Source organism: Natator depressus, chromosome 14, assembly GCF_965152275.1.
Source record: "Natator depressus isolate rNatDep1 chromosome 14, rNatDep2.hap1, whole genome shotgun sequence".
Taxonomy (NCBI): domain Eukaryota; kingdom Metazoa; phylum Chordata; order Testudines; family Cheloniidae; genus Natator; species Natator depressus.
This window is the reverse complement of record NC_134247.1, coordinates 45,596,032-45,664,002: the sequence shown is the minus strand read 5'-3', so window position 1 is coordinate 45,664,002 and position 67,971 is coordinate 45,596,032. Positions and strand designations below refer to the sequence as shown.

General features: G+C 59.1%; 3 protein-coding genes and 1 long non-coding RNA gene across 9 annotated transcripts in view; 3 read left to right on the top strand and 1 right to left on the bottom strand.

Moving 5' to 3' along the window:
• The window catches only part of LOC141997953 (uncharacterized), a 4,242-nt gene extending 1,489 nt beyond the window's left edge, over positions 1-2,753 (bottom strand). The window contains exons 1-3 of one of the 2 annotated variants that reach the window (XR_012641790.1): positions 2,633-2,753; positions 1,214-1,340; positions 290-595 (exon numbers count right to left, since the gene is read on the bottom strand). This is a non-coding gene — a long non-coding RNA (uncharacterized LOC141997953). Of the gene's footprint in view, positions 1-289; positions 596-1,213; positions 1,341-2,336; positions 2,610-2,632 lie in introns of those variants that run through there. The other variant, XR_012641791.1, reaches the window with a different exon arrangement.
• A 17,511-nt stretch (positions 2,754-20,264) lies between these two features.
• On the top strand, positions 20,265-49,234 carry DDR1 (discoidin domain receptor tyrosine kinase 1). Of its 5 annotated transcripts, none has more exons than XM_074972223.1 (19): positions 20,265-20,628; positions 28,584-28,744; positions 33,327-33,462; positions 35,190-35,292; positions 36,087-36,315; positions 37,067-37,214; positions 37,327-37,429; positions 38,473-38,659; positions 39,077-39,323; positions 40,008-40,166; positions 40,282-40,445; positions 40,787-40,985; positions 42,342-42,452; positions 43,111-43,349; positions 44,097-44,224; positions 44,864-45,064; positions 45,315-45,549; positions 46,323-46,472; positions 47,452-49,234. In XM_074972223.1, the coding sequence occupies exons 3-19, from the start codon at positions 33,387-33,389 to the stop codon at positions 47,590-47,592; spliced, it is 2,820 nt and encodes a 939-aa protein (XP_074828324.1). In that variant the 5' UTR covers positions 20,265-20,628; positions 28,584-28,744; positions 33,327-33,386; the 3' UTR covers positions 47,593-49,234. The 5 variants fall into 5 exon arrangements, with proteins under 5 accessions (XP_074828324.1, XP_074828323.1, XP_074828327.1 ...); XM_074972224.1 differs by lacking the exon at positions 20,265-20,628 and adding an exon at positions 21,389-21,784; XM_074972222.1 differs by lacking the exon at positions 28,584-28,744.
• A 2,986-nt stretch (positions 49,235-52,220) lies between these two features.
• LOC141998179 (nuclear factor 7, brain-like) lies at positions 52,221-58,397 on the top strand. Its single transcript, XM_074970838.1, has 6 exons — positions 52,221-52,672; positions 53,740-53,835; positions 55,299-55,532; positions 55,992-56,014; positions 56,274-56,551; positions 58,063-58,397. Exons 1-6 carry the CDS (start codon positions 52,244-52,246, stop codon positions 58,095-58,097), a joined length of 1,095 nt encoding a protein of 364 aa, XP_074826939.1. The 5' UTR covers positions 52,221-52,243; the 3' UTR covers positions 58,098-58,397.
• Positions 58,398-59,742: 1,345 nt separating this feature from the next.
• LOC141998074 (zinc-binding protein A33-like) lies at positions 59,743-65,210 on the top strand. The gene is made up of 6 exons (XM_074970710.1): positions 59,743-60,168; positions 61,415-61,510; positions 62,701-62,934; positions 63,300-63,322; positions 63,869-64,173; positions 64,687-65,210. The coding sequence occupies exons 1-6, from the start codon at positions 59,743-59,745 to the stop codon at positions 65,208-65,210; spliced, it is 1,608 nt and encodes a 535-aa protein (XP_074826811.1).
• Positions 65,211-67,971: the final 2,761 nt, after the last annotated feature.

Sequence of the window (67,971 nt, the reverse complement as noted above, 5' to 3'; positions counted from 1 at the left end):
AGTCCTGGATGTGTTGGAATAAAGACACCTGAACCGCTCCGATTGCGGCTACCCCGTCGGTAACTCTTCATTCCGGTTAATCTGCCTCCGGTTCTTACGCACCCGAACACGGGGGGTCCAGGCACGCCTTCATGGGAGGGCACCGTGCGCGAACGCGGCAGCATCCCCTGCCCCACCCCCGTCCTACCCCAGTCCGGAGCAGCCCCACCCCCCATCCTACCCCAGTCCGGAGCAGCATGCATTTCAAGGTCACAAAGTTTTAGCTATTCATTGCCTTGGTTTAACATACCAGACAAAATTGCTCGCCGCTGTGAACCGGCGACCAATGCTGCTCTCGTATTCCTACTGCCCCGTCTGCTTCCTGGGAGTTCAGCACCCATGCAGCAGGGTCTGCGGCAACGTCCTCTCCGCTGCGTTGCACCCCAGAGGTGGCTGCATTTCAGCAGCAGGGTGAGTGACCCCCGCCCCCACACCTTGCCAGGCAGGCTGGCACCATGCAGGTTTGGCGCGAGGAATCGGTTTCCCTGGAACGCAGTGCCCCGTCATTATGGGAACTCCTTGCCGAGGGCACCCTGCAGAGACGTCAGCGAGCCTGCTGCAGAAAAGGGGAGACATGCTGAATAAAAGGGGTACAAACAGGGCGAGGCCCCATGCCCCAATTCCCCGCCCCCTGAGCCAGCCGGTCCTTGCAGGGGAAGTGTAGGAAGCGAAGATACAGGACCAACACAGGAAGCAGCTGTCCCGTCACTCGTTACTTTCAGTGCTTTGCCTCCGGTTCTTACGTGCCCACACGGTGCAGGGTACGGGCACGCCTTTGTGGGAGGCTCCTGCATGGGGTCCTGCCCCACCCCCCCGGGGCATGGAGACCGAGATGGGACCCAGGCGTCCGGGAGGGCAGTGCAGGCCGCTGGCCCCTAGGGGATCAGAGACCAGGATAGGGAAGGGGAACCAGGGAGGACAGGGAAGGGGACCCCAGCGCCGCAGGGGGGTGGGACTGAATGAGAAACCCCTCAGTCTCACTCCCTGAGAACTACAACTCCCAGCATGCCACGGGAAAGCTGGGGATTAACCCTTTGGTCACCCTCACCTCGGTGAGAGACAGGCGGCCCGCAATTCCCAGCCACAGGAAGTCAGAACGTTCAAGGACACTGGGTGAAAACGGAACCCAGGAGTCCTGGCTCCCAACCCCAGCCCCCCTCCCCCCCGTTCTCACCACTAGACCCCACTGCCTTGGGGTATAGACCCGTGTGGAGCCGGCCCCAGGGGATGGCAGGTGTCTCCGGCCGGCCCCTCGGCTGGATGAGCTGGAGATCGCTGGGTCCCGGCTCCGGGGCGGGATCCTGGGGGAAGGGGGGGAACCGGATGGGGTGTGTGTGAGAAAATTGATTAGTTTCTCTATGGTTAATTACAGAGAGGAGCTGCGGGGGGACGGGGGGGGGGGGGGGAGAGAAGCCCAGGGCTGGGCTAGCCGGGGGCTGTGGGTCAGGAGTGAGGGGCACCAGCAGAGCTGGAGGGGCAGGGGGGTAGTGTATACCAGAGGCACCCCCAGCCTGCGGGGACCCCAACCCCTCGGGGACCCCCGTCACTGCCCTTTGGCCCCCACTGAGCACATGGGACAGTGCGGGCGGGTTGAGGTGAGAGGGGCTTATCCCAGAGCACACCCCATGGGGCATCCCTGTCCCGGTGTCTCTCTCTCTCTCTCACACACACACACACACACACACACACAACCAGGAGCACTTACCCAGATGGCCTCACACACACACCCCGGTCTGTAAACATATGCACACAACCCCAGCCCAGAGACAACACCCTGATCCGCGCACACAACCCCACTGCTCACACACATCCCCTCACCCTCCTGCACAACCCCCCACCAACTACAGCCCCAGCGACACACGGGTCCCGACCCACAGCACACGGTCATAGACACAGCGCCCACAAATACAGAGGTGTGTACACAACACCTCACAGCCATAACCTACAGCCGTTCATATATCCCACCAGAGACACGTTCATGTATGGATGTGCAATACACAATCAGACATACCATACATGCGACAGCCACACAACACACGTGCAGATGCACAAACCCACCCCTAAGCCCAGGGACACGCACACTTCTCCGCCCCTGCCAACGCAACCCACGCACCCCTAACCACAGCCCCACGCGGATCTGACAGCCCCACACACAATCCTACGCCTGCGCACCTGTACGCACCACCGCAACCCTGAACCCCCGGCACTGCCGCACAACCCTGGGGAGTCAACACACCCCTTCATCTGAATGGCTGAACCAGGCCCACCCGCAACACACGTCGCCGAGGAGACCTTACCTAGTCTGCCAGCAAAGTGCGACACAGCTGCCTCTGTGTGTGTGTACGTGTGTCTGTGTGTACTTGTGCGTTCACCACCCCCACCCAGCATTGTCTCTGTACGCAGCGCAATCTGACACAAACCTGCACCCTGTTCACACCACACACAGCCAGCCACGTGCGTGCAAGACCTGAGGCTGGGGACAGGGCCTTATCTCCCCGCCCCGCCCCGTGCACAGCACAGCACAACACACACACACAATTATCCGCACGGGGACCCTCTGCCTGGAGCTCTGACTCGGGACGAGAGCGCTCACCTGGAACCGGGACGAGTCCCGACGCCGGCCAGGGCGGGGGTCTCCTCGTTGTGCGCCTGTGCAGCGCCTAGCACAACCGGAATCCAGCTCCCACCCCGCTCCCGCTCAGGGCGACGCGCCCGCGCCCGCGCCCGCCCCCGTCCCCCGGCTCCCCGCTGCCAGGCCCGCCCCCGCCCGAGCCGGAGCCCCCTGCCCGGGGCCAGGATGCCGGCGGATCCTCCCGGCCCCCCGCCGGGCCGCCCCCGAGCCGCCTCCATGGCGGTCCGCGCCGCCCAGCATGCCGGGAGGGCGCGAGCTCCACCAGCAGGCAGGACTTTCTCCTCCCATTGGCTGACTGCCCCGGCCTCCTGATTGGCCGGCAGGAGGGGGTAGGCTGTGATTGGACCTGCGGCTGGAGGGGCTCCGCCCCGGGCTCTGGCAGGGGTGGGCTGGTCGGTGCGTGGGAAGTGGGGAAATGCAATGGGATGTGACACCCCATAGAGAGACCAGCCCGCTGGGGACCAGGGCAGGGGGAGAGGGGCGGACGGATGGATATTAGGCTGGGGGGGGATGGATGGGTGGGAAGGTGGGGATGTGTGGGGCAGGGATTGGTGGGAAGGGGTGTGTGTGGGGGTGGATGGGTGGGAAGGTGGGGGTGATGGGAAGGGGTGTGGGGGGAACAGATGGGTGGGAAGGTGGGGGTGATGGGAAGGTGTGGGGGGAATGGGTGGGGGGGAAGGTGGGGATGTGTGGGGCAGGGATGGGTGGGAAAGGGGGCGATGGGAAGAGGTGTGCGGGGCACGGATGGGTGGGAAGGGGTGTGTGGGGGGAACAGATGGGTGGGAAGGTGGGGGTGATGGGAAGGTGTGGGGGATGGATGGGTGGGAAGGTGGGGATGTGTGGGGCAGGGATGGGTGGGAAAGGGGGCGATGGGAAGAGGTGTGCGGGGGACGGATGGGTGGGAAGGGGTGTGTGTGGGGGGATGGATGGGTGGGAAGGTAGGGGTGATGGGAAGAGGTGTGGGGGGAACAGATGGGTGGGAAGGTGGGGGTGATGGGAAGGTGTGGGGGATGGATGGGTGGGAAGGTGGGGATGTGTGGGGCAGGGATGGATGGGAAGGGGGTGTGTGCGGGCGATGGATGGATGGGAAGGGGGGGCGATGGGAAGGGGTGTGAGGGGGATGGATGGGGGGAACGTGGGGATGTGTGGGGCGGGGATGGATGGGAAGGGGGTGTGTGGGGGCGATGGGAAGGGGTGTGAGGGGGATGGATGGGTGGGAAGGTGGGATGTGTGGGGCGGGGATGGATGGGAAGGGGGTGTGTGGGGGCGATGGGAAGGGGTGTGAGGGGGATGGATGGGTGGGAAGGTGGGATGTGTGGGGCAGGGATGGGTGGGAAGGGGGTGTGTGGGAGCGATGGATGGATGGGAAGGGGGGGCGATGGGAAGGGGTGTGAGGGGGATGGATGGGGGAAGTTGGGGATGTGTGGGGCGGGGATGGATGGGAAGGGGGTGTATGGGGGCAATGGATGGAGGGGAAGGGAGGGCGATGGGAAGGAGTGTGGGAGGAGTGGATGGGAAGGGGGGGCAATATGTGGGGATGGAGAGAGGGATGGAAGATAGCTGGATAGAAAAGGTTTGTTGTATGTATTTTAGATGGAATATAGGGGGCCCAGAAATGCCCCCGTAACTGAACTCCTGCCGATCCGGTGCCGGACAAGCTTCGGCGGTTGGTAGCAGAGACTTTCGCCGTCTCGGCGCGATGGCAAACACCCGGCATTTTTGTTAACTTCTTGTCGACGCTCCAGAGAAGAAGGGAAAACGGTTCAAGCCTTGGCAATGTGCAGCACCAAATGAGGCTGTCCTGTTACCCACTGGGTTTTGTTCCCCGGAACTCGCCGGGGGAGGTTGGAGCAGGAAAGCCCCCCTGTTCTGCAGTGTCGGGGTTGGGGGGAGGGCGTGACTGCCCTTGGGGAACACAGAAGAAGGTGACCAGGGCTGGGGCTGTTCCTGCTGCTGCTGGTAAAGGCCGGTCCCGTTTTCTAGCAGACGAACCAAGCCAGACACACGCACGAGGAGAGAGAGAACAACAGCCCTCCGAAACGCAACTTCTGTCTCTGTCTCGGAATTGGAAAAGGTTCAGAAAAGGGCAACACAACTGATTAGGGGTGTGATTAGGGGCTGCTGTATGAGGAGAGATTAATAGGACTGGGACTTTTCAGCTTGGAAAAGAGACGACTAAGGGGGGATATGAGTGAGGTCTATGAAATCATGACTGGTGTGGAGAAAGTAAATCAGGAAGTGTTATTTACTCCTTCTCATCACACAAGAACTAGGGGTCACCCAATGAAATGAACAGGCAGCAGGTTTAAAACCAACAGAAGGCAGTATTTCTTCATACAACGCACAGTCAACCTGTGGAACTCCTTGCCAGAGGATGTTGTGAAGGCCAAAACTATAACAAGGTTCAAAAAAGAACTAGATGGAGGATACGTTCATCGATGGCTACTAGCCAGGCTGGGCAGGGAGGGTGTCCCTAGCCTCTGCCAGATGCTGGGAATGGGTGACAGGGGGTGGGTCACTTGATGATTCCCTGTTCTGTTCATTCCCTCTGGGGCACCTGGCATTGGCCGCTGTCGGAGACCGGACGCTGGGCTGGAAGGACCTTTGGTCTGACCCAGCATGGCCGTTCTTATGTTCTCTTATGTTTTGACTCTCGCTTGCGACCCAGCGGCTGGAGAAACGCGGGCCTAGCACATGGTCTGAGCAGCCATGCCGAGACCTGGCAAACTCGTCCCATGTTGGGCTGCTTATAGCATTGCTTCCGTTGCTTCTCTGCACGCAGGCTCTCAGCAGGGTGCAGGCGTGGCCGGCTGCGCCAGATGCTCCTTGGACAGGAGGCAAAAGGGGGGAGAGACGAGGGGAAAGTGAAGAGGGGTGGAAAAGGACACGGTGGGGGGAGACGATGCCACCGCTTAGGGGCGTGATCTCAGCATGGCCGTTGGGTGAGAGCCGAGGCCTCAGGCCTCTTCGTTCGGGCTCATTTGGCATTTCCGTTTCCCTTTTGTATTCGTGGTGACAGGTTCCTGGGACCCTTACCCCCCTCTCTACCGCTCAGCTCGCAATTCGGGGACGTGTGTTGGGCCAGTTATTACCCCGGGTGGGGGTGGGGGGAGAATGGATAGAGAGAGGCCGAGGGGGTGGATGGAGAGGGGGTGTAGGGGGCTGGGCAGGGGGGGAGGGATGGGGTGTGTGAGGAGCTGGATAGATGGGTAGAAGGAGGGGTGGGGGGCTGGATGCAGGGAGGGAAGGAGTAGTGGGGGGCTGGCCGACTGGGCAGAAGGAGGGCTGGGGGGCTGGATGCAACGAGGGAAGGAGGGGTGGGGGGGCTGGCTGGCTGGACAGGCAGAGGGAGGGGTGTTGGGGGGCTGGCTGGGCAGAAGGAGGGGTGGGGGGCTGGATGCAGGGAGGAAAGGAGGGGTGGGGGGCTGGCTGGCTGGACAGGCAGAGGGAGGAGTATGGGGGGGCTGGCTGGGCAGAAGGAGGGGTGGGGGGCTGGATGCAGGGAGGGAAGGAGGGGTGGGGGGCTGGCTGACTGGACAGGCAGAGGGAGGAGTGTGGGGGGGGCTGGCTGGGCAGAAGGAGGAGTGTGGGGGGGCTGGCTGGGCAGAAGGAGGAGTGGGGGGCTGGATGCAGGGAGGGAAGGAGGGGTGGGGGGCTGGCTGGCTGGACAGGCAGAGGGAGGAGTGTGGGGGGACTGGCTGGGCAGAAGGAGGGGTGGGGGGCTGGATGCAGGGAGGGAAGGAGGGGTGGGGGGCTGGCTGGGCAGAAGGAGGATTGGGGGGCTGGCTGGACAGGCAGAGGTGGGGATCTAGACTTTGTACTCAGAGCCCCCCCATTTCTGATCCTCTGCTGCCATCTAGTGCCGTTCGCTCTCACCCACCCACCGCCCGGCTCCCCTCGGTCCCTCTCTGAACCCCGGGCGCGCCCTGGAAACTCCTGGGTGCTGCCGTGTCCCTCCACGTAACAGATCCCCGAGGACCCGCTCCCAACCCGGGAGCCCCTTCGTGCTCGTTCCCCCCACCCTCTGCAGACTGGCTTGGGAGTCTGGCGTAGAGCAGCCCCCTTTCCATTTCCCATCAGACCCCCACTCACCCCTGAACCGTGGGGCACGTCGCTAGCAAGCCACAGCGCCTTGCGGTTCCCGGGCACTGTGCTCTTCCATCTCCACATCTCCCGCAACCTGCAGAGACGAGCTCCCCGGTAGCTCCTGAGCACTGGAGGCTGGGGCGTGGACTGGCGGTTCGCTGGGACTTTTTATTCTGTGTTTGTACAGCACCTGACACAGCAGGGGTCCTGCCCTGTGACGGGGGCCTGGGGCTCCAGTGCGTCTCACACACTGTGCTCTCACTCCCCCAGGTGACCTGACTTCAGTTCTTTCTTCCCCTTCCCCCAGGGCACAAGGGGTTGCTTTGGCAAATTTTGGGGGCAGGTGGGGGAGAGATTTTGCAGCCACACAGAGGCCAGGCCGATTGAGATTGGAGAGATTTTTGATAGGAGGCAAAAATAATTAGTGTGAATGTTAATGATTAATCATGATGATTTACTAATTTATTAAGAAAATAATTCACACTTATTACTAAGATGCCCTCTAAATAGAGCACCGTAAACTAGTATCTTTCAACATAAACGCAATAGTATAATAATTCCTAGTTGTCCTATAATGTTTCCCCTCAGAAGCTCTTAATATAATAAAATTAATAACATCAAATGTAGAAAATAGGGTAACGTCATCATGGGAATGCTGTAATACGAATGCATTCCCTACCTCTCGCAGCCTGGTTTCCATCAGTGGGGCTCCATACATGAATGGCCGTACACTAACGAACCCTTGGTAATAAGGCGTACTCTCGAGACGTTAAAAATGGTGAAGTGCAGTGTAAATATCATAATGCCGAGTTCTCGCATCGTACGTCTCAGCTGTGGATTTCGGTTAATCGCACGTCGTCAGTCGATCTCAATAAATGAATTAGTAGTAATTAAATACATGGTAGTAAGAGGTACGGGGAATACCATCTAGCAGTGGTAGCTTACAACATTAGTGTATTGTATCATTCAGCAACACATAACTAATGTAAGTCCACGAAATAAGATCGAGTATATAATAAAATGTCCAATAACACACAGGAGAATAATAAACCACAGCATTTTAATAACCGGTTGATTTCAACTGCATGAGCATGCTAAGCCCTTCCCCTAGCTCCGCCCAATTCAACTTGGGACTGACCAATAAGAAACAGCCCAGGCCTTGCCTGTCATTGTCCTGCCCTCACGGATTGGCCATTGGCACGTAATAACTGGTGTGTGGCCTGTGGAACTCATTGCCGCATGAGGCCGTGGACTCAAAAAAGGAGTGTCAAAAGGAAGGGGGCATATGGCGCGCGCTGGAAGGGTGTGAATGTGCTGGGAAGGGGTGAACGCCACGATACAGAGAGGGCTGGTGGGGGTGGGCAGGGGATAGATGAAGGGGGCAGGTGGGGAAGGATAGATTCCATGATTGCAGAACTGGCCAGCTGCATCAGAGGCGCTCTCCACCTTAGCATAAAACTATCTGTGCTGGCTGCCCTCTGAGGCGGGATACGGGCCGGATGGACCCAGGGGTCTGATCCCAGCAGGTGTGTGTGTGTGTGTGGGGATATACCAGGCCGGATGGACCCAGAGGTCTGATCGCAGCAGGTGGGGAGGGGCAGGGGTACCGGGCCGGATGGACCCAGGGGTCTGATGGCAGCAGGTGTGTGGGGGGGGATACCGGGCCGGATGGACCCAGGGGTCTGATCCCAGCAGGTGGGGGGGGGATACTGAGCTGGATGGACCCAGGGGTCTGATCCCAGCAGGTGGGGGAGAGGGGTCTGGGGGTTTGACCCACACAGTGTAATTGTGCATTGAAAAACTAAGCCAGGGGGAATGTGGCCGCGCTACCTGCTCTGGCCACCAGGGGTCACCCTCGAGCCAGAGCCTTTGGGCTGCTTGGTCAATTCCCTCGTGGGAAGAGGCTGCCAGGTAGCCCCCCCCCTGCATGCCATGCCCGGGGGGGGGCGGGGGGGGGCTGCTGGAGGGAGGGCGGGAAGGTAGATACTCTACTCCTGCAGAACTGGCCAGCTGGAAATGGGCCGGTCCAGCTCAGTCCTCCCCACTCCCTGCCCCGACCTAGATGTGACCCAGGGGCTCCTGGGTACCACCCCCCCCCTCGCCACAGGGCCCATCCAGCAGAGGCCAACTCCGATTTCCCGCCCCGTCTGCTCCCATGACCCCCGCGGAGAAACATCCCTGCCCAGGCCATGAGTCAGCCCCGGCCTGGGCCTGGGATCCCCAGCGCCCAGCTGGCTCTTTGGGCACGGTGGGCACAAATCTTCACTGAGGGGGGACAAGCCACCTGCTCCCCCCTGAGACTCCCCTCCCAGAGCTGGGAGAGAACCCAGGAGTCCTGGCTCCCAGCCCCCCTGCTCTAACCACTAGACCCCACTCCCCTCCCAGAGCTGGCAGAGAACCCAGGAGTCCTGGCTCCCAGCCCCCCCCCCCCGCCCCAACCACCAGACCCCATACCCCTCCCAGAGCTGGCAGAGAACCCAGGAGTCCTGACTCACCCCCTCTCCCCCCCACTCTAACCACTAGACCCCACTCCCTTTCCTATATCCTTGGCTCCATAATCCTGTGGGGGAGCGGGGCCTAGTCATGGGGCAGGAATTCCTCAGAGGCATGAATTATCCTGCCGGCTGAGCGGGCACGGAGCTGGCTCTTAAAGGGTCCCTGCCCTGGCATGCAGGGGGGAGGGGAGCCCAGAGCTTGTCAGCCAATGAGTTCACGGGGCCTGCAAGTGGAAGAGGACCCCCAGAACTGTCCTGTTCCCTGACTCAGCTGGTCCCCCTGGATCCTGGGGTTGGACCAGGACTCCTGGGTTCTCTCCCCAGCTCTGGGAAGGGAGTGGGGTCTAGTGGTTAGAGTGGGGGGGCTGGGAGCCAGGACTCCTGGGTTCTCTCTCCAGCTCTGGGAGGGGAGTGGGGTCCAGTGATTGGAGTGGGGGGCTGGGAGCCAGGACTCCTGGGTTCTCTCCCCGGCTCTGACTCAGGCACCGGCTGTTTCTAAGCAGCCCATTCCCATCTGGGGCCCGAGGGGCCCTGGTAATGGATGACCCGGCAGCTTCAGCCTCAGCTGATCTCCCCACAGGGGGCCGCCTGTGCAGTTCCCCCTCCCCGCCCCCCCGATATTCACGCCTGAGCTGGGAAACAAATGGGGCCCTTAAGAACCCATCAATGTCAGTGCCGAATGGATGGGGGGGGTGGGGGAGGTGGTGCTGACCCCAGGGCGGCGCTAGGGGGCCCGGTGCTGGGCAGAGGCACGGGGATTGGGGGGAGCCAGGACTCCTGGGTTCTTTTCCCACGCGGCGTCTGTGGGCTGGGTTTGGTCAGATCCGAGGAAAGGGCTTTTCCCCCACCCCCACCCCAGCTGTTTCCATCAACCCACAGCTGCTCCCTGCGCCCCCCACCCCTCACCTTGATCCCTCGACAGCTGTCCCTGAGAGACAACAGGGAACAGCTGGAGCAGGAGCTACGCCCCGGAAGGTGGGTGGCGGGGGGTGGGTGGGGGGAGAAGGGGGAGACTGGCTGGCTCAGGGGGGTGGGGAATGGGGTATGGGGCCTGTCCCCTCTAGGGGGCGCCGGCTCCCATCCGGCCCCAGGGCGGGGACTGGCTGGCTCGGGGGGTCTGGGGGATGGGACATGGGGCCTTTCCTCTGGATAAAAATCTCCCTATGGCCTTGGCCATGTGCTGAGTCTCGGTTCCCTTGGCCTCTAGCCGCGGTGACCCTGGCCGGTAGCCACGCCTCAGTTGGCCTGGGGAGGCCTGGCGGTGACCACACGTGGCTCTGGGCCGGTGGATGGGAGCGGCGCATTGTTTGGGGGAAGGATCCCTGTCCCCGGCGGGAGAGACTGGGATGGGGAATGGGACCCAGGTGTCCCGGAGGGCAGCGCAAGGCGCTCGCCCTGGGGGAGATGGAGAACCGGGCGGGACTCAGGCCTCCCTCCAGTTCCGATCCGCGAGGCAATTGATGGCTTCCTCTTTGCAGGGATCGATAGCGGCTGGAAGCAAAGCTGAGTTAGTCCCATTCATTTGTGGAAGGGAGGCGAAAACACGGCTACTCATTTGGAGCCCTGGGCTGGGAGAGCAGGGGGCTGCGCGTCGGGAGTGAGGGGCACCGGGAGAGCAGGGGGGATACCGGGGGCTACAGGTCGGGAGTGAGGGGCACTGGCAGAGCTGGGGGGGATACCGGGGGCTGCGGGTCGGGAGTGAGGGGCACCGGGAGAGCAGGGGGGATACCGGGGGCTACGGGTCGGGAGTGAGGGGCACCGGCAGAGCTGGGGGGTGGCTGCGGGTCGGGAGTGAGGGGCACCGGCAGAGCGGGGGGGACACCGGGGGCTGCGGGTCGGGAGTGAGGGGCACCGGCAGAGATGGGGGGGGCTGCGGGTCGGGAGTGAGGGGCATTCAGAGCTGGGGTGAGTGCATTACATTGCTGCCCCCCCCCCACCGCCAGTATTTTTAGCCGAAGCTCTTGTTTGCATTGGAGGATGCAAAGGTCACCGCTGCAAATGAGCCATTAGGTCACTGCTCATCCATTCCCGGCCCCCCGCTGGTGGCGAGAGTTGGGGGTGGGGGCAAGGCTGGGAGCCAGGACTCCTGGGTTCTGGCTCTGGGAGGGGAGCAGGGGGGTCTAGTGGTTAGAGCAGGGGTGGGGCTGGGAGCCAGGACTCCTGGGTTCTGGCTTTGAGAGGCGAGTGGGGTCTAACTTGCTTCTCCCCCCTCCTGCCTCAAGGGGGCAGGATGGAGCCAGCTGCCCCGCTGGCCTTTAGGGCTGGAGGCTGGGTTAACCCCTTGGCTGCTGCTCTGCCATGAGCTGGAGAGGGGAAGGCGACTCTGTCTCTGCGACCAGGCCAGTGCAGGGGTCTGTGGGGGGGGTGGGGGGATCATCTCTGGCTGGGGCTGTTCTGCGGGAGGCAGGGGGCGGCTTGTCACCTGCTCTGGGGATCTGCTGATGCAGAACCAGGGTTATTGGCAGCTCCATTGATCGATCCCATCCCCGCTCACTTAGATTCCCATTAGGGCTCTTCGGGGGGGGGGAGGGGGCTCCTCTGAATTAACCCTTCCCGGGGCTGCCTGAGGACTAGGGGCAGAGCTGGGAAAAGAACCTAGGAGTCCTTGCTCCCAGCCTCGCCCCCCCGCTCTAACCACTAGACCCCTCTCCCCTCCCAGAGCTGGGGAGAGAACCCAGGAGTCCTGGCTCCCAACACCCCTCCCCTCCCCAAGCTGGGGTACCCAGGGGCAACCGCCTTACATTGATTACCCATCATGCAGTTCAGTGTGTGTGTGTGTGGGGGGGGAGGTCAGAGCCCCCCAGGTGGATCCAGACCCCTTTGCACTGCTGTGCTAAGGAGCCCGTGTAAATATCACAGGGCGTGGGTGAGAAATTTCACACACGGGGAAAAATATTTCCCAGGCATCGATGTAGCCTGGATCTCTGAGCCGCCGCTTTCTGTGGCCAAATTCCACAGCTCAGCAAGGTCCCCCAGGACTCCTGGGTTCCAGTCCCAGTGCGGGGAGTGGGCGATACGGCTTAGTGGAGCCAGGACGCCTGGGTTCTATCCCCAGCTCTGGGAGGGCAGTGGGCTGCGGGGAAGGAAGCCAGGAGACCTGGGTTCTATCCCTGAGGGAAAGTGGGTGCTGTGGTTCTGTGCCTCAGTTTCCCCACTGGAAGGGAATGGCGCGGGGCTGCATCTGTGTCCCAGGCCCCTTCCCCGCCCCAGGCCGGTTCATTGATCGGTGGCAGCTGCCTTCCTGGGGCTTCTGAATAATTCACCAGCTCCCCCACTTCCCGTGGGGGGCTCATTTCACAGCCTGGCTGGTGAATAATGGATGAACGAGTCCTTGCTCATGGTGGCTGCAGACCCCAAGCTGCGGCGGGGCGGGGGGGCTTCTGCCAGGAGAGCGGGAGGTGGGGGAGAGGTGAGACCATTCCAGGGATGGGGGGAATCCGGTGCCAGGGTTTCCTTTAATCCCCCACCTGCCCGACCCTAACAGGTCTCTCTCTCTGAAGCTGGGTAGGAGGGAGAACCTGGACTGGATCACGAAGGAATCCGGAACTGGCCCACCCTGGGTTCTAGAACAGGTTCTAGGTGCCCTGATCTGGAACGCTGCCGGGGAATTTGGTGGCCTTGAATGTGTGTGTTGTGTGGGGGTTGCCTGCCCCAGCTGGAGCTGTGGATCATGGGAGCAAGGTGTGTGTGTGTGTGAGTCCCCCGCCTGCCTCCGTGTTGCAGTGTGTGGTTGTTGCCTTGTGGGTCTGTGTTGCCTTGTGCCTCTGTGCTGCAGGGCACCCGTGTGTCACACTGTGTGTGTTGCATTGCGCATCTTTGTCGCTCTGTGTGTGTGTGTTTCCTGCCGCATCGCTGTGGTCCATGGGGCGTCGCCGTGCGTGTTGGCTTGGGCCCCCCTTTGCGTTCCACGGCGTACGTGTCCGGTGTGTCGTGTGATGTGTTGCGTGTATCTCCTGGTGCATCTTTGGGTGGCGGTGTGAGGGTGCGCGTGTCCTTGTGCGTCTCTGTTGCCGTGTGTGTGTGTGTGAGATGCAACCTGAGCAGAAAAACCGGACAAACCAGAAACTTGGGAATGAAAATCGAGAAGGAGAAAGGGACTGAATTGGGGGTTGGGAAGAAATGATCTCAGCTGTGTCTGTGTGTGTGTGTCTCTGTAGGCCTGTGTGTGTAGTCATCTGTCTGCGTCTCTGTCTATCCCCATATCGCCGCGCCCCCCTCCCCCCAGCCTGTGTCTATATTTAACTATCTCCAGGAGCCAGGAATCTCTGCTGATAAAAACCCACTTGTCCGGCTGGGCCCCCGGCGGCTGCCTCCTCCCCACGCCCTGCTCGGGCTGGGCCCAGCCCAGTGCCCGCTGCTGGCATCGAGGGGCACCAGCAGAGCTGTGAGGGGCCAGGCCAGGGCTGGGGGGCAGGGGGCTCCGGGGCGGGAGCGAGGAGCGCTGATGGAGCTGGGGGGTGCCCGGGTAGCTCATTATCCGCCCCCCGTGGATACATCGCAGGCCGCAGGTGCCCCCCTGGAGATGGGCACAGATGGGGAGCGAGAACTAATGAGCGCAGGACGCGCCTGCTGTCTGGGGACGGTGCGGATCTGTGCGCACGTGAGAGAGAGAAAGAGAAATCAGCGGCAGCAGGGAATCGGGGCGGTGTCTGTCTGCCGCTGTATCTCTCGCTCCTTTTCTGCTTCAAGGTCTCCCCTTCTGGCTGGGAAAAACCAGTTTCGAATCCCTGGGTTGAAAGGTTCTCCCTGCCCCCACCCCGTGCTGGAGGGATGTGGGGTGTGAGCCTCCCTCCCCCAAATCTGGGTCGAAATCTCCCCCTTGCATCTTTTATTTAAAAATTCTTGCAGGGTTTTCGCTCTCTGCCCCCCCCGCCCCGCCATTCATGTAAAGTAAAATGAGTTTCAAAACCCCTTTCTCGCTGGGTTAAATGTCGGTTTCAAATACCCTCCTCCCTCTTCTTGCTCGAGAGAGAAGTGAGTTTCTAGTCCTGCCCTCATGCTAGGATAAAGTGAGTTTCAAATCCAGACCTTCTTCCTGGGTTAAAGGTCAGTTTCAAATACCCCTCCTCTTGGAAACACAAAATGAGTGTTAGAGAGCCCCCCACCTCTCTTCTTGGGGACAAAAGACTGTTTCAAATCCTCCCACAGGGACAATGTGAGTGTTGAATCGCCCCCTTTGTTAGCACACGCTGTATTCTGCCCCTGCCCAAGTCCTCCCCTCCAGTGGGGCAGGGATGTGTGTTAAAATCTCCCCACCAGACTCACTGCTATCACTAGGGGTGGGGAGCCTGGAAACAGACCCAGCTGTCCCCTCGCACCACGCTGCTCCCGGCCCCCCTCCTCCAGCCCGGCAGCCAGGAGATCGCACCTGCTGGGGATGGGCCCCCACCCGCCTGCCACCGAACCCGGCACCTTCCCTGGCTTTGCCGGCAAAGGTGCCCAAGGTGGAGCCGGGACAGGCCCTAAGCAAACAGCTCAGCTCAGGCCCCGATTCCTATCAACCTGCTGGGTGCCAGGACCTTCGCCTCTGGGGGGGCCGGCTCCCATGGCTGGCTCAGGGACCTGTGTGTGTTGGGGGGGCAGGGGGGGCTCTCATCCCTGGCTGGGGGATGATCTTGCTGCCTCCTGCAAACTGGCACCAGCGCTTATCTCCCGTCCGACTCAGCTCGGGGCTGCTGGGGGAGGCAGCCTGGGAGCTGCCTAGAGATAAGGGGGAACGTCGGGGCCTCTGCCGGTGCCCCTCACTCCCGACGTGCAGCCCCCTGCTAGCCCAGCCCTGCCAGTGCCCCTCACTCCCGACCCGCAGCCCCCTGCTAGCCCAGCCCTGCCCCCCCCAGCCCTGCCGGTGCCCCTCACTCCCGACCCGCAGCCCCCTGCTAGCCCAGCCCTGCCCCCCCCCAGCCCTGCCGGTGCCCCTCACTCCCGACCCACAGCCCCTGCTAGCTCAGCCCTGCCCCCCCCAGCCCTGCCGGTGCCCCTCACTCCTGACCCACAGCCCCTGCTAGCCCAGCCCTGCCGGTGCCCCTCACTCCCGACCCGCAGCCCCTGCTAGCTCAGCCCTGCCCCCCCCAGCCCTGCCGGTGCCCCTCACTCCGGACGTGCAGCCCCCTGCCAGCCCAGCCCTGGCCCCCCCCAGCTCTGCCGGTGCCTCTCACTCCCGACCCGCAGCCCCTGCTACCCCAGCCCTGGCCCCCCCCAGCTCTGCCGGTGCCCCTCACTCCCGACCCACAGCCCCCTGCCAGCCCAGCCCTGGGCTCCCCACCCCCAGCCCTGCCAGTGCCCCTCACTCCCAATGTGCAGCCCCCTGCCAGCCCAGCCCTGCCCCCACACCAGCTCTGCCGGGGCCCCTCACTCCCGACCCGCAGCCCCTGCTAGCCCAGCCCTGCCCCCCCCCGTTCTGCGGGTGCAGCAGACCAAGGCCCGCTGGGCTATTCATGCCCCTTGTTCTATTGAGCCCATTGAACTCTCAGCACAAAGCCGCCGTGTCTGGGACACAAGGGATTCTGGGAAACCCGTTTTTCATGGCATCATGGCTCAGTGGCTAATCCCCCCCCCCCCGCAAACCCAGCCCCCCCTCCCATCACCTGATCCCAACCCCCCAGTGCAGCCAGAGCCTCCAGATTAACCCTCTGCTCTCCAGGGCAGGAGAGGTTGGTGTTCTGGGGGTGTACAGCACCCGGCGCAGCGGGCGCTGGTCTGGGAGGGAGGCGGGGGACAGACCTTGCCCCTGGCTTGGGGGGTGATAGGAGGCACAGAGGCAGAAGCCGGTGAGGGGCTGCAGTAGAGGGGGATGGAGGGTGGCTTATGGGGGGGGCCTGCCCCCCCTTTGGTTGCCGTGAGCACAAGCTCCGAAGCCTGCGCCCCTCTGGTCACTAAGGTCCTGGCGGGGATGCCTAGACGCCAGGATCGAGCTGGGTCTGCCCAGGGTCTCCCTGCCGCAGCTGCCGGCCACAAGACCGGGGCTCTGAGATGAGAACCAGCCCACTGGGGCCCCGGAGGGCACGGGGGGCTGGCTGGAATGGCAGGTGTCCTGTGGAGAGCTGATGGGGGCAGGGCTGGGAGCCAGGACTCCTGGGTTCTCTCCCCAGCTCTGGGAGGGGAGTGGGATCTAGTGGTTAGAGCTGGGGGGTGGGTGGGCTGCAAATCAGGACTCCTGGGTTCTATTCCTATTCCTTGTTTCCCTGTCTGGGCTGGGGGTGGGGAATGACCTCCTTGTCAACCAACCCCCAGCGCCAACATGCCCAGACAGGGCCGGGCAGGGGAATCTGCCACGCGTAGGGCGGCGTCTCCTGGCAGCTCGGGCGCGGGCGCTGGGCACAAGTCTCAGCGCCTCCCTCCCGCTGTTTGTCTCTTTCTTCCCCCAGCCCTCGCTCATCCCCCCCCTTTCTCGCTCTCTTCTTCCCTCCCTCTCTCCTGCCTCCCTCCTCTTCTCCCTCAGCCCCCATGTCTCCCCACTGGGCCCTTTCCCTTCCCTTCTCTCCTTTCCTCTCTTCCTCCCTGGCTGGCTTAGCGCGGCCGCTCCCTGGTTTTCCCCAGGCCTCCGCAAGCTGGGGCCAAGATTTCCCACCTCGTGGGATGGGGGGGCGGGGGGAAACATTGGCCCAAAAATCATCGTTTTCCCTCTGCCTGCCCCCGACCTCGCCCTGCTCTGAGTCACCCCAGTGCCAGGGGCCCGGACCTGCCTCAGCAGGTGGAAGGTGCTTTCCAACCCGCTGGAGGTCCCGGCTCATCCCCTGGTACCTGGCTGGGGACTGGAAAGAAATCTGTGTCTTCAACCTGCCGCCTCCCCAGCCTGGGGCCGGATCGCGGCTGGCGCCCCCTAGAGGGGACAGGCCCCATGCCCCATTCCCCGCCCCCCTGAGCCAGCCAATGCCTGCCTGGGGCCGGATGGGAGCCAGCGCCCCCTAGAGGGGACAGGCCCTGTGCCCCATTCCCCGCCCCCCTGAGCCAGCCAATGCCTGCCTGGGGCCGGATCGCGGCTGGCGCCCCCTAGAGGGGACAGGCCCCGTGCCCCATTCCCTGCCCCCCTGAGCCAGCCAATCCCTGCCTGGGGCTGGATCGGGGCTGGCGCCCCCTAGAGGGGACAGGCCCCATGTCCCGTTCCCCACCCCCTGAGCCAGCCAATCCCTGCCTGGGGCCAGGTGGGAGGCGGCGCCCCCTAGAGGGGACAGGCCCCATGCCCCATTCCCCGCCCCCCTGAGCCAGCCAATCCCTGCCTGGGGCTGGATCGGGGCTGGCGCCCCCTAGAGGGGACAGGCCCCATGTCCCGTTTCCCACCCCCTGAGCCAGCCAATCCCTGCCTGGGGCCAGGTGGGAGGCGGCGCCCCCTAGAGGGGACAGGCCGCATGTCCTGTTCCCCACCCCCCTGAGCCTGCCAGTCCCCACCCTGGGGCTGGATGGGAGCCAGCACCCCCTAGAGGGGACAGGCCCCATGTCCCATTCCCCACCCCCTGAGCCAATGAATCCCTGCCTGGGGCCGGATGGGAGCCAGCGCCCCCTAGAGGGGACAGGCCCCATGCCCCATTCCCCGCCCCCCTGAGCCAGCCAATCCCTGCCTGGGGCCGGATGGGAGCCAGCGCCCCCTAGAGGGGACAGGCCCCATGTCCCGTTTCCCACCCCCTGAGCCAGCCAATCCCTGCCTGGGGCCAGGTGGGAGGCGGCGCCCCCTAGAGGGGACAGGCCGCATGTCCTGTTCCCCACCCCCCTGAGCCTGCCAGTCCCCACCCTGGGGCTGGATGGGAGCCAGCACCCCCTAGAGGGGACAGGCCCCATGTCCCATTCCCCACCCCCTGAGCCAATGAATCCCTGCCTGGGGCCGGATGGGAGCCAGCGCCCCCTAGAGGGGACAGGCCCCATGCCCCATTCCCCGCCCCCCTGAGCCAGCCAATCCCTGCCTGGGGCCGGATGGGAGCCAGCGCCCCCTAGAGGGGACAGGCCCCATGTCCTGTTCCCCACCCTCCTGAGCCAGCCAATCCCTGCCCTGGGACCAGATGGGAGCCAGCACCCCCTAGAGGGGACAGGCCCCTGCCCCATTCCCCGCCCCCCTGAGCCAGCCAGTCCCTGTCCTGAGGCTGGATGGGAGCCAGCACCCCCTAGAGGAGACAGGCCCCGTGACCCATTTCCCACTCCCATGAGCCAACCTGCTGGAGTTCAAGTTGGTGTCCCCGAGAGGGCAAAGGCTCCCGTGGCTGTAGGGGAAATCCTACGCCGCTATTATTCTTTCTAATTCCAACTTTCACTCTTGCTATTTTCCTGTCCCCAAAGCCACATAAGGCCTGGAGGGTGGATCGAAGCCAAACTGAAGGGCTGGCAGGAGCCAGGATTTCCGAAGACTGACTCCTGCGTGATTCACACCATGTACCTTGAGCTCAGCTCTCACAGACCTTGGCTCCGGCCATTGCCTCTTGCTGGGAATAAATGAGTTTCGAAGCCATGTCCCGTTACTGGGAAAATGTGAGTTCCCTATCCCAGCTGTTGGCTGGGAAAAATGAATTGTGATAGGAAATGTGAGTTTCAAGTCCCCCCCTTTCTTCCCGGGGAACAGGTGAGTTCCAAATCCCCCATCTTGTTAGGAGAAAGTGAGTTTTAAATCACATCTCTTGTGAGGAATAAGGACTTTCAACTCTTCTGTCTTGCTGGGGGCAGGCTGAGGGGAAAATGTGAGTTTCCATATAAAAGTTCCCAGAACAGGGACTAGAACCCCGGAGTCCTAGCTTCTAGGCCCCCCCCATACCCCACTCCCCTCCCAGAACCGGGGATATGACCCGGCAGTACTGAATTCCGGTCTTGTGATTTGGTGATGCAACAAGGCTGCAAAAGAGGGGGGCTCTTTGCCCAGTGGTGGCAAGAATTTGGGCTGGGGAGGAACTGAGGCCTGTGCTAGTGTGCAGGGGCGACTTGAAACTCACATTTTCCCCCAGGCAGAAGGAGGGTATGAAACTCTTTTTCCAGCAAGTGAGGAGGTTTTTCCTCACTTGTCCTGTCAAAAGGGAAGATTTGAAACTCACATTTTGCCCCCCAGAGGATGGACTTGAAACTCATTTTTTCCCAGCAGGAGAGGAGATTTATAACTGACCTTGTTCCTAGCAGGAGGGAAGAACTGAAGCTCCTTATTTCCCCTCAAAAACCACAATCATTCAGGCAACAAGTGGGAGGGATTTGAAACTCACTTTATCCTGGCATGAGGGTGGGGCTGGGGGGAATTGAAATTTGCCTGAGCCTAACATGATATAGTGGGAATTGAAACTCACTTTATCCTGGCATTGGAGGGGGGAAATTGTAACTCTCTTTACCCTAGCATGGGGCGGGGGGATAGAAACTCATTTTATTCTGGAATTGGAGGGGGGAATTGAAACTCACTTGATCCCAGCATGGAGTGGGGGGCGGGGTGCAGGGGGGGACCCAAACTCACTTGAGCCTTGCCTGGGGTGGGAGGAATTGAAACTCTCTTTATCCTGGCATTGGAGGGGGGCGGGGAATAGAAACTCATTTTATTCTGGAATTGGAGGGGGGAATTGAAACTCACTTGATCCCAGCATGGAGTCGGGGGCGGAATGCAGGGGGGGACCCAAACTCACTTGATCCTCGCATGGGGTGGGAGGAATTGAAACTCTCTTTATCCTGGCTTTATCCTGGCATTGGAGGGGGGAATTGAAACTCCCTTGAGCCTAGCCCGGGGCAGGTGCGCAGAGAGAGGAGACCCCTTGCTGCTTTCCCAAAGCCAGCAGGTGGGGATTTTTGCAAACAGCTTTCTGACAGTGGGGGGGGCTGGGATTCCTGCCCCCCCCCACTTCCTTTCTGTGCTTGGTGGAAATCCAGGGACTCCCCCCACCCCCACGGAGAGCTGTCTCCTTTGGGCCCTAGGCTACCTAGACACAGCCCCCCCTCCAAGGGGCCCTCTCGTGGGAAGCCTGCAGCCAGCAGCTGGGAGGTGTGTGTGTGTGTTAATTCCAGAGCTGAGGGAGGCGGGGTGTGTGTGTGTGTGTGTGTGTGTGGAAAGGGGGGGGCGGGGATTTCTGGGCTTTTTGCCCAGCCTCTGCCAGCGAATCCTGGCCCCTGGAGAAGGCACCAGGCTGCGGATTTGCATAAACTCCCGATGAGCTCAGGGGAGCAGCTGGGGAGACTCCGGGGCGGCAGGATTCGGGGCGGTTTCACGCCGGAGCGGAGTCGGGCTCTGGTACCGTTCGGAACTGCTGCTTGGATCTGGGGTTTTCCCTCCGGATCGGAGCCGGCTCCCCCGCAAAGCTGGATTTACAAAGCGGAGTAAAACCCGGGTGTCTTTCCCTTCCCTGCCCAGGGATTTTCACCGTCCTGGTTTCCAGGGGGTTACATGGTGTTTGGCGTCTGCCAGGCGGAAGATCGGAGCGGCCGGGAAAGGTACCGTGTTTGGGCTTGACCTTGATCCGGGAGGGCAGGAAGCCGGGGTGGTCTGGCGGCACCCCAAAACTTCCGGGTCTCTGACGGGGGGTGGAACTCCGCTGGCTTCTGAGCTCAGTGACCCCGGTGTAAATCCGGAGTGATTCTGCTGCAATGGAGTCCAGGCTGGATTCTGAGCTCAGTGACCCCGGTGTAAATCCGGAGTGATTCCGCTGCAATGGAGTCCAGGCTGGATTCTGAGCTGAGTGACCCCGGTGTAAATCCGGAGTGATTCCGCTGCAATGGAGTCCAGGCTGGATTCTGAGCTGAGTGACCCCGGTGTAAATCTGGAGTGATTCTGCTGCAATGGAGTCCAGGTTGGATTTTGATCTCAGTGACCCCGGTGTAAATCAGGAGTGACTCCTCTGCAATGGGATCCAGGCTGGATTCTGAGCTCAGTGACCCCGGTGTAAATCCGGAGTGATTCTGCTGCAATGGGGTCCAGGCTGGATTCTGAGCTCAGTGACCCTGGTGTAAATCCGGAGTGACTCCTCTGCAATGGGGTCCAGGCTGGATTCTGATCTCCAGTGACCCTGGAGCAAAACGGGTGAACCTGAGCTCAGCATCCCAGCGTTGCTATTTCAGGTTCCGCTGGGGCTCTGAAGTTTCCAGACTGCTCCGAAAGGGGCGGGGGGGGGGGGGAGGGGGAGACGCCAGGTATCAGCTCAGACCTGAGCCATTTTTAACCAGCCACTTCCAAGTGGTTCCCTCCTTCCTGCGCCTTTTCACCAGTCCCTGCGTCCCCCTCTGTCCCTGCCAGCCAGCTGCTCTGGGGGTCGCCAGCACCCTCCTGCTAGGGCCAGCCCAGGAAGGAGGACTAATTACGAGCAATGAAAACAGCATTAGCAAGAATCCTTATTCTCTGGCTCGGAAGGGTGAAAGGAAACATCGCACCGATGGGCCCCATGAGTACAAAGGACCAGGACCAAACCCATCACTGTCAGCGGTGTTGGCGGATGTAAATTAATAGCATTGATACTCAATAATGGATACTCAATAATGGATAGATGCAGGAATAACTCGAAACAATGCTGTTATTAAAAGGAAAACAACAGAAAAAGCAGAAAAGGGAATATTGACAGAGAGACTGAAATAACACCTCGCTATAACCATACAGGTGAGAATAAATCATAGAATTTACTGTTTCTATTACAGTAAATGTATATCATTATTTATTTATTTGTGTATAAGCTGCAGCTGAGATCAGGGCCCCATGGTGCCGGGCGCTGCACAGACGCCCAGGGAGAGACAGGTCCTGCCCCAGCTGAGATCAGGGCCCTGTTGTGCCGGGCGCTGCACAGACCCACAGGGAGAGACAGTCCCTGCCCCAAAAATCTTACACACGGGACAGACAAGGAGCTGGAGGGGAAACTGAAGCCCAGAGAGGGCCCGTGAGGTGTGCAACGTCCGTGACAGAGGCAGAAACAGAACCCAGGTGTCCTGCGGCCCAGTCTGGAGCCCTGCCCACACGACTGTTATTATGCAGATAACCACTCACGAGGTTTATAATCAGTTAAGAAGCCGTGGGGTGAAAGGTCGTGATTATTTCTGCAGAAAAGTCCTGTTTCGGACTGAATCCAAGGACGGAAGGGAAATGGTCCGGATGGGTAGTAGCCTCGGGTGAAAGCGAGGTGTGGGTTTTTTCAAATCTAAGTAATATTCTCATTTTGATTTTGCTCAGAACAATTAGGAATTGATTTAAGTTTCAACCAAATTAAAACACACTTAAAACCCACACTGGGGTTTGGCAACCCATGAACACAATTGTTTAAAGGTGGCAGATTTGTGGGCAGACAAAGCTGGGAGTTGAGAGGGGCTTGAAACTCACTTTGTCCCCCAGCAAGAAAGGGAGGTTTGAAACGGATTTTTTTCCCCCAAGCAGAAAGGGGAGTTTGAAACTCATTTTTTCTCCAAGGACGAAAGCGGGGGATTTGAAACTCACTTTTCAAAGGAGTTCAAAGGCCCAAATCCCTTTGTGTTTCAGCAAGAACCTAAATCTTTCAGAAATCGGACCTGGGATCCTAATTGCTGTGTTGCCACTTAAGCATTGTTTCATGTAGTTGTTTCTCGCCACTATTTGTGTGCGTTGCCATTGTGTGTTCTCATTTACTCCGTGTGTGTCTGTATTGGTGGCTGGCATTGCGTTTAATGCACTTATTTCTCGTCTTGTGGTTGGGCGTTGGTTCCTGTCACGGTTCGCGTGTGCGCGAGGCGGTTATGCGTTGCGGTTCATCGCATATGTGCGTATTGTTGGGAAGTGTTGTGATAGTGACACGTTTTGTTAGTTGTTGGGTTGTGTGTGTTGCCCCTGGGATGGTTAGATCTGGGCAGGAACTGTGTTTTCCATTGTGTGGGACGTTCCACATTGTTGGATTTTTTCCCCCTGTTCTAAAGTGGAACGAAAACCATTATTTATTTATTTAATTTTAAATTTCCCATGAAACAGAATTCCCAAATCATGTCGTTTTCAGGCCAATCAAAATATTCCATTTCAAGGAACCTGAAACACTTCATTCTGCTTTTGACCGTCCACAACTTTTTATGATTTGTGTCTCTAAAGAAACAAGGAACCGTGTTTCCAGCTGTTGTTTCCAAACGAGCGCTCCAAACCATCCCGGAAACGTCAAAAGCGGGACGTTGCCCTGTGAGCCGAACGCTTCGTTCGGGGTTGTACCACCGTGAACTTTTGTTGAAATTGACACGTTTTCCGAAACGTTTTGGTTTAGCCAAAAGTGGTGGTGATGGTGGTGGGGGTTTTGTGTCCCCCCCCCCCCCCAAAAAAAAAGTTTAGCTGAAAAATGTCCAGCTTCGTTGATCGTCCTGGAGTGTCGGGGTTTTTTGTGCGGCTATGAATTGCAGACGCGGTGCGGTTATGACCAGGCTTGAGAAATGTATGAGTGGAATGATACACTGGGGCTGGCTGAAATAACAGGGGGCTCGTCCCAGTGACCCGGTTCTGTAGCCGATCTCCCTGTTATCAGTAGCTCCTGTTGCTGACACACGGATCTGTATTATCCTCCTTGCTAGGATGCCAAGGTCCGTGCTGCTGTTATGGTTTATTGTGTGCATCCGTATTGCGGTTGGCAGTGGCTGCTGTTGGTTTGTGTTCTTGTTAAATGTATTTATCGTTGTCGGTGTGCGCGTTGCGGCCTCTGTGTTTAATTGTGGCTAACGTTGCCGGCGGCGGGGCATGTATTTGCTGTTTGTTTCTCGGTGCTGTTTCTACGCTTTTGATCAAGAGCTCTCCTCTCTCCGTCCCCGTCGGCATCTCTCTGTCTCCGTCCCTGCACGCGTCTCTCCTTATCTGTCCCACGCCAGTTTCTCACCCTAGGCCGGCCTCCCATCTCAAGCCCATGGCCAAGCGCCAGCTGTCTGACAGGGGAGCTGTCTTTAGCCCTTGGCTCGTCCCCCGCCGTGCATGACTCCGCGGGCTCCACGGTCGGCTGAGCGTGTCGGGGGAGGTTACGGGTGCTCTGGGGATGTGTGCGTGGGCCGGGAATCCCAGCTGAGGGGGGGCCCAGGGCCATTACGACCCTTGGGAGACCCAGCAGGTTTCGGTGCTCTCCGGAGGCAGGAGGGGCTGGTTGGACGGTCTGATCCAGGCCCGGAGAGCAGGGCTGAGGGCAGGCTGGAGGGTTTGCAGCGGTGCCTGGGGAGGGCTGGCTGGCTGCACAGACCAGAGGTGCTGAGGGACAGAGGCCGGCTCTAAGGGGGCGTTGCGACTGCGTGTGGGGCACATGGGAGGTGGGACATAGGTGACTCTAAACGCTTAGATCAATAGATCATTAATTATTAAGAATTCGTCGAATGCCTAGCTGACTGTACGAATTAACCCGAATGATTATGACTCCAAAGCCCAGATCAATGCATTACAATGCTATTAATAATCTAGGGATCTCTACATTATTGGTAATACTCACTCTAATGACTGGATCGTGACAGTATGGTGACAATTTCATCCTCTTTTACTGCAGGTTGACGAGCGAAAGCACGGCTCGTGTGAGAAATGCCTAGTTTAATACTTGAGCAGTTATTAACCACTTAATGACTAGAGTGATAGCGTAATAATTATTAATGACTAGATTAATACTTAGTAATTTGACAGCATTGATACATCAATAATTACCTGTTGAGTCTTAGATCGATACATTAATTATCTAGTCATTAGTCATAATTATTAATCATTAATGCACTGAGCTAGGCATTAGAGTAATTATATATATGTATTAATTAATGTAGTCATTAGTGTACTAAATATTAATGGTTTGCTCTAATCATTACAGGAATTAATGTACTGAGTCATAATTATTAATGTGTGTATGTAGTAAGTCAATTATTAATATATAATGTATGTCATTAGAGTAATAATTAATGGATTGCTCTAATCAGAGCAATAATTAATGTATGTTTATCTAATTGTTAGTCTAAATAATAAATAGATCACATGGATAGTTACTCTAATGACTAGAGAGATCCGTTAATAATTAGGATGCTAATGACTAATATTTTAATTATATATTATTAATACAAACTCCCATGCCTAGATCAATACATTATTCATTACCCATCTAATGACTGGATCACCTCGGGGGGGAGGGATAGCTCAGTGGTTTGAGCATTGCCCTGCTAAACCCAGGGTTGTGAGTTCAATCCTTGAGGGGGCCATTTAGGGATCTGGGGCAAAAATTGGGATTGGTCCTGCTTTGAGCAGGGGGTTGGACTAGATGCCTCCTGAGGTCCCTTCCCACCCTGATAGTCTATGATTGATTCCTTTATCAATTGTTGCCCTACGAGCAGTCAGCAGCTCTGTCGGGTGGGCCCGGGTCCCGAGAGGCTACAAGCCCCTCACTGCCCCATGAGGTCCCGAAACCCCAGCACCAGGCCCCCCTGGCCTTCCCTCGGCGCCCAAGTGTCTGCCCTAGCTGCTCCCTGGGCGGATCTGGCTGTGCGCACGCGACCTGCAGGGGCCCCTCCCTTCGGCATCCGGACCCTGGAACCCCAGAGCGCTTAAACCCCACAGACGGTCCCCTGCCGAACTCCCTCGTGGGCCCGAGCCGGCCGGCGAGCTCCGAACACAAGGCGACGCAGCCCTACTTTGGCGCGCCCTGGCTGGAGGACACCTCGGTTCAGACTCCCCACGCCCCCCCAGCCTGCAAAGAAGGGCTTTCAAGAGGGGATCTCAGGTGAGTGCTCTAACCACTGAGCTCTGGGGAGAGTCCACAGTGTGCGATTTGGTTTTCAAACATGTCATTTTGATAGACAAATTGCTGTTTATTTTAAGCATCCCCCCTGCCCCCAATGTGGAATGATTGAAACTTTTGCAGTTGAGTGCAATCCTGGGGCTGGAAGGGATCTCGAGAGGTCATTGAGTCCAGCCCCCTGCGCTGAGGCAGGACCCAGTAAACCTAGACCAGCCCTGACAGGTGTTTGTCCAGCCCGGTCTTAAAATCTCCAGTGAGGGGGATTCCACAACCTCCCTTGGAGCCTGGTCCAGGGCTTAACTTCCCTTGTAACTGGAAAGTTTTTCCTAATATCGAACCTAAATCTCCCTTGTTACAGAAGAAGCCCATTACATCTTGTCCTGCCTTCAGTGCATATGGAGAGCAATTGATCACTGTCCTCTGTACAGCAGCTCTTAATAGATTTGAAGACTATTTGGTCCCCCCTTCAGTTTTTTTCCCCTTACTTTGCCTAGCTGGGAATTTGGATTGTTATTGGCGGGAATAACTTTTCTTGTCGGTTTTGCTGCGCGCGGACGGCGAAAATGACGTTTTCCGACATTTGACCGATACAAATTGACTCCCTCCGCACTGGGATGGCTCCCTCCATCTCTGCTGTCAAAACTTTGCCACTATGAGAAAATATTTTTAAGAGGCAGTTGGAGTGGGGGGGCACTGGGGCCCGACTTTCCCGCATGAGAGCCCCCGCCACTGGACGACAGGGTCATTCTCCTGCTTGCTCTCCTTCTGATCCTTTCACTCCTTAATCCAGAGTGGCATAACTTCCTCAGGAGAGATGGAGGGAGCTGTGCAGACTACCCCGTGGCCCATGGTTCGGGCACTCCCTTGAGAGGTGGCGGAGTCCAGTTCAAAACCCGTCACGCAGAGCGGGGAATCGAACCTGGGTCTCCCAGCTGAGTGCTGAAATGCCCAGGCTAAAAGCTACGTGGGAGAATCTCCGCCCCCAGCCGGCGGAGGCCCCCAAGAGGAGGTTTGCAGCTGAGAAGGCCGAGCGGCGCTAGACGCCTCCCTACAGCCCCGACTTTGTCACCTTTCTCGGGAAGAGGGGCGGGGCTTAGGCCACACCCCTCCGGTTGGCATCTTCCATTGGCTAGTTTAGGCTGCTTCCCACCTAGCCTATGTTCCGTTGTGAATCTGGCCCTTAGACGCTACGTGCCTCAGTTTCCCCATCTATACAATGGGGATAAGAGCATTGCCTGCCATACAGGAGTTTGGGGAGGATAAATCCATGAGTCTGTGAAATGAACAAGAACTACTGATGAGAAGGGCTGTCTAAGAGCTAGGTATTCTAATTACATACCTGGCCTGTTATCAACACCAATCAGCAACCAACAGTATCAGTAATTAGACATGATACTTTATTATTACAATCTGCATATTTATCTGTGGTCAACAATGAATAGGATCAGTTTTATTATACACTATACTATATAATTATAATTATATTTATTTTTATTACTATATAATTATAATTATAATTATTGTTATTAATGATTTATTCTAATGGGAAATCAGCTCTTAGATTAAGTATTATAACTAGCTATTCTTATTAGCAAGAACATATTTGATTGGTTTTTGCCGATTAGCATTTAGTACATTGATACTGTTAATCAGCTAGTGGTCGATAATTACTAAATATAACGTTGTTGTTATAACTGTAATTAGCAAATAGTCATTATCTGTCACTATTTGCTCTTTGAAGCGTTTGTTCGTGGCAGGCGAAATTCGGACCCTATTGAATCCGGAGTGAATCCGGAGTGACCTGACGGCCGTCAGTGCAGTCAGAGCCGGATTCTGATCTCAGTCACCTCAGAGTGAATCCGGCGTGACCCCATTGGGCTGGGCGTGGGGTGGTATCTAAGCAGGGTGGGGGAGATATCCGGTGGGAATGGCTTAGACCGATTTTGGAACGGGACAGAAATTGGTACGTTTGGATGGAGTTGCTGGTAGCTGATCTGACTTCGATCCCTTATTTATTTTCTTTCTTTCTTTCTTCCTCCCTCCACCTGCCTCCTGTCTGAACCCCAGTACCCCAACTTGAATTGGGGGCGGGGGCTAGAGTTTGGCTGCTCCCATGCAGCGATTGGCTGGCTAGCATGCCACCTGCCGGGCCGAGGTGTATTACACTGGGAAAGGGACTTGGGGGGCTTTGGGGGGTGCTGGCGTGTGTTGGAGGCAGAGCTCGAGAGGTGTGCGCGGAGGGTGACCCGAAAGCAAGTGTGGAAAATCGGGACGCGGGGTGTGGGCGAGAATAGGTGCTTATATAAGACAAATCCCCAAATACTGGGACGATCCCGATACAGTGTTGTCGGGACGGCCGGTCACCCTCCGTGGGTGTGCGTCTGGCCTGGTCTCTGCCCTTTCGGGCTGGTTGGGAATTTTTTGACAAAATGTCCCGTCCCCCCCCGAAAAATGTCAATTCATTCAAGCTGATCCCGCCTGACTGGAAAACGTGTGGAATTTTGTTCCCGAAACTTTCCAAAACTCCCGTGCTGGTATTTTCGGAATGAAAAGGGTTGGGGTTCCCCCCCGGCTGAGAAAAGACTTGTTGGTTTTAAAACTGAACTCGGCAGAAACTGAAGAGAGGCTGGACTGGAAACAAAACGTTTGGATTCTTTCCACTCCCCCACCTAACATTTTCCTTTGTTGTTTCCCCAATTTTTTTTTGAAATTTAGACTTTCTGTCCCGATTTGGGACGGGACAAATCGGTCAGAATCTCGGGGCGGGAAACCAGGATAAGAAAAATCCCTTTTGTGTGTGTGTCTGCGCGGCCCCTCGGAGCAGCCGGCCTGTCTGTCCCGGTCGATCCAGGAGCGTCTGGTTGAAGGTTAAGGAGGTACCGGAGGCTGCGGTTGCAGGAAGTGTCCAGGGAGGGTGGGGGTGGCGCGTGTGGACCGACCAGGTACACAGTCCAGCTCAGGCTGAAAACGCTTGTCTCGGCTTCTCTCCCCCCCACCCCGCCCCCCCGCCAACCAGCCAGGCCATTGTGCCGGCTCTGAATAGAGCTGGGGAAGCGTGGGCAGCATGGCAATGAGCTGGGGGGAGGGGGAGACGTAACACGCTGCTCAGGGCACCGCAGGGCGTACTCAGACCCACTGTCACACCCGACCAGAGCATTGCAACCGCACAGACACTCCCACGCACATCCAGCCCCCCCGCCGCTCTAACCACTGGGCCCCACTCCCTTCCCAGTGCCATGGGTAGAACCCAGGAGTCCTGGCTCCCAGCCCCCCCCCGGCTCTAACCCACCAGACCCCACTCGCCTCCCTGAGCTGGGAGAGAACCCAGGAGTCCTGGCTCCCAGCCCCCACCGTTCTAACCACTCGACCCCACTCCTCTCCCCGAGCCGGGGAGAGAACCCAGGAGTCCTGGCAAGAAATCGCTGAAGTTAGGCAAGTCACCTGTGGGCCCCTTAACCCTCCCCTGCTGTCTGCTGTGTCACCATGGCTGAGAGCCCAAAATACCCAGCTGCCTCTGACATTCAGCCGGGCAGCCAGCGGAAAATGCTTTATGTTGTAACTGGTTTTGCTCGGGAGCCACCGGAGCCAGTTGCCCGCCCTGGGCCCAGATCAGACCCGGCGCCCCTGGGGACAGGCCCCGGGCCCCATTCCCTGCCCCCCCCGAGCCAGCCGGTCCCTGCCCTGGGGCCGGATGGGAGCTGGCGCCCCCTAGAGGGGACAGGCCCCGTGTCCCGTTCCCTGCCCCCCCGTGGCAGAGGGGTGTGTGTGTGTGTAGGGGGGGGTCTCATCGGGTGCCCTTGGCAACTGGAAGGTCCCTGACTTGCTCCGGCAGCATCTGAGGCTGGTGACCCGGCGACCTCCTCGGGCCGCTGGGCTCCGGGAGAAAAGGAAACGCATTGAACGGAGGCCGGGGCGAGGAATGCCAGCGATGCGCCGGGAATGCGAGGCAGCCGTGAGCAAAGCCCCAGCCCGCACAGCGCCCCGCGGGAGAGCCACACTGCCCTGGGGTGCCCCTCGCTGCCGCCCCGCAGCCCCCCGCTAGCCCCGCCCCGCCGGAGCCCCTCGCTCCCGCCCCGCAGCCCCCCGCCAGCCCAGCCCTGCCCCCCACAGCACCGCCGGAGCCCCTCGCTCCCGCCCCGCAGCCCCCCGCCAGCCCCGCCCCGCCGGCGCCCCTTGCTCCCGCCCCGCAGCCCCCCGCCAGCCCCGCCCCGCCCCGCCGGCGCCCCTTGCTCCTGACCCGCAGCCCCCCGCCAGCCCAGCCCTGCCCCCCACAACACCGCCAGTGCCCCTCGCTCCCGACCCGCAGCCCCCCACCAGCCCCGCCCCGCCGGAGCCCCTCGCTCCCGCCCCGCAGCCCCCCACCAGCCCCGCCCCGCCGGCACCCCTCGCTGCCGCCCCGCAGCCCCCCGCCAGCCCCGCCCCGCCGGCGCCCCTCGCTGCCGCCCCGCAGCCCCCCGCCAGCCCCGCCCCGCTGGCGCCCCTCGCTCCTGACCCGCAGCCCCCCGCCAGCCCAGCCCTGCCCCCCACAACACCGCCGGTGCCCCTCGCTCCCGACCCGCAGCCCCCCACCAGCCCAGCCCCGCCGGTGCCCCTCGCTCCCAACCCGCAGCCCCCCACCAGCCCAGCCCCGCCGGCACCCCTCGCTGCCGCCCCGCAGCCCCCCGCCAGCCCCGCCCCGCCGGCACCCCTCGCTGCCGCCCCGCAGCCCCCCGCCAGCCCAGCCCTGCCCCCCACAGCACCGCCGGAGCCCCTCGCTCCCGCCCCGCAGCCCCCCGCCAGCCCCGCCCCGCCGGCGCCCCTTGCTCCCGCCCCGCAGCCCCCCGCCAGCCCCGCCCCGCCGGCGCCCCTTGCTCCCGACCCGCAGCCCCCCGCCAGCCCAGCCCTGCCCCCCACAACACCGCCAGTGCCCCTCGCTCCCGACCCGCAGCCCCCCACCAGCCCAGCCCCGCCGGAGCCCCTCGCTCCCGCCCCGCAGCCCCCCACCAGCCCCGCCCCGCCGGCACCCCTCGCTGCCGCCCCGCAGCCCCCCGCCAGCCCCGCCCCGCCGGCGCCCCTCGCTGCCGCCCCGCAGCCCCCCGCCAGCCCCGCCCCGCTGGCGCCCCTCGCTCCTGACCCGCAGCCCCCCGCCAGCCCAGCCCTGCCCCCCACAACACCGCCGGTGCCCCTCGCTCCCGACCCGCAGCCCCCCACCAGCCCAGCCCCGCCGGTGCCCCTCGCTCCCAACCCGCAGCCCCCCACCAGCCCAGCCCCGCCGGCACCCCTCGCTGCCGCCCCGCAGCCCCCCGCCAGCCCCGCCCCGCCGGCGCCCCTCGCTGCCGCCCCGCAGCCCCCCGCCAGCCCAGCCCCGCCGGCGCCCCTCGCTCCTGACCCGCAGCCCCCCGCCAGCCCTGCCCTGCCCCCCACAGGACCGCCGGTGCCCCTCACTCCTGACCCGCAGCCCCCCGCTAGCCCAGCCCCGCCGGAGCCCCTCGCTCCCGGCCCGCAGCCCCCTTTGGCCTTTGCAGGTAGCTATGCCGCAATCCAGCGCCAGTCCAATGTCCAGGAATCTCCCCACCCGCTTCTGGGGGGGGAGCCCCTCCCCTCCCCTCCCGTCCCTGCGTGGGACCCAGCCTGGCTTTGAGCAGCTTCAGCAGCCCGCTCCGGGGATCAGCCCCATTCGTGGGTACAAAGGGACCCACCCGCCGTGCCCTGATTCCTCCCCTCCCCTGTCCAACTTGGCACCAACCCCCCCTGCCCCCAGCCTGTCAGCTGCTGTTTACCAGGGCAAGAGACCGGCAGCTGCTGGGAGTGACATTCCAGCCATGCTGTTATCGGAGCAGCTGGCCTGCGGGTGCCCCACACCCACACAGCCTCCCCTCTGCAGCCGGGGGGCTCCTGCTGCTGGGAAGGGGGTTCGTTTGGGGCGCTGGGCTGCAGGGAGTGGGGCAGGGGCCAGTAGGGGGCGCTGGGCTGCAGGGAATGGGGGCAGTGGGGCAGCAGGGGGGCTCTGAGCGGGGCAGGGGGGGTGCTGGTGGGGGTCCCATTTATTTCCCCAAGGTCCTGACTCCTTAAGAGAGCCTGGCGTGAACCCCGGTGTCCTGGTCAAATCCTAGTGGGGGATCCCATTCACCCATGGGAACTTCCCAGTGGTGTCAAGCGGAGTTGGGAGTCACTTCCTGTCCTAAACAACTCTGTGGGGGTGTGTGTGTGTAGGGGGTTGTGTAGCGGGGGGTGTCCGTGTGTGTTTGTGTGGGGGGGCAGGGCTGTCCATGCACACGTGTGTTTGGGGGGGCAGGGCTGTCCATGCGTGTGTTTGTGGGGGGGCAGGGCTGTCCATGTGTTTGCTCATGGGGGGGCAGGGCTGTCCGTGCCTGTGTTCGTGGGGGGGCAGGGCTGTCCGTGCACACATGTGTTGGGGGGGCAGGGCTGTCCGTGCGTGTGTTCGTGGGGGGGCAGGGCTGTCCGTGCACACACGTGTTGGGGGGGCAGGGCTGTCCATGCGTGTGTTTGTGGGGGGGCAGGGCTGTCCGTGCACACACGTGTTGGGGGGGCAGGGCTGTCCATGCGTGTGTTTGTGGGGGGGCAGGGCTGTCCATGTGTTTGCTCATGGGGGGGCAGGGATGTCCGTGCACACATGTGTTTGGGGGGGCAGGGCTGTCCGTGCGTGTGTTCGTGGGGGGGCAGGGCTGTCCGTGCACACACGTGTTGGGGGGACAGGGCTGTCCATGCGTGTGTTTGTGGGGGGGCAGGGCTGTCCGTGCACACACGTGTTTGGGGGGGCAGGGCTGTCCATGTGTTTGTTCATGGGGGGGCAGGGCTGTCCATGCACTCACGTGTTTGGGGGGGCAGGGCTGTCCGTGCCTGTGTTCGTGGGGGCGCAGGGCTGTCCGTGCACACACGTGTTGTGGGGGCAGGGCTGTCCGTGCGTATGTTTGGGGGGGGCAGGGCTGTCTGTGCCCACATGTGTGTGTACTCTGCCGCTGTTCACTCCTCCGCCCGCCGTTGCAGCTCTGACAATCACAGGAAGCCGCGGTGCCCTGGCTCCACGGCGTGTGTTACTCAGCCCTGGGGGACTCCCAGCGCGGGGACCTGCAGGAAACCTTCCTGGCTGGGGAGGGGCAGGATTTCCCATTCCTCAGCTTCCCCATCCCTCTGCCGTACCCCAGAGCTGGCTGCATGTCCCCAGCGGGCAAACTGTGTCCATGCGGCATCTCTGCGTGGCTGGTACCCAGCTGCCCCGACCCAGAGGTGGCTGCATCTTAGTGCTGGGCAAACCTTCCCTTTGCAGAGAGCTGTTCTGGGTAGCTGTTCCCCAGTCGCCCCACCCCAGAACAGCTGCATCTCAGCGCCGGGTGAGCCATCCTGGAGCAGCACCGCTGTGCGGCGGGTAACCCAGCTGCTCCTCCCCAGAGGTGGCTGCATCTTGGTGTGGGGGTGAGCGGTCCCTGCTGAACTGACCCTGCTCTCTCCTTTCTGCAGGCATGAAGACCCTGTTGCCGGCCTAACCTGGCCTGAGGGGCTGAGACCGGGCGGAGCACGATGAAACCCATAATCCTTTGCAGCTTCCTCTTGGCGTCTGTCCGGGCATCGGAACTGGAGGGGCACTTTGATCTAGGTATCTCTAGGCGAAACCAAGTGTCCGTGGGGGGTGGTGTGTGTGTTTGGGGGGTGGGAAGAATGGGGCGGAGGAGGGGATGGGGTGCGAGGGGAGCGGGGGATGGGGTGCAGGGAGTGCGAGGGATGCCGGAGAGGGGGTGCTGGGTACGGGGGATGGGCTGGGAAACGGGTGCTGGAATAGGAGGCGGGTGTGTGCGGGGGGGGAAACGGGATGGGGGGGTTGGGGTGGTGGATGGGGGTGAGCAGGGGAGGGGGTGCGGGGGATGAGTTAGGGAGCGGGGACAGCAGGGGGGATGGGGTGGGGGTGAGCAGGGGAGGGGGTGCTGGGTGTGGAGGAGTGGGAGGAGCAGGGGATGGGTGAAAGGGGAGCAGATCATATTCCCCCCCCCCCAGCAGGGGGCACCCCCCCACACATGCAAACCTTGTTCGCCGTCGGACTTTGCGTGCATTGAAACATGCGTGTTCGCACCCGCAGGAACACGCTCCGTACACGCTAAGGCACAGAACGGATCTGATTCCCGCCCGCAGGGGAGAGTCTCTCACACTCACACACACAGAGTGAGAAATGCCCCGCAGCTCCTCAGCCCCCCTGGGGGCCCCCCCAATTCCTCACCCCGGGCACGGGCGGGAGGGGAATCCCTGACACTCCCCCCCCCCCCCCCAGCCTGGCCTGGACTCGGGTCCCTCCACACCTGCCCCTCCAGCTGGGCCCCGGGCGAGGAGAGAAGTTCTGGGGTGTCGGGTGCTCCTGGATGGGAGCGGGGGCGGGGCGTGGGCTGCGCTGGTCCCCGCGGCAGGGGCAGGCGGGCGAGGGGCTACGGGCTGCATGAGCCGGGAGGGGAGGGGAGGGGAAAGGTGAGTGGGGAAGGGAAGGGAGGGGAAGGAGGGGAGGGGAACGGTGAGTGGGGAAGGGAAGGGGGGGAGGGGAACGGTGAGTGGGGAAGGGAGGGGAAAGGTGCGTGGGGAGGGGTGAGTGGGGAAGAGAGGGGAGGGGAAAGGTGAGTGGAGAGGGGAGGGGAGGGGTGAGTGGGGAAGCAGGAAAGCAGCAGGACAGGGCCATGGCCAAGTGGCTTGGCTCATGTGTGGGGCTGGGGTGCCCCCTGGTGGCCAGATTGGGGCTCTCCCCTTTCTCCTCCCCCTACTTGCTGCTAGAAGACCCATCACCCCCCCCCAAGCCCCCTCCCCCCAACCCAGGGATCCCAGCTGGGCCACGTTACCCCCCACGGTCTGTCTGCCTCAGGCTATGGGGGAATGGATTGGGCTGGGGGGGATAGGTAAGGGGACTGGAGGATGGGGTGGGAGGAGGGCTATAGGGGTCATGTGGACGTGATGAATAGGATATGAGGGGGAATGTAGAGGAGATATAGGGGCATGTATAGGGGGTTGGTGGGGTGTATAGGGGCTGGAAGCGCTATATGGGCCAGGTAGGGTGAACAGAGGGCAGACAAGCTATGGATGAGCTTATAGGGCCCGGGTGGGCTATAGGGGATGTATAGGCCCAGGTGGGCTATTAGGATGTATGGCTGGGGGGAGTCTAGGGAGTATATAGGGCCTGGGTGGGTTATAGGGGGTGTATTGGGGCCAGGTGAGCTATAGGTGAGTTTATAGGGCCTTAGTGGACTATCAGGGTGTATAGGGCCTGGGTGGGCTATCAGGGATGTGTAGTGGCTGGGTGGGCTATAGAGGGTGTATAGGAACCACTCCCCATTCGCTCTCTCTCTGCAGCCAAGTGTCGCTATGCGCTGGGCATGCAGGATCGAACCATCCCCGACGAGGATCTATCTGCCTCGAGTGCCTGGTCTGACTCCACGGCCGCCAAGCACAGCCGGTGAGTGTCTCTCCCCCCCACCCCACTACGAGACGTCTCAGCCCTCCAGGGAGACCCTACAAGAACAAACCAGCCCCAGATCTCCTGAGACCCTCCAAGAACAAACCAGCCCCAGCTCTTACCCTCCAATAACAAACCAGCCCCAGATCTCCTGAGAGACCCTACAAGAACAAACCAGCCCCAGATCTCCTGAGAGACCCTCCAATAACAAACCAGGCCCAGCTCTTACCCTCCAAGAACAAACCAGCCCCAGATCTCCTGAGAGACCCTCCAAGAACAAACCAGCCCCAGATCTCCTGAGAGACCCTCCAAGAACAAACCAGCCCCAGATCTCCTGAGAGACCCTCCAAGAACAAACCAGCCCCAGATCTCCTGAGAGACCCTCCAAGAACAAACCAGCCCCAGCTCTTACCCTCCAATAACAAACCAGCCCCAGGTCTCCTGAGAGACCCTCCAATAACAAACCAGCCCCAGGTCTCCTGAGAGACCCTCCAATAACAAGCCAGCCCCAGATCTCCTGAGAGACCCTCCAATAACAAACCAGCCCCAGATCTCCTGAGAGACCCTACAATAGCAAAGCAACCCTGGTGCGTATCAAAGATGCTATGATAACAAATGGGCCTATGTAGGACTGTGGGGCAACCCTACAATAACAACCCGGCCCCAAATCTTATGAGAGACCCAATGGTAACCAACTGGCCCGCGCAGCCCCAGCATTTCCGAGAGACCCTACAATAACCCCGGGGCTAACCCCTCCTGTGTGGGTCATGTCCCCCCCCTTCCCCCGGGCGCAGGCTGGACACGAGCGACGGGGACGGGGCGTGGTGCCCGGCGGGGCCCGTTTATCCCAACGACGCCGAGTTCCTGGAGGTCGACCTGCGGCGTCTGCACTTCCTGACCCTGGTGGGCACCCAGGGCCGCCACGCCGGGGGCCACGGCAAGGAGTTTGCCCGGGGCTACCGCCTCCGCTACAGCCGTGACCGGCACCACTGGCTCGCCTGGCGGGACCGCTGGGGCAGCGAGGTAGGGGGAGGACGTGGGGAGGGCTGAAGGGGACAGACTGCTGGGGCAGCAGGGTGTGCGGGGAGGGGCATGTGGAGGGGCAATGGGGCTGCGGGGGTGGGTGTGGTGAGGGGACAGCGGCAGGAGGGGTGGCAATGGAGGGAGGGGGGCAGTGAGTTGGGGAAGGTAGGTTCATGCCCAGGCTCCGTCATGCTGGACTTTCCCCTTCTCTCGCCACCCCCTGTGACATCATAACTGTCGTCCTGTGATGTCACGGCTCCCTGTGACATCATTGTCTGTGACCTCATGACCCTCTGTGAGGTCTCCTCAATGCGACTTTGACATCATGACTTGTCTGGAACACCAAAACCCCTTGTATGTGACATCATGACCGCTTGTGACATCACAGTCATCTCTGTGATGTCATCGCCCCTTCAGACATAGTCATTGTCCGCCTGCCTGTGACATCCTCCTACCATGTGACTCTGAGGACACCAGTCGCGGTGGGGGTCACAATGTTACAGGGATCATCTGGCTCCTGCAAGAGGGTGATGACATTACTCTAGGCTGTGATGTCACAATCCGACAACGATGACATCAAATGGGGGGGGTGGAGGGTGGCAACACCATGGTGTCGTGTGATGTTGCGCTGTGATGTGATAGGGCCCAGGGCTGTGATGTCTGGCCGTGGGGGAGGTCCCAATGGGGTGGGTGGGGCTGGCGCGAGGAGCGGGGCTCTGGCTCCGGGAGTGATTAACCCCTCCCGGCCCAGGTGATCTCTGGGAACGAGAACACCAACGAGGTGGTTCTGAAGGACCTGGGGCCGCCCATCATCGCCCGCTACGTGCGCTTCTACCCCCGCGCCGACCGCGTCATGAGCGTCTGCCTGCGCGTGGAGCTGTACGGCTGCATCTGGCGCGGTGAGGTTCCCTGCCCCCCACCCGCTACTTCGCTCTACCTTCCCGCCCCCTCGGCCCCACATCGTGTGGGTCAAGGTGGCTGATGCACATCCCCCTGTGTCTCCCGCTGCAGACGGGCTGCAGTCCTACACCGCCCCCCTGGGCCAGACCATGGTCCTCCAGTCGGAGCCTGTCTACCTCAACGACTCCACCTATGACGGCTACAGTGTCAGCAAGTGAGTTTATACTGCCCCCCATACCCGTCCCCCACCCCCACCCCCAATGACCCGCCCCTCCACACCCTACTCCACTCTCTGCTGGCCCTCCCACCCTTGTCCCCTGGCCCCCATCCCCACTGACTCCCATGTCCCACCCTGGTGAACCCCCACCCAAACCCCTAAACAAACACTCCGCCGGCCCCTGACCCCCTGCCTCATCCCCTAAACAATCCCCTTCCCCCTCAGCTAGATCTGAGAATGGGTGAGTAAATGGATAGGCAGGCCAGAGAATGAGTGGATGGATGTATCTGACAAGGTAGAACTGAAGATGGTTCGACGGATGAATGGAAAGATAGATCTGATGGATGGATGGATAGACCTGAAAATGAATGGACCTGGTGGGCGGATGGATTGACCAGAAGTTGGAAGGATCTGGTGGGCGGATGGATTGACCAGAAGGTGGAAGGATCTGGTGGGTGGATGGATAGATCAGATGGATCTGGTGGGTGGATGGATAGACCAGAAGATGGGTGGATCTGGTGGGTGGATGGATAGACTGGAAGATGGGTGGATCTGGTGGGTGGGTGGATCTGGTGGGTGGATGGATAGATCAGATGGATCTGGTGGGTGGATGGATAGACTGGAAGATGGGTGGATCTGGTGGGTGGGTGGATCTGGTGGGTGGATGGATAGATCAGATGGATCTGGTGGGTGGATGGATAGACCGGAAGATGGGTGGATCTGGTAGGTGGATGGTTGGATGGATCTGGTGACTAGATGGGTGGATGGATCTGGTGGGTGGGTGGATGGATAGATTGGAAGATGGGTGTATTGACCTCTCCTGTAGGTCCCCCTTCCTGTTCCCCAGTGTACCAGCCTGATACATTGGTCTCCCCCATCTCACTCCCTCAGTGCCAGAACCCAGGAGTCCCAGCCAGTCCCCCTCCTATGGGTCTGGAGGGACCCCTGGGGGCCATCCCCCTCCCAGTGCAGCACCTGACTCAGGGCTGGTGGGGAGCTGGCATTACCCCTGTCCATGGTGCTATGTCTCCTCCTGGCAGACTGCAGTTTGGGGGGCTGGGGCAGCTGACGGATGGCGTGGTGGGGCTGGACGACTTCACCCAGACTAAGGAGCTGCGGGTCTGGCCGGGTTACGACTACGTGGGCTGGAGAAATGACTCCTTCCCCAAAGGCTACATGGAGATGGAGTTCGAGTTCGACAGCCTGCGGGCCTTCACTTACATGAAGGTACCGGGACACGGGGCCTTTCCCCTCTAGGTGGCACTGGTTGCGATCTGGCCCCAGGGTGAGAGATTGTCTGTCTCAGGGGGGCAGGGAATAGGACATGGGGCCTGTCCCCTCTAGTTAGCGCTGGCTCCGCTCTGGCCCCAGGGCGGGGGATTGTCTTGCTCAGGTGGGTGGGGAATGGGATATGGGGCCTTTTGCCTCTATGGGGCTCCAGCTCCCGTCCGGCCCCAGGACAGGGACTGGCTGGCTCAAGGGAATGGGGAATGGGACACGGGGCCTGTCCCCTCTAGGGGGCGCCGGCTCCCATCCGGCCCCAGGGTGGAAGAACTGGCTGGCTCAAGGTTGCAGGAATGGGGGAATTTGCCCTCTATGGGGCGCTGGTGTCCTCTCCGTGGCTGACCCTCCTTCTTCCCCCAGGTCCACTGCAATAACATGCACACGCGGGGGGTGAGCATATTCCGGCAGGTGGATTGCAGGTTCAAACGCAGCCTCCCCACGGCCTGGGAGCCTGAACTCGTCTCCCACATGCTGGCTGTGGACGTCAAGGACCCCAGTGCCCGGTCAGTCACTGTGCCCCTGGAGGGGCATCTTGGGCGTTTCCTGCAATGCCATTTCCACTTCTCCAGCACTTGGATGCTCTTCAGTGAGATCGCCTTCCTCTCAGGTGAGTTGGGTTCGTTCGTTAGCTCATCCATTAATCAATTAGTTTGTTAGCTCATTTGTTCATTCAGGGTCTTTGGCAAATTTTTTTGTAGGTTCGCTCATTGTTTATTTCATTAAATCTTTCATTAATTAGTCAGTCTTTCCTTTGTGAGTTTTTCTGTGTTTTCCTTCATTAGTTGGTTAGTTCGCTGGTTGGCTGGCTGATGGTTAGTTGACCTGTGGCCTGGTTGATTGGGTGTCTGGTGAATTTTGCTGGTTGGTCGGCTAGTTCATTGGTTAGCTGTTTGGTAAGCTTTTTGATTGGCTCGTTGGTTGGTTAGTTTAGTTCATTTGTTGGGTTCATTGGCTGGTCAGTTCCTTAATGAGTTGGTTGTTTGGCTTGTGCTTTGATTGGTTGGTTATGCCATTGTTTAATGTGTTGGTTACTTTGGTTCATTTGTGGTGGGCTGGATGGTTGGTGGGTTGGTTGGTTGGTTGATCATGTTGATTGGTGCATTGCTTTTTTGGTTCATTAGCTCTTTATTTTGTTCTTTCGTTGATAGTTCTCTCACTCATTAATTAGTTGGTTCTTGCTGATGGTTAACTCACTGGTTCTTCTTTTACCCCCTCTCGTTCTTCAATTAGTGTGTTCCTGAGTTCATTCTTTCATTTGTCATCCGTTCATTGGCTCCCTCTCTTTCCCCAGATGTGGTGGACAATGTGTCCATTTCTGGAACAAGCCACTGGCCCCCGATGGCTGGCCCCCGGCCCTCGGGCAGGGGTGCTGCAGCCCCCCCTGTTCTGGAAGACCCTGGCTCCACACTTCACAGAGACACCGGGGTCACGTCCAACCTCACACTCCAGGGTAAGCCACTCGGCAAGGGGTGGGACAGTGCACGCGGTTACTGTGGCCTTCTTCCCTGGGATCCACCCACTGAGAGGCTGGTCCCAAATCTTCTCCTTGTCTCTCTCCATTTCAGACCTCGAGGTCCAAGGAGAGTCCAAATCTGGCCAGCCAATCGCCAAGGATGATAACAGCAATACCTCCATTCTGATTGGCTGCCTGGTGGCCATCATCCTGCTGCTATTGGTCGTCATCTTCCTCATCCTTTGGAGGCAGTACTGGAAAAAGATCCTGGGGAAAGTAAGTGAGATGGGGCCGGGGGCAGGTTGGGGTTGAGGGGCCCTGGCAGAGCTGGATAGGGGTGTGAGTGTGTGTTATATTTGCCATTCGGTGGCATTACAGAGCATATACCTATATATTCCTTAACACGCTTGCTGCTCCTACATTTCATGGGGCAGACATGAATCAGGACACCTGGGTTCTGGCCAAGCTCTGGGGGTTGGGATTGGGATCTAATGGGTTACAGCAGCAGGGGCTGGGAGCCAGGACTCCTGGGTTCATTCCTTACCCTGGGTGCGGGGGGAGTGGGGTGTTGTGGTCAGTGCCAAGGGCTGGTGTGATCTCTCTGCTGCCCCCCTCAGGCCCAGCGGCGAATCTCCGATGATGACCTGACCGTGCACTTGTCGGTCCCGGGCGACACCATCGTCATCAACAACACGATGGGCTCCCAACGCCACTCGAATCGCTACGAGCGCATCCACTCGGGGGAGACCGAGTATCAGGAGCCCAGCCGTGCCCGCATGAAATTGCCCGAGCTTCCCCATGGTGCCGAGAACTCTGGTGAGGGGCAGGGAATCGGAGGGACCCACCAGCCATGCCATGGGGAGAGAGGATCCATCCAAGCACGGAGAGCCAAGGCCAAGGGGACAGGATGGTGGATGGAAGGGGTGGGAGAAAGAGGTGGATGGGTTGACAGGCAGATAGACAGATGGATGGACAGGCAAATGGATGGATGGCGAGATGGACAGGTGGGTGGGTGGACGGACGGACGGACGGACAGGCGGATGGCTGTATGGATTGATGGGTGGATGGACAGGTGCACAGACAGGAAAATGTGCAGATGGATGGCCATATGAGTGGATGGATGGATAGACTGACAGGAGGATGAAGGGATGGATATATGGCTGGACAAATAGACAGATAGATGGCTGGATGGTGGACCGGCGGATGAAGGGACTGATGGATGGACAAATAGGTGGATGCATGGATGATGACCACATGGATGGATGGGCTGACAGGTGGATGAAGGGATGGATGGATAAATAGGTGGATGGATGGATGATGGACAGGTGGATGAAGGGACAGATGTCTGGATGATGGACAGATGGATGAAGGGATGGCGAGATGGATGGATAAATGGATGGATGGACAGATGGAGGGATGAAGTGATAGATAGCAGGATGATTGGCTGACGGATCGAGGGAGAAATGGAGAAGTGGGCAGGAAAGGGAGGGAGGGAAAGGCAGAGACCAAGAAGTGGTGAGATGCAGGGATTTCAGGGGGTGGAGGAGGAAGAAAGAGCAGGAACGAGAGAGAGGGTCATGGAGAGTGTGAATGGGGAAGGGCCAGATGGAGGAAAGGAGGCCCGTGGCAGAGAGCAGAAGGGCTGCAGGAAGGGGGACAGAGAAAGCCAGGAAGGAAAGATGGATGGAGGGAAAATCCATGGTGGGCAGAGAGATGGAAGGGGGAGGCAGCTTCCTCCCATGCCCCCTTCTCTGGTGCTGTCCCTCCCTCCTCAGCTGCAGATTTGGGACCCCCTCCCCCATCCTGCTGTGTTTACCCCTCCTCTCACATCTCATCCTGTGTGTCCTCCCCCATCCATGGCCACAGAGAGTGACTGACGCCCGGCTCTGGGAGGGGAGTGGGGTCTAGCGCTTAGAGCCATGGGGCTGGGAGCCAGGACTCCTGGGTTCTATTGCCCCAAAGAAGGGGCCTGGCTTTATTACCCTCATGTGTCAGGAATGTCCGTCTCCCTTCTATTGTCTCGGGAAAGATGGGGTCTAAAGGGGAGGAGCATAATGCAGCCCCACCCCCTTCCCCATGCCCCACCCCTCTCGTGTGCGTCTGTCAGTCCGTTCTCATCCATCCACTTGTCTCTCCCTCCCATCCCCGCCCCACATCCCCTTCTCCCGACAGCTCTGCTGCTCAACAACCCGGCCTATCGGCTCTTCCTGGCCACATACGCCCAGCCAATGGGAGGGCTCGCTCGCCCGCCAGCCGACGGGGCTAAGCCAATCAACACAGATGGTAAGGAGGGCGCCACGTGGCGGCCCGACCTGGGAGCGCAGCAGCTAGTGGGCTGCATTCCTCTGTCCCCCTCTAGGGGGCGCTCTCTGCTTCCCACCTGTCTGACCTTCCACCCTGTCTGCATGCATAACCCAGGTTGGCATTGACCCGTGGCCCTCTACTCCCATGAACCTCTCTGCTTTGGCTTATGGGACCGGGAGGGCTCGGGGCTTTGATAAGAGATAACATTGTACCTTTAGCTCTGCAGGATTCCTCATCCTGGTGCCAGGATGCAGCTGGCTCTGGGGTGGGGCACATTCACACATAACGACGCTGCAGAAGGATCCCTCACCTGATATGCAACTGCTTCCGGGCTGGGGCAGCTGTTCATACATGGATCCCTTGTCTGGCATTGAGTTGCAGCCACCTCTGGAGTGGAGTGGCTGTTTATACAGAGATCCCTCACCTGGCACTGACATGCAGCTGCTTCTGGGGTGGGGCGGCTGTTTATACAGGGATCCCGCATCTGTCACTGAGAAACAGCCAGCTCTTGGATGGGGCAGCTGTTTATACAGGGATCCCAGCACCGAGATGCAGCCAGCTCTGGGGTGGAGCATATCAGGGTCTCCCCGCTGACAGGAACATCCCCGCTAACCCCCAGTCTCTTTGCCCCCCGCAGCCTGCAGCGGCGACTACATGGAACCAGACCCTGCCGGGGGCCAGGCCGCGGCGCAGAACAATGTCCCCCACTACGCCGAGGCCGACATTATCAACCTGCAGGGGGTGACGGGCGGGAACACCTACGCCGTGCCCGCTGTGGCCGTGGACGCGCTGGCCGGCAAGGACATGGCCCTGGGGGAGTTCCCCCGGGGGCGTCTCCTCTTCAAGGAGAAGCTAGGGGAGGGGCAGTTTGGAGAGGTGGGTCCCTTGTGTTCGTTCGCCCCTTTGGTCTTTCACTAATTTAGTCGTTCACTTGTTCATTTATGCATTTGTCGGTTCCTTTGTTCTTTTTGTCGCTGGTGCAGTCGTTGCTCCTTTCAGTCTTCCCTTCATTCATTCATTCATTCATTCGTGGTTTTATTCAGTTGGTAGTGATTTCCTTTTTATCATAACTTCATTCATGAGTTTGTACTTCCTTTGCCGTCTTCACTCATTTGTTTCTTCTTTCCTTCAGTCAGTAGTTTTTTCTTGGTTCTTTTGTTTCTTTCATTCGTGCGTGTGTTCGTCTGTGCATTCGTTTATGCGTTATTTGATCCATTTGTTCTTTCATTCGTTTTCCTCCATTCTTTCATTCGTTCCCTTGGTTCAGCCTTTCGTGTTATTTCATAATTCGTTCTTTTATTCTCTTCCCTTCTTTGTTCTTCTTTCTCTCTATCCATCTGTCCGTTCTCCCTCCAACCAGCCTTGACTCTTACTTTCTCACCTTCTCTATCTCTATTCCCAGCCCCCCTTTGTTTCTGTCTGTCTTTCTTTGTACACCTGTTTTACCCTCCACACCCTCCTCCTCTTTCCCCATCCCTGCTCTGAGGAAGCAGGGGGGGACTATTTTATAGGCGGAAGGATCTGGGAGGCCGCGCTGAGTCCCGGGGAGGGTGTATTAGTGGGTGGGTTATGTGGCTGACCCTGCCAGGTGCTGATTGGCTGCTGCTCTCTGCCCGCCCTCAGGTGCATCTCTGTGAGGTGGAAAGTCCCCAGGATCTGCCCATTCTGGAATTCCCATTCAACGTGCGCAAGGGGCGCCCTCTGCTGGTGGCTGTGAAAATCTTGCGCTCTGATGCTACCAAGAATGCCAGGTGAGTGCACGAGAGTTGTGGGGTGGGGGGGGGGAGAGAGGTGGGGGATGATGCTTGTGCAAATATGGAGCATCTCCTTGCACACGGGGGGAGTGATCGTGGAAACACAGGATCTCCTGCTGCAAATGGAGAGTTCCTTGTGAGACCTCAGGCCATCCCTTGTGAGTGCAAGAGGAGGGACACGTGTGCAAACATGGCACGTCCTGATGCACAAGGAAAGATGCTTCTGTGACCTCAAACCATCTATTGTGAGTGCACGAGGAAGGGGGGGCAATCGTGCAAACACGGAATGTCCCATTGCATGGGGTGGATGCTTCTTACACCTCAGACCATCCACTGTGAGTGCACAAGAAGGGAATGCGCGTGCAAGCTCGGAACATCCTGTTGTACTGGGGGAGACAGGTGTGTCACCAGAGACCTTCCTTTGGGCAAGGCAGATGGTTGTTTCACCATGGCTCGTCCATCATGACTGCATGAGAAGGTAGCTTGTGGCCCCTCGGACTGTCCCATTGTGAGCATGCGACAGGGATGCAAGTGCAACATCAGAATGTTGCACGAGGGGGATGCTTGTGCAGCCGTGGATTATTCCCTCGTGAGTGCACCATGGGGTGCTGATGAGACCTTTCCCCCCACCCCAAGGAACGACTTCCTGAAGGAGGTGAAGATCATGTCACGGCTGAAGGACCCCAACATCGTGCGGCTGCTGGGCGTGTGTGTGCGGGACGACCCCCTGTGCATGATCACCGAGTACATGGAGAACGGGGACCTCAACCAGTTCCTCAGCAGCCACGAGCTGGAGGACAAGCTGGGGGGCAGCACCAGCGATGCTCCCACCATCAGGTACCCCCGGTACTATCCCCAGGGCAGGCCAAGGAGGCCTAGCCCAGCCAACCCTGCACCCTGGTGTGGGGCTCAGGGCATGGGATCCAGGGGTCCCAGTGGATGCTGGGAATATCTGATGTTCCCTCCCTTTCTCTACCTCAGTGCATGCTGGGAATATCTCTGACGACATCCCTTCCCACTGCTCTTCTGCTCAGCTGCCCCAGTGCATGCTGGGAATATCTCTGACCTCTCCTCCTCTTCTGTTCAGCTACCCCACGCTGGTCCACGTGGCGGCTCAGATTGCCTCGGGGATGAAGTTTCTGGCCTCTCTCAATTTCGTGCACCGGGATCTGGCCACGCGTAATTGCCTGGTGGGGGAGGGCTTCACCATCAAGATCGCTGACTTTGGCATGAGCCGCAACCTCTACTCGGGGGATTACTACCGCATCCAGGGGCGCGCCGTGCTGCCCATCCGCTGGATGGCCTGGGAGTGCATCCTCATGGTGAGACCCCCCCCCGGAGGCGGGGTCTTGTGGAGAGGGGGTGGGGCCTGGGGAAAGGGGTGGGGCTAGTGGAGGGAGGACTATGCCCGCATCCTGGGGCGCAGTGTGCAGCCCGTTTGCTGGATGGCTTGAGAGTGCATCCTCCTGGGGGGGGGGGCTGTTGGGGAGAGAGGGCGGGGTCTAGGGGAGAAGGGAGGAGTGTAGAAGTGGGGAATGGACAGGGAGTGGGAAAAGGGAAAGCGGGGGAGTGTGGAAGGGGAGAAGGAGGAAGGGAGGGGAAAAGGGGAGTGTGGAAAGGAGAGAAGGTGAAAAGGCTGGAAGAGAGGGGGAAAGGGAGTGAATGGTGTGGGAGTGTGCAGAGGTGGCCCGGCCTGGGGAGCAGGGTAGGGAAGAGAGTGGAGGGGCCTGAGCAGGCTGGTCGGCTTCCTCCAGCTTCTGGCTCCTGGCAGGAGGTAATTTGTTTTAAACTGTGGGGGTGCACCCTGGCAGGGAGGAAGGGCATCCCACAGTTTGAAAACCTCTGTGCTAAATGGAAGGCAGGAATATGGCACATGACCCTGCGTGGCCCCCCCACGCATCAGCTCCAGGAGGCGCAAATATGCTTGCTTGCCCCGGGCGCTAAAATGCCTCATTACAGCTCCGAGGAGAAGAGAATTTGGGTAGGGAAAGGGGAACGGGGCAGGAGGAGGGAGCAGGGAAAGAGGAGTGGGATGGGGGGGAAGGGTTCCATCTTGGGGTTTGTACACACACACTAACCCTGCCCCCCGATGCAGGGGAAGTTCACCACGGCCAGCGATGTCTGGGCCTTCGGGGTGACGCTCTGGGAGGTGCTGATGCTGTGTCAGGAGCAACCCTACGGCCAGCTCACCGACGAGCAGGTCATCGAGAATGCCGGGCAGTTCTTCCGGGACCAGGGCGAGCAGGTATCAGAGACAGGGCATTCCCCCCCGCACCCAGGGACGCCAGTTCCCATCCGGTTCCTGGCATTGGAATGGCTGGTTCAGGGGGGCAGGGGAATGGGACATGGGGTCTTCCCCTCTAGGGGCCCTCCAGCTCCGGGCATGGCTCAGGGGGTGGGAATCGGGCCTGTACCCTCTAGGGGGTTGTGACATCCCCCAGGGTACAACCTGGACTGTGGAATCTCTGCACCCCCTTAGCTCAGGGGGGCCCCTCCAGACTTTGCCCTCACACAGTCATCAGCATGTGAAGCCGCACCCAGCAAAGTTACACGAATCCTCTTCCAGCCACTCATGAACAGTACACGGAGAGACACCCATAAATACCTGCAGCCCCAGCCTTGCACCCCAGAAATGTGAGTCTTCTTCCCGCTCCCACACAAATACACAGTTCAATTATTCTTCTCTTTGTCTTCCAAATGATCTGCTGTCCATGTGTCAAAATGGTAATGCCCTTATTTTATACCCTCCTCCTCTCCTTGAGGAACATCCCCCACCTGCCCTGCTGGGGTGTAGACAAAGCAGTCCCCTGTGTACGTGAGGTTCGAAACATCTCTCGGGTGAATTGTACATTCCTTGCTTGCACCTTCTGGTTCGTGACATTTGGGGTGACGTGCAAGGCCTTTGTTTACAATCCCTTGTGATTTCTGAGAAGCTAGTCTGTGGGCATTTGCCAGACTCACAATATGTTTCAGTAACAAACATGTAGCAAAATCTCAGTATACAATGACACACACAGCTTTTAATGGGACAATGATGTTCAGCAAGTTATGACTTTTCAAATGATACCTCTCAAGGCATACTTGGTAATATATCATAACCATATACAAGGGGTGAATATGGAGGTACAGTATGTCACAGGGGTGCTGGCTCTGATCTGGTACCAGGGTGGGACAGCTGGCTGGCTTGTGGGATAGGCACTCACTGACCCCTCTCTGCCCCCCAGATATACCTGTCCCGGCCCCCTGCCTGCCCCCTGGCTCTCTATGAGGTGATGCTGCGCTGCTGGGTCCGCGAGTCCAAGGACCGTCCCTCCTTCCAGCACATCCACCGCTTCCTGTCTGAGGACGCCCTCAACATGGTGTGAGCCAAGCTGAGCAGAGGGGGGGCCAGCCCATGTGGACCCCCAGGCATCAGCTTCTATTCTGCATCTCTCCAGCTACAGCTGTGGGTCGTCTGTGCAGGAGCTTGGGTGGGGAGCTGGATCTGGGAACTGGAAGCTTCTCTACTGGGGCGTCTTAAGGGGCATCTGTCCTTGTGTCTGGCCCTACCTCTATCTGTCCATCCCTGGCTGGCCAGCCTGCCTGCCACTCTAGCTAGCTAGCTCACTTCTCTCTCCAGGCATTCCTGACCCTTTCTATCGATACATTTCTTCTTCTCTCTATCTATTCATCCTTTTTTCATTATCCCTCTCTCTCTTTCTCTCACTCATTCACACACAGACTCCATGCCCCTCTCTCACTTTCTCTCTTGTCACCATCTCTCATCCCCTCTACGTCTCTCAATCCCTCTTTCTCTCACTCCCTTTTTTCCCATCTACCCTTCCTTGCTCCTTACTCCTCCTTCCCTCCTTCCCTCTTTTTTACTCTTCCCCTCTGTATCCCTTGGAGGGTGTTTCTTTCTTCCCCACTGCCGTCCTGCAGCGGGGATGACTCCAAAAGGGACTTGGCAGAACTGGCTTTGGGGATCAGACTTCTGTATTATTTTAATTTCACTTGGACTGGACTAACACTGGGGGGAAAATAGTGCCTTGGTGTCATGGCACTGGGGTGAACTGAACACTGGATGTAGGAGTTGCTACTGACATGGACAGGGGAAGGGAGGGGTGGGACGAAGGTACGGGACAACAATGAAATAGCCTGGAGGCAACCAGGCCACCCTCAGAGGAGGGAGACTGGTCGAGAGGGGGCCGGTGATCTGCTGTAACAAAGCAAGAGACACTGTTTGTTCTAGCAGGGCCAGATCCCCAGCTGATGCCATCAACATCAGTGCAACTACTGCTGGTTGGCACCAGCTGGGGATCCAGGCATCATTGTTTGTAATTTAATTTTTACTTCCTCCTGAGACTTGGAGCAAGAGATTGTAGATAACATACTATAGAGTCTGGGGGCAGTGAGATTTTCACTGGTGACTAGTGTTTTAGGGTGCATTCATTTTTGTAGCGGGAAAGAGGCACGACGCTAAAGGGCCTTCTCGGAAAATCCAGTGCCTTTAAGGTGCGAAATCACTAATTACTTTGCAAAGTCTTGAGCTGAGCTTCCCAAAGGAGGTGAAGGTGAGTGAAGTGCTCATAGAAATGAATGAGCTTTTGAGCACTAAATTTCCTTAGACTTCTCCGAACTCCCCAGACATATAAATAAATGTCATAACAATAAATTGGTTAGTCTCTAAGGTGCCACAAGTCCTCCTTTTCTTTTTGCGAATACAGACTAACATGGCTGCTACTCTGAAACCGGTCATATTTTTGTTTCCAAGGAGTAAATATTGGTGACTATGATACAGATTTAATGATTTGGATGTGTATGTTTTTGTCTCTCTCCACCCACACACAACCCTGTCAAATGCTTTTTATTCATTTTTTAAATTCCTTGCTAATCTTGGTAGTTTTTTCTTCTTTTTTACTATTGTTATTTGGAAACGGGATCTGTACATATTTGGCGAGTAGAGAAAAAAAGATTTTTACACTAATATATAGATTTTTGTTGTTGTTTAGTTGTTTCCTTTTATGTGGTGAATAAAAGCTTTGCATTTTCTATACCTGTCTCCTTGAAGTTGCTTTCCTCATCAGAAGTTGTGGGAATTAGGTTGTAAAGTTTTGTCAGACAAACGTGATACTGTTTTTTGATGATTTCACAACTTTGGTTGGTTGATCTATATACACAATGTTGAGAAAGGTAACTCTGTTGACATAATACAATGAGACTTTTGTACCACACAACATCCCAATTAAAAAAATTAGCACTCTGAAAAGATCAAAGCAGCCCGCAGGAAATGGGTAAAAATTGACATACTGATAAATGTCAAGACATAGTTTTTTCAATGGGAAATCGTTATTGAATGAGGGTGTGTCTAATTGGATCTGTTCTGGGACTTACACTATTCAGTTTTGAGGGGGCAATGCAGCCCTCCGTCCCCAAACTACGCCCATGTAAAAAAGTGGGCAGGCATGGTCCCCCCCTGACCTCCCCGGTTCCGGCACCCCTGGTTTCAGTAAACAGCCACAGGACGATTCCAGGTTTGGAAAACTTGCATTATAGTGACAGACTAAACAAGCCCGATCTATTTAGTTTATCCAGGAGAAGGTTAAGAGTGATTTGATCATGGCCCACATGGGGCGAAAATTGAGTGCAGAAGGCTTTTTAATCTAGTAGACAAAGGTAGAATGAGATTCAATGGCTGGAATTTGAAGCTAGACACATTCAGCTTACAAAAAGGGTGCAATGATTTAACAGGGAGGGTAATTAATGACTGGAACAACTTACTTAGGAACCTGGTGGATTCCTAATTCCCTGGAGTCTGTGAATCAAGATAAAATTGGTCTTATCCAAAATACATTCTAGCTCAACCACCAGATACGGGCTGGATGCCAGAATTGCTGGGTGAGCTCCTCTGGTGTGGGTGGGAATGCAAGAATGAATGTTGCTTCAGGTTGGGAGGGGACCTGGATGCAAAAGGGGGAAGAAGAGAGGTGGCTATTTAGAAAAGAAAGAAGAAAGTAGTGAAGAAAGGAGTAACCGAGTGAGAATGAAAGTCAGTGCGGCTTGGGAGGGGGCCTTGGGTGCTACAGGCTACAAAATGGGAGAAAAAGGGATGGAAGGAAGGGAAAAGAAGGCAGGACTGGCCTCGGGGGTGGGCCACCCGGGGGACTGCCCAGGGCGCTGTGGTCGGGGGGTCACCATGTGGCAGTGCAGAGGTGTAGTGTCAGACACTGCTCCCCGCTGCTCTCCTGCCCTCCCCTTATGCAGCCCAGGTGGGGAAAGTGACCTGGATGCCGGGAGCCCTGACTGTCACTCCTCGCACCCCTCCTCACAGCCCCCTGGGGGGTGTGGAGGAGCAGCAGTCCGGGAGCGAGCAGCAGGGCATCCATGTATCCAGGTCAGTTTCCCCACGTGGGCACAGGATGGGGGGGGGGGGTTGGGGTGAAGGGGGGAGTGCAGGGATTAGGGGCATGGGATGGGGTGCAGGGGTTAGAGATGCAGGGGCACAATACAGGGATTGGGGTGCAGGGGAAGCGTGGGGATTAGGGGTGCAGGGGTTAGAGGGTGAAGGGAGGGTGGGGAGCCAGGGGCAATGGGGTGCACCCACAGGGGCTGGAGCAATTTTGGGGGGCACCGCACACACACGGGCCGGGGGCCCAAAAAACAAGTTCACCCCGGGTGCCATTTTCCCTCATGCCGGCCCTGAAAGAAGGAAAGAAAAGGAACAAAGGAATGAAAGAAGGAGAGAGAGGAATGCAAACCGGTGGGTTGGAGAACCCGTTACAAGCTGGAAAAAGGGGAATGGCGAACAAAGAAGGAAACCGAGCAAAGGGAACAAGAAAAGGAAGAGTCCAGGAACAAACGAATGAGAGAAGGACCTGGAAGGTTGCTGCCGGTTGGCAGGACCCAGCTCCAAACTAGGGGGAAAAGGGCTGGAAGGAGAGACGGAGCAAATACAGGTAAGTGGCAGCAGGCGGGGAGGGGACCCAGTCCCAAAACTGAGGCCGGAGGGATGGAGGCAGATGGGGGAAGAAAAAGAGAAAGTGGCTGAAAGTCGGTAGGACCCGGCTCCCCACAGGAGCGGGCGGGCGAGAATGGGGAGGAAAGAGAGAAAGAAAATGAACAGATGAGAGTAGCTGCAGGGTGGGAAGACCTGGTTCAGAGCTGGGGAGCAGGCCAGGAACTGGGGAGAGGGGGGTGGGGTGGAGAAGAGAGACTGAAAAGAGGGGAGTGGAAAAACAAACAGACGAAAGCAAGTTGCAGCCGGTTAGGAGGGACCCTGTAAACTGAGCAGCAGGAGACTGTGGGTGGGTGGGGTGGGGTGAGGTAGTTTGGGGTGGGGGGGAGGGAGCAGGGGTTACGTCGTACCTCAGAGCATGACTGCACCCTACTAGTGGAAACCCTCATTGCAGCCTCTGCTCCAGGAGGGATTAGGGGTGTAGAAAGCGGCTGTACCTTGTACCCCCCCCCACCCTGTACACATTGGTTTAGGGAGAGGTTGGTGGGGGTAGAGCAGGTGAGCCAGGACTCCTGGGTTCTCTCCCCAGCTCTGGGAGTCGGGTCTAGTGGTTAGAGCGAGGGGGTGGCGCGGGGGCTGGGAGCCAGGACTCCTGGGTTCTCTCCCCAGCTGTGGGAAGGGAGTGGGGTCCAGTGGTTACAGCTGGGAGCCAGGACTCCTGGGCTCTCTCCCCAGCTGTGGGAAGGGAGTGGGGTCCAATAGTTAGAGCAGGGGGGGCTGGGAGCCAGGACTCCTGGGTTCTCTCCCCAGCTGTGGGAGGGGAGTGGGGTCCAGTGGGTTAGAGCTGGGGAGGGCCAGGACTCCTGGATTCTACCTCCAGCTCTGGACATTGCTTCTGACTAATGCAAACAAAAGAAGCTGAACTTTGGACAGCCGGCGGAAGCGTGCGAGGCGGTGACAGCTGCCGGGCTCTCCCTTTCCTCTGGCAGGGCGGTGTATATGTGTGTGCAGGAAATGAAAGCAAAAGCCCCGGGGCCCGTGGCTCCGCCCGGTCGGGGGACATTTCAGGGCGCGGGGCTGGGATGGCGTCTGCGCTGGACGTGTCCAGCCTGGCCGAGGACCTGCTCTGCCCCATCTGCCTGTCCCTGTTCCGGGACCCCCGCATGCTGGAGTGCGGACACAGCTTCTGCGCCGCCTGCCTGGGGCCCTGCGTCCCCCAGGGGCAGCGCCGGGGGCTGTGCCCCGAGTGCCGGCGCCCCTTCGCCCTGCGCAGTGTGGCCACCAACTGGGCCCTGTGCAGCCTGGCGGAGAAAGCCCGGCTGCTCAAACTGGACGAGGGGTCCCAGCCGGGTGGAAAAGGGTCCGGATGGTCCATCTGCCTGGAGCACGAGGAGCCCCTCAAACTCTTCTGCAGCCAGGACAAGGGGCCCATCTGCGTGATCTGCCGGGACCTGCCCCAGCACCGCGGCCACGACTTCCTGCCCATCAAAAACGCCGTCCAGAAATATCAGGTGAGGGCCCGGATGCCTGGGTTCTCTGAGTGGGGAGCAGGGTCTAGTGGTTAGAGCAGGGGGGCCTGAGAGCCAGGACAGCTGGGTTCTCTGGGAGGGGAGTGGGGTTTAGTGGTTAGAGCGGAGGGTCTGAGAGCCAGGACACCTGGGTTCTCTGGGAGGGGAGTGGGGTTTAGTGGTCAGAGCGGAGGGTCTGAGAACCAGGACGCCTGGGTTCTCTGAGTGGGGAGCAGGGTCTAGTGGTTAGAGGGGGGGAGGGAGCTGGGAGCCAGAACGCCTGGGTTCTCTGGGAGTGGAGTGGCGTTTAGTGGTTAGAGCAGGGGGGTCTGAGAACCAGGACACCTGGGTTCTCTGAGTGGGGAGCAGGGTCTAGAGGTTGGGGCGGGGTTGGGAGCCAGGACGCCTGGGTTCTCTGGAAGTGGGATCTACTGGGTTGGAAGATAGAGGCTGGATGTGAGAACTCCTGGATTCTATCCCCGGCTCTGGGAGGGGAATTTGCAGTCTAAGTAGGTCAAACTAGGCTGGGGGACGCTCCCGGACTCTGTCCCGAGCACAGCTCCTGTCTCGTTACATCACCTGGGGGCCAGTTCATTATGGGGGGACTCCTCACTCTGTCACTGGAGAATAGGTCTGAAATCAAGATGCAATTCAATAAAGACACGGGCAATGTACTACACTCGGAAGGAAAAAATCAAATGCACGGCTGCAAATCCGGGAACGACAGGCCAGGTGGTCGAGCTGCTGGAAAGGGACTGGGGGGTCCAGTGGCTCACAAACTGAAGATGAGTCACCAAGGTGATGCGGCCGCAAAAGAGGCTGATCGTCTGGGGTGCATGAACGGGTGTCGTATGTAAGACGCGGCAGGTCGTTGTCCTCTCGATTCGGCCCTGGTGAGGCCTCAGCTGCCGTGTGGCGTCCAGTTCTGGGCGCTGCCCCTGAGCAAAGACGTGGACGAACTGGAGAGAGTCCAGAGGGGAGCAACGAAAATGATCAAAGGTTGAGAAAACCTGACCTGTGAGGAAAGGGTAAAAAACCCTCGCTGACGGGTGGGTTTCTCTGCCGCACAGGACAAGCTGAAGGCATCTCTCGTCCCCCTGAAGGACAATCTGAATTCAGTCACTGAGGACCAGGGCCGCCAGCAGGAGAACATAGCAGAGCTGGAGGTATTTCCAAAATCCCCCTTGTACGGTCCCGAGATCGGGTCAGGCTTTAACCTACATTTACAGTGTGGGCTCGCTGTCACCTCCTAGTGGCTGGACCATGCCTATAGGCCTAGGAGAGCGATGCCACATACCCTAGTGCAGGGGTGGGCAAACGACGGCCCGTGGGCCACGTCTGGCCTGCCAACCAATTTAATCCGGCCCTCCAGCTCCTGCTGGGGGTCTGTGGCTTGCCCTGCTCCAACCGGGGAGCGGGGTCGGGGTCCACCCCACGCACGCATGCCGTGGCTCCCGGAAGCAGTGGCCTGTCCCCCCTCCGGCTCCTATGTTTAGGGGAAGCCAGGGGGCTCTGCGTGCTGCCCCTGCCCCAAGCGCCGCCCCTGCAATTTCCATTGGCCACGCCGCTGCTTCCGGAAGCTGCTTGAGGTAAGCGCCACCCAGAGCCTGCACCCCTGAGCCCGTCCCGTGCCCCAACCCCCTGCCCCAGCCACCCTCCAAACCCCTTGGTCCCAGCCTAGAGCACCCTCCTGCACCCCAAACTCCTGATACCCAGCCCCACCCCAGAGCCAGCACCCCCAGCTGGAGCCCCCCCCCACACCTCAACCCCATGGCCCAGCTTGGAGGCCCCTCTCACACCCTAAAATCCTTATTTCTGGCCCCACTCCAGAGCCTGTACCCCCAGGCAGAGCCCTCACCCCCTCCCACACCCCAACCCCAATTTCGTGAGCATTCATAGCCCACCATACAATTTCCATACCCAGATGTGGCCCTCGGGCCAAAAATTTTGCCCACCTCTGCCCTTGTGGCTCGAGCACTGGCAAGGAATTCAGGACACCTGGGTTCTATTCCTGGCTCTGCCGCGGGATAACCTTGGGGAAGTCATTGCCCCAATCCGTGCCTCAGTTTCCCTACCTGTCAGACAGGGATTATGACACTGACTTCCTTTGGAAACCCCCCTTTTGAAAAATCAGCCTTTCCCACAAGTCTGGTTTTTGACGAGTGCTCGTTAATGACGGGCCAGTAGCCAGGACTCAGGATTACAGAGCAGACCCCAGACGTTGGCAGATCCAGGAAAACTTGTCAAGGGCTGCTAGATCTGAGGATGAAAAGTGCTAGGTATTATTATAGTTAGGAGTCAGTGACTGTCCCTAAATTAACAGGGCCTGGTGCTTTAGCTCACTTCCCCGCCAAACGTTTCCTGATTTAGGAGATTTGTCATGTCCAAACCCTGTTTCACACACAGTTTCTATTGTTCCGAATTTTTCTATAAAAAACATTTTGTCAAATAAATTCCCATCTCGCTCCATTTTCCTGTGCTCACCCTCCCAGCCCCTCTGTGAGGTAAGGAAGTGCAGTTCTCCCCACTATACAGTTGGGGAAACTGAGGCACTGGTCATCCTGCCTCCTGCAAACGCTCCGTCGGTGGTGTGTTTTGAACCTCCTGCTGGTTTCTCCTCCCTCTGCAGAGCTATGCCCAGGACCTCTTGGGCTATATCACCGAGGAGTTTGGGGTTCTCCATCAGATCCTGCAGGAGAAGGAGCAGGGCATGAAAGAGACTCTGGGGAGGTTGAAGGAGGAGAACCGGGCGGAGATGGAGGAGAGGCTGAAGGAGCTGGATGAAGAAGTGACCTTTCGTAGCGAGACCCTGTCCATGGCCCGGGCGGGGCTGGACACCTCAGATCACACAGCCTTCCTCAGGGTGAGGCGGGATTTCATCTGCCAGGAGATGGGAACATGACTGGGAGGCGCTGCATGACGGAGCTGTGGGATGGGAGATTGTGTAATGGGGCTGGGAGCCAGGAATCCTGGGTTCTATCCCCAGCTCTGGGAGGGGAGTGGGGTGTAGTGGGTTAGAGCAGCGGGGCTGGGAGTCAGGACTCCTGGAGTCTCTGGGAGGGGAACAGGCTGTCGAGGCAGAAGCAGGTTAGGGGTGATGGGCAGGTGTATGACATGAGGAACATGCAGAAGAAGGGGTATGGAGGGAAAGCAGCTGGAGACAGTAATGGTTGGATGAGGCAGGGGTGGGAATTGGGGCTGAGCAGGGGGAGGTGGGAAAGGGCTGTCCCATAGGGCTGGTATCTCACCCACAACGGGGCATGGAGTGTTACTGTGGTGGGTAGTTCCAGGGGTTAATCCTGTCCCTTTCTCCCTAATCTAGGGCATCAAGGAGCTGATGAGAAGGTGAGTGTGTCCCCGTCCCTCCCCCCACTTCCTTTTTAGGGCTACTGTCTTGGTCTGCGTGTTCCTCTCTTTGTGGTACTGACACACACGCACAATCACACATGGAGTCACACAGAGATCTGTACACACACACACACACAATTGCACCTGGCGTCACACACACGTCTGCCCTCACACACAGAGATCCGTACGTGCGCAGAGAGAGAGATCTGTGTGCACACACAGAGGTGACTGTGGTAGTAGATTTCTCTCTTTGTAGAGTCCGGGAGGATCAGTCAAGCCACGGTGAGGAGGAGGAAGAGGATGGTGCAAGTGACGAAGGGTCCAGCGGCGATGAAGATGATTCGACTGCTGAAGATGAAAATGTGGCTAATAGTGAAGAGGAGGAAGGAGATGAAGATGATGCTAATGGCGAGGAGGAGGAGAGAGATGAAGATGAAGATGGGGATATCGTTGCTGTGGACCCAGCTCTCGAGGAATTCAAGGACTCGCTGGACTTTGAGGCCTGGCAGAAAATGCTGGGGACCATCCAAGCAGGTCAGGCTGGTTTTTCCCCCTTGTCTTTGTGATGGGTTGTCACCCCCTGGACTGCAGTTTGGGAGCCGTGGGAACTGCTGTGACCCTAACCATTTAACTGGGCTGGCCCTTCTCACGCAGCTCTGCTGGTGACTCAGCCAGCCTCTCCAGGCCCCGTTATCACCCTGCATGACAGCAGGTGGTGCCATGCACACAACTGAGCTACCTGAATGCTTTACCTAAGCCACTCAAGGACATACAGGAGACAAGAGCCAATTTTCCATCTCCCCAGCCCTGCACCCTTGCTGGTGTATGAACCCAGAATTATACTGTCTTGCACTGCATGGGGATCTGTACAATGCAAGCTCATTAATATAGTTCGCTTTCCCCTCGATGTGGAAAGATATGCACAACAAGCCTGTGTCCAGCAAGCTGAGATTTTCCCAGGCACTTCATTTCAAGACACACCGGTTAAGATAAAACCATAAAACAAGTGTATTAACTGCAGAAGGAGAGATTTTAAGGGATTATAAGTGACAGCAAACAGATCAAAGCAGATTACCTGGTAAATAAACAAAAACACAAGCTAAGCTTAATATACTAGATCGATAGGATCTGAATTAGCCATATCTCACCCTGACTGACGGTAAAAGCAGGCTTGCAGATTTTTAAGGCACAAGCCACATCTGCCTGGCAGCCTCGGTTCCCCTCCCCCATTCCACGTCCTTTGTCTTCCAGAGCTTCTTTCAGGTGTTGAGTTGTGGGGGAGTGAAGACCAGTCATGATGTCACGCCCCACCTCATATAGTCTCTCCACACAGCGGGAACCCCTTTGTTTCAAGCTAAATTCCCAGCCTGGTTTGTGGCAGAATACAGGCACCAAACTGGAGTTTAGTGTCATGTGGTCTGGTCACATGCCCTTGCGGGGGCATTGAAGCCATTACTCATAGGCTGGCTGAAACGTTTGCAGGAAGGCTAAGCTCTTCTATGGTCCATTGTCTTTGTTGATGAGCCATCAGCACTGTCTAGCGTCTTCATTGTTGTACCTGGAAGGCTAGTTGTGGGTGTTACCCAGAGTAAGCCCATTTGAAATACAGCTACACAGTCAATATTCATAACTTCAGATACACAAATGATACATGCATACAAATAGGATAATCATATCCAGCAAATAACAACTTTTCATAGACACCTCACAGGACACATCTTGTACAAAATACATCATAATTATGTCATAATCATGCCACTATGATGAATATGGGGTGCAGTGTCACAGTCCTACCTTTAGGAGACACCGTGGGGGAGCCAAGACTCACCCCTGAGGTGGCTGCATCTCAGTGCTGGGCGAGCCATGCCCGTGTGGTGTTGCTGTGCGGCTGTTACCCAGATGCCCTGCCCCAAAGCTGGCTGCAACCCTGACTGAGGCAAGCCATTCCCATGTGGTGTCGCTGTGTGGCTGTTACCCAGCTGCCCCACCCCAGAGCTGGCTGCATCTCTGCAAGGTATCAATATTCAACTATTTTTCTTTTCTAGACACAGTCCATGATGGATCTATCACGTGGCACTGACGACCACCTGGGGTGCATCTGTGCAGATGATCGCAGTCCTCGGAGATTCGGATTCAGAGGAAAAGCTGCCATATATTTTGAGGGGGGAGATTTGGTGGAGAGTGAAGCCACCAGGATCCAGCCTCTCTAGCCTGCCAGTGTGAGAGACAAGCCATGGAAATGTACCCGGGTTGCCCAGCAGGCAGGACACCGGCATTTCATTGCGTGTTGCATGAGTAGCTGATTTTATCGAGTCTTTGGACGATATTAACCTGGTTACGAGGACATTTTCAAAGTGTATGAATCAAATAAACCAGAGCTCAGAACAGAACCCAGGAGTCCTGGCTCCGAGCCCCTCCCTGCTCTAACCCACTAGCCCCCGCTTCCCCTCCCAGAGCTGGGGATAGAACACAGGAGTCCTGGCTCCCAGGCTTCACGGCTTGCTGTGGGGCAGTTTCAGGAAGGGGGGAGGAGGTGTTTGCTCAGTCTGTCCCCCAAAATGACTTCACCATGACCCCCCCCCCCCGCACATTGTCTGCACAGCCAGGGCAGCTGGCAGAGCCAATCATGGAGGTGTATAGTCATTTCCAGCAGCCCTGGAGAGGCGAGGGTTAATGGGAGGAACGGTGAAAACAAAGCGGTGCTGAGTCAGGGCTGGGGGGGGTGGGGGGGAAGGCAGGACGCAGGCACCTTGCAGCCCCAGGGGGAATCGCTGAGTCAGCAGAGGAGGCGGGTCCTGCTGCAGCTGCAGCCTGGCCACATTGCACTGCAGCCGGCTCCAGTGTCTCTGGGTTTGGGGGCAGAGACAGGGCAGCCCGGCCCAGCAAGGACCCAGCCCCGGGGAGAAGGGACGTCCCGGGCCAGCAGCATCCCAGCCCCGGGGAGAAGGGACGTCCTGGCCCAGGAAGGACCCAGCCCCGGGGAGAAGGGACGTCCCGGCCCAGCAAGGACCCAGCCCCGGGGAGAAGGGACGCCCCGGCCCAGCAGCGTCCCGGCCCCGGGGAGAAGGGACATCCCGGCCCAGCAAGGACCCAGCCCCGGGGAGAAGGGACGCCCCGGCCCAGCAAGGACCCAGCCCCGGGGAGAAGGGACGCCCCGGCCCAGCAGCGTCCCGGCCCCGGGGAGAAGGGACGTCCCGGCCCAGCAGCATCCCGGCCCCGGGGAGAAGGGACGTCCCGGCCCAGCAAGGACCCAGCCCCGGGGAGAAGGGACGTCCCAGCCCAGGAAGGACCCAGCCCCTAGGAGAAGGGACGCCCCGGCCCAGCAGCGTCCCGGCCCCGGGGAGAAGGGACGTCCCGGCCCAGCAAGGACCCAGCCCCGGGGAGAAGGGACGCCCCAGCCCAGCAGCGTCCCGGCCCCGGGGAGAAGGGACGTCCCGGCCCAGCAAGGACCCAGCCCCGGGGAGAAGGGACGCCCCAGCCCAGCAGCATCCCGGCCCCGGGGAGAAGGGACGCCCCGGCCCAGCAGCATCCCGGCCCCGAGGAGAAGGGACGCCCCGGCCCAGGAAGGACCCAGCCCCGAGGAGAAGGGACGCCCCGGCCCAGGAAGGACCCAGCCCCGGGGAGAAGGGACGCCCCGGCCCAGCAGCGTCCCGGCCCCGGGGAGAAGGGACGCCCCGGCCCAGCAGCGTCCCGGCCCCGGGGAGAAGGGACGTCCCCATCCCGTGATGGCCTCAGTTAGGGAAGTCTCCAGTTTCACGGAGGATCTGCTCTGCCCCATCTGCCTGTCCCTGTTCCGGGACCCCCGCATGCTGGAGTGCGGACACAGCTTCTGCGCCGCCTGCCTGGAGCCCTGCGTCCCCAAGGGGCAGCGCCGGGGGCTGTGCCCCGAGTGCCGGCGCCCCTTCGCCCTGCGCCGGGTGGCCCTCAACCGGGCCCTGTGCAGCCTGGCGGAGAAAGCCCGGCTGCTCAAACTGGACGAGGGGGCCCAGCCGGGCGGAGGCGGGAGCTGGTATTTCTGCGCAGAGCACGAGGAGCCCCTCAAACTCTTCTGCAGCCAGGACGAGGGGCCCGTGTGCGTGATCTGCCGGGACCTGCCCCAGCACCACGGCCACAACTTCCTGCCCATCAAAAACGCCGTCCAGAAATATCAGGTAAGGGCCCGGATGCCTGGGTTCTCTGGGAGAAGAGTGGGGTTCAGAGGTTGGGGGGCGGGAGGGCGGAACCAGGACTCCTGGGTTCTCTAGGCAGGGTCTCGTGGGTTCAATTCTGCCTACCCCAGCCGGCCTCCGGCTGCTTCCCAGCCCAGCCTTTAATTCTCCCACTTCAAGCCCCATGTGAACCCAGTGCCCCCATCCCCACATCAGAGCTTTCTGGCCCCCCCACCCCAGAGACAAGTCGAGACCCACATCAGTGCTGATCACGATCAGCCACGGGTCAGTCCTGCCCCCACCCTGCACTTCGTCCCTCCCCCTCCCAGGGCTTGTGTTAGTGTGTGTGTGTGTGTGTGTGTGTGTGTGTGAACTGACCCATTGTTCATGGGGGGGCGGAGGGGGGCAGGGGGAGTGGCTCATCAAGGGGGAGGGGGGAGTGAACAGGCCCATTACTCTGTGGGGGGGAGTGGACTGACCCATTGTTCTTCGGGGGGGGACAGGGGCCCATTACTCTGCGGGGGGGGGGGGAGAGTGGACTGGCCCATTGTTCATTATGGGAGAGGTGGAGAGATTCATCGCTCATGGAGGTGAGGGGTGGGGTTGGTGGGGGGGGAGCAGTCTGAACTATTGCTTCCAGGAGGGGAAGGAGTGGACTGATCCACTGCTAAGAGGGGAGTGGACTGGCTGACCCATTGTTCGAAGGGGGAGGGGGGAAGCAGACTGACTCATTGCTCTCAGGGGGGAGTGGACTGACCCACTGCTCATGGATAAGAGGGGAGTGGACTGACCCATTGCTCACAGGGGAAGAGGGGAGAGAGGACTGACCTTTTGCTCATAGTAGGAAGTGGACTGATCTATTGTTAACAGGAGAGGGTGGGAGTGGACTGACCTATTGTGAGGGGGGGGAGAGCAGTCTGACCCATTGCTTCCAGCGTGATGGGGGGAGTGGACTAACCTGTGGCTGGAACTGTCTGGCTCTTTCTGCTCCTTCCTCCCCTACCTGAAAACCCCTCCCGGGTGGGGGAAGGTAGCACATTCTGCCTGCCACCTGCCGCAGCTCTGATTGGCTGCCTGTTCCTGGGAGGCAGGGATTTTGGGGAAGGACAGCCAATGGGAAGGTCTGGGCAGGGCTGAAATTCCCGGGAGGGATCTGGGGCTGAAATCCCGTTGCTGGGCGGGGAATCTCGATGGGGTGGCAGCAGGTCCCCCCGGCTCCAACCGGTGACCCCGGATCTCTGCTGCCCAGGAGCAGCTCAAGGCGTCTCTGCAGCCCCTGCAGGAAGGTCTCAAGAGGCTGGTGCGGAGCCAGTGCCACCAGCAGGAGAACATAACAGAGCTGCAGGTACGAGGCCAGATACCGGGCTAGATGGGCACAAGGGCTTGATCCAGGGAGGGCAGGACTGCTGGGTTCTCTCCCCGGCTCTGGCAGGGGAGTGGGGTCTAGTGGTCAGAGCAGGGAGGGGTTCCTGGGACCTCAGCCTGCAATGGGTCTTGGTGTAGAACAGGGGAGGGCAAACTACGGCCTGCCGGCCGTATCAAGCCCATCAGGGCTTTCAATCTGGCTCGTGGGATTGCCAGCCCCATGGTGCAATGGGGCTAAGTCAGGCTCCCTGCCCGCCCTGGCCCTGCGCTGCTCCAGGAATTGGCTGGCACCGCATCCCTGCGGCCCCTGTGGGAAGGGCAGAGCAGAGGGCTCCGTACGCTGCCCTCACCTGCAGGCACCGCCCCCCGGAGCTTCCATTGGCCGGGAATGGGAAACCGCGGCCAATGGGAGCTCCGGGGGTGGTATCCGCAAGCGAGGGCAGTGCACGGCAGAGCTGCCTGCCCCGCCCCGCCCCACCCCACCCCCAGGAGCCACTGCTGGATAGCTGGCCACTTCCGGGAGCTGCGCGGGGCCAGGGCAGGCAGGGAGCCTGCCTTAGCCCCAATGCACGCTGTTGCCAGCCCGGAGCCGCTTGAGGTGCCCGCACCCTGCACCCCTCCTGCACCCTGCACCCTAACTCCCTGCCCTGAGCCCCCTAACCCCCTGCCGCATGCCTCCTGCACCCCAAACCCCTGCCCTGAGCCCCCTGCCATACCCCGAACCCCTCCTGCACCCAATCCCATGCCCTGAGCCCCCAACCCCCTGCCCTGAGTCCCCTGCTGCACCCTGCACCCCTCCCCCTCCCCAACCCCATGCCCTGAAACCCTCCGGCACCCCGCACCCTCTCCTGCATCCCAGCCCCTGACCTGAGCCCCCAACACCTTGCCCTGAGTCCCCTGCTGCACCCTGCACCCCTCCTCCTCACCAACCCCATGCCCTGAACCCCCTCCTGCACCCCGCACCCCCTCCCACACCCTGCACTTCCTCCCACACCCCCACCCCCTGCCCCAGCTCTACATTCATGGCCCTGCATACAATTTCCCCACCCAGATGTGGCTCTCAGGCCAAAAAGTTTGCCCATCCCTGGTGCAGAAGTAGGTCTGGTGCCTGATGGATCAGACATCCACTGAGGTCTCCATCCTGTCCCCCCACACCTTTGCATCGCCTAGAGCTGCTCCGAGTCCCTGTTGGACCACATCTCGGGCGAGTTTGAGAAGATGCGCCAGCTGCTGAGTCTGCGGGAGCTGGGCCTGAAGGAGGCGCTGGAGCGGCAGAGGAAGAAGAACCTGGTACAGATGGAAGAGAAGCTCCAGGAGCTGAATGGGAAAGTGGCCTCCTGGACCGAGACCCTCTCCAGGGTACGCGTGGGGCTGGAGCGCAAGGACAACATTGGCTTCCTCAAGGTGAGGGGAAAGGGCCAGACCTTGGCTGGGGAAGGGTTGGGAGGGGACAGGGAAGGCTGGAGGGGGGCAGAACTGGGGCAGAGCCAGCCTGGGGGGCGGGATAGGTCTTTGCAAGGGGCAGGGGAGGAAGAGCTGGGGTATGGGTGCCAGCAGAGATGGGTCAATGGGGGTTGATAGGACTGAAAGGGAACAGAGATGGGGACCAAAACTTGGTCGAGGGAGGAAACAAGGGTCCTGTTGACTGGGGTGAGGCAGCAGTTATGGGGCTGCAGAGCAGAGTTTCTCCCATAGACAGAGGTGGGGGGAGGTGGAGGTAGCTCCTTCAGGTGTTGACTCATTCCCATCCCTTTTCTCCTCTCCTCCAGGATGCCAAGGAGCTGATGGAGAGGTGAGTATCTTTGGGTTTGTCCCCACGCTCAAAATTTCCATGAGAAAGTTTGAGTTCATAGGTCACCTGCCGGGTTCAATGCAGGGTCCACCAGACATAGGAGGAGGGGCCGCTACCATGTGAGTGACAGGAGCTACTCCATCTAGCTGGTCGCAGGGATAAGCTGTTCTCTCCCATGGACCAGCACACGCTGAACTCTACCACTTGAGCTCCAGGAGTACCACCCTTACCTGGCAGCCATAGTAGGTTATTATCCTCTCATGAGCACCCAGCAAACTCTGAACTCTACCGCTCGACATATGGGAGTACCACCAGAAACTAGTAGCTGTAGTAGGCTTTTGTCTCCGCTAGCTGGCAGCGGTACATAGGCCAGTAGCCTCCTGATGCCATTGGTTGACAGTGGTAGGTAGGCCGTTATCCTTGTGACCCCATTGGTTGGCAGTGGCGGGTAGGCTGTTCCCTTCATAACCCCATTGGCCGGCGGTGGTAGGCTGTTATCCTCGAAAACGGTAGGGCCACTCACGTCAACCCTCAACTTTTCCACAGGGTCCGGGAGGGGCAGGGAGCCCAGGGGAAGGAGGCGGAGAAGCTGGATGAGGTGGAGGCGGAAGAGGAATTGAGAACCAGTGATGACGACACGGACGAATGCGAGAAAGAGGAGGAAGAGGAAGAGGATGAGGAAGATGAGGAACCTGAGGTGGAAGAGGAGGAAGACGAGGAGGGGGCCGAGGAAGAAGAGGCTAAGGAAGAGGAGGACGATGGGGTGGTTCCTGTGGACCTGAACCTCGGGGAGTTTAAGGGACCCCTGCAGTTCTACGCCTGGAAGGAGCTACTGGGGATAGTCCACCCAGGTGAGGTGACCGTACTCGGCCTCTGGGCTGTGGGGAGCGGGGCGGGAGATCAGGAGGGGGTGCTGGGGGCTGAGGAAGAAGAGGCTAAGGAAGAGGAAGGCGACGGGGTGGTGCCGTTCCCATGGTATTGATTTGCATGCCCCCAGTGTTGGAAAAAGCACCCCACACTCTGCTCCCTGCAGCACAGCGCCCCCTAGCCCTGCAGTGGGGTATTGGGGTCAGCATTGGCTGTGAGGGGAAAGCTCCCCCTACTGGTCCCCCACCCTGCTCCCTGCAGCACAGCGCCCCCTAGCCCTGCAGTGGGGTATTGGGGTCAGCATTGGCTGTGAGGAAGACCACCCCCTACCGAACCCCCTACTATGCTCCCTGCAGCACAGTGCCCCCTCGTGCTCCCATAGGGCCAGCACTGGGTTGGGGGAGAATATATCTCTTTAATTGATGGGGAATCCCCCTCCCCTCCCAGAGAACCCAGCCCAGCCATTAACCCCTTCCTTTCCCTCTCTCCTCCTGCAGTGCCAGCCTGCATCACCCTGGACTGCCACTCGGCCCACCCCAGCCTGGTCCTCATCGAGGAAGCCACCGGGGTCAAGTTCAGCCCGGGCCGGCGGTTCTGGCGCCGTAAGCCCCAGCGCTTCACGGCCAGCCCCTGTGTGGTGGGGCGGGAGGGCTGTGCAGGCGGCCGGCTCTACTGGGAGGTGCGGGTGGGTGACAGCCCCGACTGGGTGGTGGGTGCCGCCCGGAGGTCCGTGAAACGCAAGAGGCGCATCCGCTTCCGGGCCAGGGAAGGGGTGTGGGCCATCGAGCGGCGAGGGGGGCAGTACCGGGCTCTGACGGACCCCCGCCTCGCCCTGTCCGTCTGCGGGAGGCTGGAGAAGGTGGGGGTGTATCTGGACTTCGAAGGCGGCCAGTTGTCCTTCTACAACAGCTCCAGCTTGAGCCATCTCCACACCTTCCAGGACTCCTTCGCGGAGGAGATAGTTCCCTTCCTGAGCACCCAGTCCAGCGAGCCCCTCTCCATGTGGGACCTGGAGCTCTGACGCCCTTGGAGGGGAGCGGCCCCATCGCCCTGGGCCAGTCAGTCCCCCGATCCTGGGGCCTGATTGGAGCCATCTTGGTGCCAAGGCCAAGTTGCCCCACGTCGCCCTCTGCTGATGTGCCCGAGTCCTACAACTGGACGGATTCTTCTCTATTCAGTTCCTGAGGCCCGGGTAGTCTTGGCTTATCCACCAATGACAGGGGGCTAGTTAACAGCAGGATCAGTGATGATGGCTTCAGGGCCCCTTCCCTAGAACAAGCCAAGATCCCACCACCTTGTTTTAGCCAAGCCAACAGCCATGGGATTCGAACCCGCAACCTAGAGGCAAAGGCAGTGGGAGTTACTCCCTTTACACCAAGGTACATCCATTGAAGTTCATGGATTTACTCCTCAGATACGTGAGCATACCTGGAATAATTCCACTGGACTAACTGGAGTTACTCTGGATTTGTACCGGTAGAATACCGGCGCAGTCAGCAGAGTTATTTTGCAGTCACACCAACATGAATCCGATGTGGTTCCTGGGCTGGCTCCTCAATTGCACCCCAGTGTAAACCTGGAGTAACCCTGCTGGCCTTTCTGGAGTTATTCCTCAATTACGTCCCTATAATGCAGTGAACTAAATCCATCAGTTTATTACTCCGTTACGCTGGGGGGAACCTGGAGTAATTCAACTGAGTCAACCTCTCTTACTCTGGGTTTACAAAATGTAAATCTAGTGAAACTGCTGGACTTACTTCGCTTTACGCTAGCATACTTCGAAAGTACACGCTGCTGGCTGAAGTGGAGTCGCTCTGGGTTTACACTGGGGTCGCTGAGGTCAGACTCCAGCCCTGATTCCATTGACTCTGGAGGGGTCATTCTGGATGTACACATCAGACTCTGGATTCCTGATTTTATAGGTTCAAATCCCATATAGGATTATGCATCTTCTCTCCTTCCCTGGGGGAGAAATTGATTTCTCTGGCCTCGGACCAGCTGAGCATGTCAGCTGAGTAAGGCTACAGATCCGTGACTTCCAGAGACCTCTGTGACATGGGGGCCCCCCAAGCTGCCCAGCCCCTGCAGGAAGTGGGGGACCCTCCCAGTCCCGCGGGCAGCAGGAGGACCCTGGCAGTTGCTCAGCTGCTGCGGATGACGACCCCCCCCACCAGCTCCTACTTACCGTGGGAGGTGGGGGACCCTCCAGCTCCCAGCCCCTGCAGGAAGAGGGGGACCATGCAGTTCCCAGTTGCTGTGGGAGGTGGGGGACCCCTCCCACCTCCACCGGTGGCCCCTCCCCAGCTCCCAGCCACTGGGCAGGGAGGGCGGGGGCCGCAGCTCCCAGCTGTTGCATGCAACGGGGCAGGGTGCTGGCCCCTCCTCCCTCCCCATTTTGTCAGGGATGTTTTTAGTAAAAGTGAGGGACAGCTCACAGCTTCCGTGAATTTTTGTTTACGGCCCGTGACCTGTCCCTGACTTTTCCTAAAAATATCCCTGACGAAATCGTAGCCTTACGGATGAGCCGTTGCAGACCGCTGACTCGGCCCTCTGAGTGAGTTGCGAGGTTCCTAGGGGGAAACGGGTCTCCCGCCGTCTCTTGGCAGTGAACGCTGAAGATGAGCTGGGCTGGACGGCAAAGGTGCCAGACGGGTGGAGCCCAGTTGAATCCAGCGCTGACTTGCACCATTTGGGGCTCTGGCTCCATGGGCCCCAACGGAGCGAGGTCCGATTGACACCGGCTGGGGATCTAGCCCAGGGAGGGCTGCCTCTGTGCACTCTTGACCTGTATCTGAGATACAGAAGTGGGAACGTCTCTTCCTAGGAAGTCAGGGCCAAGTGAAGCCTTCGGGCAAGTGGCTCGAACGCCGTTGAATCAAAGGTCGTTCACCACCGGCAGGGAATTTGGTCTGGAATCTGTCATATGTTGCAACACGGAGCAAGACATCCCCACATGGCCTAAGGCGAAATGAACAAAGGGACCCGGGCACCTTGTGTTAGTTTCCCATCAGCCTGGTTTCTTGGCAACTAGGTCGTGTCAGACAAACTCAGTATTGTTTTTTTATGAGCTCCCCAGTGTGGTAAATAAGGATTACTCTGTCAACATTGTACACTCAAAGGAAAGCTGACATCCCATATGGAAGGCATTTGACTTAGCCCTGCACGCCAGCCTGCCTCAAGAATTAGCCCTAGGCAAAAACCAAGGCAGCCCACATCCGCTGCCTTAAAAACTGGCTTGCTGATAGATCCCCAAAAGGAATTTTTGCTGGGAATTGTCGTCTAATGGGGTTGTTTCTAGTGGGGTCCTCCAGGGACCAATGCTAGGTAATATCTGCGTCAATTGAGCTGGAAAAAACCCCATAAAGCAGGGGTGGGCAAACTACTGGCCGGGGTGCAGGGTCAGGGCCGCAGCACACGACTCCCAGAAGCCACAGGATGGCGCTGCTCCTGCTACTATGTGCTCCAGTGGCCCCCCCAATGGCCCCCTCCAGCACGCCAATGGGAGCTGCATGGGGGGTGCCTGAGTGTCGGAGCCGGAGAAGGAACAGGCTGCTGCTTCCAGGAGCCGCTTGAGGTAAGTGCCGCTGGGAGCCTGCACCCTTGAGTCTCTCCCCAACCCCCTGCCCCAGCCCTGATCCCCCTCCTGCCCTCCGAACCCCTCGCTCCCAGCCTGGAGCACCCTCCTGCACCCCAAACACCTCATCCCCAGCCCCACCCCAGAGCCTGCATCCCCAGCCGGAGCCCTCACCCCCACTCCCCAACCCCAGCCCGGAGCCCCCTCC

Bases quoted from the DNA above. Each gene is read 5' to 3' on its own strand.
- LOC141998179 (XM_074970838.1), top strand. From the start codon at position 52,244: ATGGCGTCTGCGCTGGACGTGTCCAGCCTGGCCGAGGACCTGCTCTGC. The intron at 53,836-55,298 runs GTATTTCCAAAA...CTCCCTCTGCAG, and splicing joins AGAACATAGCAGAGCTGGAG to AGCTATGCCCAGGACCTCTT. The intron at 55,533-55,991 runs GTGAGGCGGGAT...TCCCTAATCTAG, and splicing joins ATCACACAGCCTTCCTCAGG to GGCATCAAGGAGCTGATGAG.
- LOC141998074 (XM_074970710.1), top strand. From the start codon at position 59,743: ATGGCCTCAGTTAGGGAAGTCTCCAGTTTCACGGAGGATCTGCTCTGC. The intron at 60,169-61,414 runs GTAAGGGCCCGG...TCTGCTGCCCAG, and splicing joins ACGCCGTCCAGAAATATCAG to GAGCAGCTCAAGGCGTCTCT. The intron at 64,174-64,686 runs GTGAGGTGACCG...CTCCTCCTGCAG, and splicing joins ACTGGGGATAGTCCACCCAG to TGCCAGCCTGCATCACCCTG.
- DDR1 (XM_074972222.1), top strand. From the start codon at position 33,387: ATGAAACCCATAATCCTTTGCAGCTTCCTCTTGGCGTCTGTCCGGGCA. The intron at 40,986-42,341 runs GTGAGGGGCAGG...TTCTCCCGACAG, and splicing joins CCATGGTGCCGAGAACTCTG to CTCTGCTGCTCAACAACCCG. The intron at 43,350-44,096 runs GTGGGTCCCTTG...GCCCGCCCTCAG, and splicing joins GGGAGGGGCAGTTTGGAGAG to GTGCATCTCTGTGAGGTGGA.